At 41.1% G+C, this 65,523-nt stretch overlaps 12 protein-coding genes and 1 non-coding gene across 32 annotated transcripts in view; 6 read left to right on the forward strand and 7 right to left on the reverse strand.

Annotated features, from left to right (window-relative positions):
• Positions 1–2,399: 2,399 nt before the first annotated feature.
• On the forward strand, positions 2,400–5,124 carry LOC115727621 (elongation factor 1-delta-like). 2 transcript variants are annotated; one of them, XM_030657877.2, is made up of 8 exons: positions 2,400–2,513; positions 2,980–3,094; positions 3,187–3,303; positions 3,450–3,543; positions 3,729–3,852; positions 4,226–4,339; positions 4,591–4,752; positions 4,900–5,124. In XM_030657877.2, coding segments are annotated over exons 2-8 (699 nt in total). In that variant the 5' UTR covers positions 2,400–2,513; positions 2,980–3,008; the 3' UTR covers positions 4,902–5,124. The 2 variants fall into 2 exon arrangements, with proteins under 2 accessions (XP_030513737.1, XP_030513743.1); XM_030657883.2 differs by having other exon boundaries at positions 2,404–2,532.
• Positions 5,125–6,658: 1,534 nt separating this feature from the next.
• TRNAT-AGU lies at positions 6,659–6,732 on the forward strand. The gene has a single exon. It is a non-coding gene; the product is annotated as a tRNA-Thr (tRNA).
• Positions 6,733–14,909: 8,177 nt separating this feature from the next.
• LOC115727580 (beta-1,3-galactosyltransferase GALT1) lies at positions 14,910–18,558 on the forward strand. The gene is made up of 7 exons (XM_048280796.1): positions 14,910–15,993; positions 16,443–16,663; positions 16,747–17,028; positions 17,313–17,441; positions 17,512–17,691; positions 17,778–17,885; positions 18,017–18,558. Exons 1-7 carry the CDS (start codon positions 15,231–15,233, stop codon positions 18,227–18,229), a joined length of 1,896 nt encoding a protein of 631 aa, XP_048136753.1. The 5' UTR covers positions 14,910–15,230; the 3' UTR covers positions 18,230–18,558.
• A 210-nt stretch (positions 18,559–18,768) lies between these two features.
• On the reverse strand, positions 18,769–19,956 carry LOC115727637 (protein DMP8-like). The gene has a single exon (XM_030657894.2). It carries the CDS (start codon positions 19,735–19,737, stop codon positions 19,051–19,053), a length of 687 nt encoding a protein of 228 aa, XP_030513754.1. The 5' UTR covers positions 19,738–19,956; the 3' UTR covers positions 18,769–19,050.
• Positions 19,957–20,136: 180 nt separating this feature from the next.
• On the reverse strand, positions 20,137–20,931 carry LOC125315547 (expansin-A1-like). Its single transcript, XM_048280747.1, has 3 exons — positions 20,862–20,931; positions 20,300–20,612; positions 20,137–20,167 (listed from the first exon to the last, which is right to left on the reverse strand). The coding sequence occupies exons 1-3, from the start codon at positions 20,929–20,931 to the stop codon at positions 20,137–20,139; spliced, it is 414 nt and encodes a 137-aa protein (XP_048136704.1).
• Positions 20,932–22,035: 1,104 nt separating this feature from the next.
• Positions 22,036–32,459, forward strand: LOC115727648 (E3 ubiquitin-protein ligase MPSR1). The gene is made up of 2 exons (XM_048280805.1): positions 22,036–22,655; positions 32,441–32,459. Exon 1 carries the CDS (start codon positions 22,058–22,060, stop codon positions 22,607–22,609), a length of 552 nt encoding a protein of 183 aa, XP_048136762.1. The 5' UTR covers positions 22,036–22,057; the 3' UTR covers positions 22,610–22,655; positions 32,441–32,459.
• On the forward strand, positions 24,688–27,039 carry LOC115727654 (50S ribosomal protein L18). Of its 6 annotated transcripts, none has more exons than XM_048280803.1 (6): positions 24,688–24,816; positions 25,305–25,484; positions 25,566–25,654; positions 26,077–26,229; positions 26,348–26,529; positions 26,604–27,039. In XM_048280803.1, the coding sequence occupies exons 2-5, from the start codon at positions 25,388–25,390 to the stop codon at positions 26,501–26,503; spliced, it is 495 nt and encodes a 164-aa protein (XP_048136760.1). In that variant the 5' UTR covers positions 24,688–24,816; positions 25,305–25,387; the 3' UTR covers positions 26,504–26,529; positions 26,604–27,039. The 6 variants fall into 6 exon arrangements, with proteins under 6 accessions (XP_048136760.1, XP_048136758.1, XP_048136755.1 ...); XM_048280801.1 differs by having other exon boundaries at positions 24,699–24,850; positions 24,981–25,484; XM_048280798.1 differs by having other exon boundaries at positions 24,729–25,094; positions 26,582–27,039.
• LOC115727604 (expansin-A10-like) lies at positions 29,279–31,729 on the reverse strand. Its single transcript, XM_030657849.2, has 4 exons — positions 31,466–31,729; positions 31,114–31,276; positions 30,230–30,542; positions 29,279–30,097 (listed from the first exon to the last, which is right to left on the reverse strand). The coding sequence occupies exons 1-4, from the start codon at positions 31,469–31,471 to the stop codon at positions 29,791–29,793; spliced, it is 789 nt and encodes a 262-aa protein (XP_030513709.1). The 5' UTR covers positions 31,472–31,729; the 3' UTR covers positions 29,279–29,790.
• A 10,562-nt stretch (positions 32,460–43,021) lies between the features above and the next one.
• LOC115756299 lies at positions 43,022–46,075 on the reverse strand. Its single transcript, XM_048280748.1, has 4 exons — positions 46,067–46,075; positions 45,550–45,979; positions 44,174–44,214; positions 43,022–44,092 (listed from the first exon to the last, which is right to left on the reverse strand). Exons 1-4 carry the CDS (start codon positions 46,073–46,075, stop codon positions 43,193–43,195), a joined length of 1,380 nt encoding a protein of 459 aa, XP_048136705.1. The 3' UTR covers positions 43,022–43,192.
• Positions 46,076–49,003: 2,928 nt separating this feature from the next.
• LOC115727734 (putative methyltransferase-like protein 7A) lies at positions 49,004–52,908 on the reverse strand. Of its 3 annotated transcripts, none has more exons than XM_030658016.2 (7): positions 52,547–52,668; positions 52,271–52,342; positions 51,037–51,132; positions 50,702–50,920; positions 49,981–50,077; positions 49,654–49,716; positions 49,004–49,529 (listed from the first exon to the last, which is right to left on the reverse strand). In XM_030658016.2, exons 2-7 carry the CDS (start codon positions 52,283–52,285, stop codon positions 49,336–49,338), a joined length of 684 nt encoding a protein of 227 aa, XP_030513876.1. In that variant the 5' UTR covers positions 52,286–52,342; positions 52,547–52,668; the 3' UTR covers positions 49,004–49,335. The 3 variants fall into 3 exon arrangements, with proteins under 3 accessions (XP_030513876.1, XP_048137187.1, XP_030513863.1); XM_048281230.1 differs by having other exon boundaries at positions 52,271–52,331; positions 52,547–52,658; XM_030658003.2 differs by lacking the exon at positions 52,271–52,342 and having other exon boundaries at positions 52,547–52,908.
• Positions 52,909–54,078: 1,170 nt separating this feature from the next.
• On the forward strand, positions 54,079–58,843 carry LOC115727404 (protein FAR1-RELATED SEQUENCE 1-like). Of its 11 annotated transcripts, none has more exons than XM_048281032.1 (10): positions 54,079–54,155; positions 54,494–55,459; positions 55,628–55,768; positions 56,605–56,681; positions 56,836–57,224; positions 57,319–57,449; positions 57,516–57,578; positions 57,966–58,028; positions 58,121–58,165; positions 58,285–58,843. In XM_048281032.1, the coding sequence occupies exons 5-10, from the start codon at positions 56,885–56,887 to the stop codon at positions 58,384–58,386; spliced, it is 744 nt and encodes a 247-aa protein (XP_048136989.1). In that variant the 5' UTR covers positions 54,079–54,155; positions 54,494–55,459; positions 55,628–55,768; positions 56,605–56,681; positions 56,836–56,884; the 3' UTR covers positions 58,387–58,843. The 11 variants fall into 11 exon arrangements, 6 of the variants coding, with proteins under 6 accessions (XP_048136989.1, XP_048136986.1, XP_048136984.1 ...); XM_048281029.1 differs by having other exon boundaries at positions 54,494–54,699; positions 55,288–55,459; positions 56,605–57,224; XM_048281027.1 differs by having other exon boundaries at positions 54,494–55,520; positions 56,605–57,224.
• A 1,197-nt stretch (positions 58,844–60,040) lies between these two features.
• On the reverse strand, positions 60,041–62,985 carry LOC115727433. Of its 2 annotated transcripts, XM_030657664.2 has the most exons (7): positions 62,763–62,985; positions 61,913–62,078; positions 61,505–61,567; positions 61,358–61,405; positions 61,207–61,260; positions 60,658–60,724; positions 60,041–60,332 (listed from the first exon to the last, which is right to left on the reverse strand). In XM_030657664.2, exons 2-7 carry the CDS (start codon positions 62,057–62,059, stop codon positions 60,211–60,213), a joined length of 501 nt encoding a protein of 166 aa, XP_030513524.1. In that variant the 5' UTR covers positions 62,060–62,078; positions 62,763–62,985; the 3' UTR covers positions 60,041–60,210. The 2 variants fall into 2 exon arrangements, with proteins under 2 accessions (XP_030513524.1, XP_030513516.1); XM_030657656.2 differs by lacking the exon at positions 62,763–62,985 and having other exon boundaries at positions 61,913–62,305.
• Positions 62,986–64,497: 1,512 nt separating this feature from the next.
• Positions 64,498–65,523, reverse strand: part of LOC115727543 (cytochrome P450 704B1) — a 2,781-nt gene continuing 1,755 nt past the window's right edge. Inside the window, exons 5-6 of the mRNA XM_030657769.2 lie at positions 65,227–65,427; positions 64,498–64,786 (exon numbers count right to left, since the gene is read on the reverse strand). Of these exons, the coding sequence (XP_030513629.2) occupies positions 64,607–64,786; positions 65,227–65,427 (381 nt within the window). The 3' untranslated portion in view covers positions 64,498–64,606. The remainder of the gene's footprint in view (positions 64,787–65,226; positions 65,428–65,523) is intronic.

Here is a 65,523-nt window from a genome sequence, read left to right on the forward strand (position 1 = left end):
TTTAAAGTTGGGAAAATGAAATGCCTAACCTCGGAAGAGGAATTTTTTTATTGAAAAATGATTTTTCGGAAGGGTTAATATCATGAAAAACTCCAAACCGATACACCCGTGACAAATTCACCCCAAACTATTTTTTTATCACGAATGACTTCAAACTGGTATGGTTGTGATAAATTTATCATAAACTATTGTTTTGACCATTAAAAATTCTAAACTAATACACCTGTGACAAATTTACCATCTATTAAATTGAATTGATACCATGAAAAAATTTAAATAGAACAAACCGGTACATCCATTAATTGTCACGTGTCATACAACTTAGCACTTTAATTGTTAAATTTAATGAAAATTAACGGAGGGTTCTATACATACTTACCTTACAAAAAAAAAAACGGAGGGTAAATTTGTCATAGAGGTATCGGTTTGGGGTAAATTTATCATAAGAGTACTAGTTTGGGGTTTTTTGTGATTAAAAAAATAATTTATGAATTTTGTCACAAATATATTAATTTGAGATTTTCTGTGGTATTAACCCTTTCCAAAAAGCATTGTGCTTTATCACGAAATTCTCCCCTAAACAAATGCACTCTAAGATAACGAAAAAGAAGGACGTATAAAATATGGAATTATGATTTCCAAATTAGCGTGCAACAATAGGAATGAGGAAGTGCTACCAATCTAGCCACACTTAGTAACCCAATGGTAATCCCTAATCATCGCGACTGCTTCTTTAAATCTATGGAGTTGCCTTGGTAGTTAAAGATATAATACGCATTACCTGTGCAGATTAGGAGGAAAAATTATTCACTTAGTGCTAAACTTATTGTATGGATATCAATTTGATGAATTTTTCAATTTTACCGATTTATGATGCATTTGTTTGACGAAAATTTTCATGACAAAAGATAAAACTTTCTAGGAAATAAATTTTTAGGAAAATTATTAGTTTTCCTTTTTCTGGTGATATTTGATTGAAAACGTCTTCTATTTTTTGGATCTGATTTGGAGGATGATTTCAATCTCATGACTTTAGCTCAAGTAAAAAAAAAATTATGAATTTTTAAATCTAGTATATGTTTGATTTTGTTTGTATTTATTTATTATACTATTATTTCTTTTTTATTTTATTTTTTCTTCTTCTTTTGCCAATCACCTAGCCTTGGCAGCTAGCCACACGAGGTCGAGAAAGTAGTGAAACAGACTCGCACGAGTATACATGTTCTTTAATAATAATCAGTCTTATACACGACTGATGTTAGTGGTAAAAAAATAGCTTGGGATAAATTTGTTACGAGTATACCAATTTTAGATTTTTAGTGGTAAAAAAATAGTTTGGAATAAATTTATTATAGGTGTAGCGGTTTGAAGTTTTTCGTGGTATTAATCCTCATAAATAAAACGATTGTGACCACTATCGCAATAAAAGAGTTTACACCCATCGACATGCGTGTTTGGAGTTGGTTTTGCAAATTAAATCTTTCGACCGGGATGATATAATAAAAACGTTATTATTATACGTTGCTCTGGCAGTGAGGAAAAATCAACAAAATAGAAAAACCTACCGCCCTCAACAGAATTCTCATCCCGAGATTGTTTCAACAGACCATTGAAATTAAAGTGATATTCATTAAAGTGAAAAAGTAAAATATACTCGTAAAATTAGAGAAAAATTCAAAAAATGGCCTAAAGTCCTCTTATTTTTTTAAATAAAGACCTAAAGTGAACTTTGTTTCAAATAAGGGCCCAAAGGGATATAGTATATTTCAATTAAGGGCCCGAAATAGTCATAATATTTCAAAAAAGGATATGACCTAAAGGGTGTTTTCGTCATTTCACATTTTAATTAATTTATTTTTTCCTAATTAAAAAAAAAGCCCACACACAAGCCGGAGGGCTGGTCACCGGCCCACTGCTGGTGGGGGGTCGACGAGGGCAGCGAAGGCTAGCAAGGGCCTTTGGCCCTCGCCGAGGCACCGACGACCCGAGCCTTTGCTTGCCCCGCCTATCGCCCTCCAGTGGTGGTCACAAGTGGGAGGGCTGCCCCTCCAGACTGTGTACGTCCATTTTTTCTTTTTTTAATTTTTGAGAAAACAGATAAAAAATTTATAATAAAAAAGAAAAAAATTAAATAAGTAAAAAGACTAAAATGTCCCCGAAATTAGTCTTTTTTTGAGATTTTATGATCATTTCAAGCCCTTATTTGAAATAATATTCATTTCAGGCCATTATTTGAGAAAATGATGACATTTCAGTCTCTTATTTGAAATACGGTTCATTGTGGGTTTTTATTTGAGAAAATATAAGGACTTCAGGTTTTTTTTTGAATTTTTCCTTAAAATTATCCTCGTACCTTTTTATTTATTTATTTTTATCCTCGTACCTTCTTAGCCCTTCTTTGCTTCCCTTGAGGCAAACCCTAATCTACATAACTTCACCTCCTCGCCCGCGCACCAAGTCCCTCGCCTCCTCACCCAAGCACCAAGTCCCAGCAGCCTCGCCTGCTTCTTCAGGTAATCATCTCTCTGCAATGTAGGTGGTTTCTCGATATTTCTCCTCTTTCTTTTTTCTGGGAACGTCGCAATCGGATCGTTTTTTCTGCTTTTCCTGCAATCTTCCGTCGTTTGTAGATTCAAGAAGTTAAGTGATACGAGTCTTATTTGACGATAAAGGTCGTTGATTTATCGAGTATATGAATCGACGATGGTGACTGATAACGCATTTAGGAGTTGACAAGATCTGACTGCGGACTAGATTTAAAAAGGGCATCTTTCTTCTGTTTGATTCATGATGCTGGTGTTCTCGAAGAAGTGGGCGGGCAAAGTTAATTTATGTGGTAGTTATCATTGAGGGAGGGAAATCTGTGTTGAGAATTCAGTTCCACTTGTTTATGATTTGGGCATTAGGGTGGTAATTCAAAGAAGCATCTTGTTCATGTTCAGTGCTAACTGCTTATAATCTTCTCACGTGCGTGTGCAGATTATAAAGAATCTCTCTCCGGGAAAGCAATGGCAGTTGCATTTTATGACCTTGGCTTGGCATCAGGACTGAAGAAGCTCGATGAATACCTCCTCACACGTAGCTACATAACTGGGTTAGTATTTGATCTTCTCCGTCATCTTTGCGAATAAGAAAACAATAGATGAGTTCAAGTGCAGATGTTTTTCCTGTGTCTTGCTATGTCAGGTACCAAGCTTCAAAGGATGACGTCACCGTGCATGCAGCACTTCCGAAGGCCCCGTCATCTGAATTTGTCAATGTATCTAGGTGGTATAACCACATTGAGGCTCTATTGAGGATTTCGTAAGTTCTGGTGACACCTTAATTTTTTTTTCATCTTGACTTCATCACTCAAGGCATATGACTGAGCATTGAGCATCTACTTGTTAGTTCTAAGTTGGTTCTTTTTTTCCCTTCCTTAATAAAGTTTAACACTTTACCCATGCCAGTGGTGTTTCTGAAGAGGGGTGTGGTGTTATTGTTGAGGGTTTGGCTCCAATCACTGAGGAGGCAGTGGCAACTCCCCCTGTTTGTGACACAAAGGCAAGCTTCTGTTTTTTTTTTTTTTTGGGGGGGTGTGCAGTTTGATAGATGCTTTATTACTGTTTTTGTTCTTCTGTTGAAAGATTTACTTTAAAAACAGAAGTTCGATGGGATTATGTTCTTTAAAGCATGATTGTGAAACCTAAATACAGGACCTTACCATAATATAAACTTGCTTATTGCAGTCTGCAGCTGCAGAGGATGATGATGATGATGATGTGGATTTGTTTGGTGAAGAGACTGAAGAGGAGAAGAAGGCTGCTGAGGAACGTGCAGCTGCCGTCAAGGCATCTGGAAAGAAGAAAGAATGTGAGTACTTTATATACACATAGGAGAGAATGATTCAAAGCTCAGCGTTTGTTTCCTTTGGCATCTGGATTAGTCAAGTTGCTTTGGCATTGTTGTATATCAGGAAAAAAACCGGTTTCTGATGTGAAGTTACAGTAGAAAAATCATGTTGTCTTGTGGGAAATCTATGCAATTGTCTCGATGGAGGCTGTCCATGGCTTGCTCCAGTTATCTATTATATTTTTAATTCACAAAAAATAGCCTAATTCGTATGATGCCTGCAATTTGGTCCGCACCGAAGCACTAAGGACTGTTCGCTTGATCTACCATATGCTTTAGAAAATTGAGTCCATGACAATAAACAGAGATCCTAATATTCAATACTTATTTTCAGCGGGAAAGTCGTCGGTGCTGTTGGATGTGAAGCCATGGGATGATGAGACTAACATGCAAAAGCTTGAGGAAGCAGTAAGAAGTGTCCAAATGGAAGGGTTGCTTTGGGGAGCATGTACGTTCTGTTCCCTTTGTTTGTCCTTGGCTTTAATTAATCGCACTAGGTCCTTTTGTCCATTTAGATAGGATGAGTTTTTCTTGCATGATTATGAAACATTATTTACAATTTTGGTATGTACTTGTTACTTTTGAAACAACACGTATTTTAGGGATGTGAAAAACATATGTTTTCCTCTTGTTATTGAATGTTTGGTGCTGCCACCTTGAAGAACCTGCTCTCTGATATAAATATTTAATGTCACACAGCCAAGCTCGTACCTGTGGGCTATGGTATAAAGAAAATGCAAATTATGATGACCATTGTGGACGATTTGGTTTCGGTCGACACTCTCATTGAGGACCATCTTACGGTTGAGCCGGTGAATGAATATGTCCAGAGCTGCGACATTGTTGCTTTCAACAAAATATGTAAGAACATTCTCTGTCCGATTATTTGCTATTCTCATTTGTTAAATTGTTATACATCATTTTGGAGCTGATAGGTGCTTACATCTTATTTAGTATATTTCTGCTTTGGGGCATCTGTCTAAAGTCTTTTTTTTTTATTTGTTGCAGAACTTACGTGATGTTTTGAGGTTGTGCCGGCGTGGCTTCTTGTTGACTTTGCAGCTGATATTTGGTGTCTTATCTCCCTGAATTCTATGCAGAACTAGATGCAAGAGACGTATTTGTATCTTCGTGATGTTACAATTTTTGACTTGATCTTTTAATTCTTTCGATGTCAAGTGCAATACATTATTTGCTGCGGAAATAAAGTTTTTGATTGAATCTCTGAGGCTACATGATGGGTTTGCTTCCTTTTTCCTTTCCGGAACTTAGCTGTACATATTGAACCCGGGATCTGTCACAGGATTGTGCTCCTTGAGGTAGATTGATATCATATGCTTCAAGTTGATCGAGGCTTGCGTGTGTCATATTTTCGCTAGTCAAGACAATCATTTATTCTTATAGTAACTTCCCTTCTCAAATCTTGATTCTTAGTAAAATGGCTGGTTTTACTTCTATACGAGTGCGGTGACTGCAGCTGTCCCTCTGGATTCTCTGTCGAACTTTTTTGGTGTAAGGAGAAAAATATCAAACGAATCAACCGTTCTATAATGATTGAAAACTACTCCAAGTAGAGATGGCGTCTGCAAGAGATTAGTGTTATCCAGTTTAACTTGGACAATTGGCATATAGATTCATTCACCATTTGATATGCTTGATTTTCCATCGTTTGTTTCCAGCTATGATTTAAAGCAACAAGTGATTTGTCTCACCGTTTTGTATCCGAATGAAAACCAGGAAATTTCAAGGGTTCATAGCAATTCCTGTCATGCTTCCACAAGGGGCACTCTTTCTCATTTTTCCATTTTAGTTTGGTGAAGATGGTCAAGTGAATAAGCATGAAATCTGTCGTTTGATTGTCCAATAAACCTGTTACTTCAACAGACTAGAGATGTCATTCTCTTTGAAATTCCAAGTCATGTAGACTAAGCAGTCATGCCAATAGATGTTATTATTTCTTTTTTATCTAGAATATTTATCCTGAATTTTCTCTTGTCTAGACCTCTAAAGAGTCTGCTTATAAGCGATGGGTTACCTCAAGGATTGCTCAAGATTTTGATGATTGATGCTGCGATTCTTGGGTTCTGTTCTTTTTATCGAGTTAGTCAGACTGACTGATTGGTATCAACATGAGTAACGAGTAACGCTACACATATCAATACTGATCTACTAAACTGGATATGGATACGTACATGCACATAGGATGCGGAATTGAGTTCACAGCATTGGCGATTCTCTTGGTCACAAGACTGACTGTGCAAAGCACCCCACCTTGAAAATAAATGCAAGTTCAAAAAACATGGAAGAAGATTGGAAGAAGAGGGGGTCAAGCATTTCATGCTGCTCGTGAAATGAGGGAGTCGCTCGTAAAACCCTGATCGACTCCGTGGACCGGAAAAGACAAAGGTGAAGAAACGTTGACCAAAGAGGCAGGTGGGAGGAGGAGCCTGGCCGAGTTGCCAAGGTCCTGCTGCTCACGACCCAGTCTTGCTATGAAACCCCGAACCGAAACATCTATTTACAGATCATTTGTGAGTGATATGATGCGTACGTTTCTTCTGTTGAAATGGAGAAATCCATTAAATTTGAGTGGGGAAAGTTGATGATGGATTGACTTTCAGACGATTGGACCCATCGTGCCTCTGTTCTTTGGGGCGTAAGAGGTTGGGCTCGTTACCAGTGCTCTCGCGAAAGCAACTCAACGGAGCGCACGTAAATTTTGTCACCACACATACAAAAATAAAATTTGGTGCGTCATAGCCAACCGGCTCTCGTAGCTCAGTTGGTTAGAGCACCCGTTTAGTAAGCGGGAGGTCTTGAGTTCGACTCTCAACGAGAGCAATTTGTCATTACTTTGTTTCCGAATTTTTGTGATTTTCTTGACTTTTTCGTTAGAATCCATTCAAAGTCCCGGTCTATCATTTGCTCTTTTACTTCTTCCTCCGTGGCGGCCAACGAGGTGGACCCGATTGAGGAAAAAGGAAAGCAAAGAAAAATATAAAAAAAAAATTTACCTATGTCAATGATGCCGGCCTAGAATAACATGTATTATTACAATTTCCTACTTGCATAGGATTATACTTCAATAATGGCTTTGCCTAAGAGCTGATCTCTCATGGAAAAATTATCAAAAAAGTCCTAAATTTATTGTAATTGTGTCAATTTAGTCCTAAATTTTTTTAAGAATAAGTGCACCGGAAATCCTAAAACTTGTCATGTAAGTATAAATAAGTCCTAAGACTTTCAAAAAGTTCAATCAAGTTTTAAAACTTGTCACGAAAGTGCATTCGAATTCTAAAATTTTCAAAAAGTCCAACTAGTAAAAAGACTTGATTAAATTAATATAACAAATTTTAGGACTTTATTGCACTTTTTGAAAGTTTTAAGACTCGAGTGCGCTCTTATGACAAGTTTTAAGACTTAATTACGCTTTCTGAAACTTTTAGGACTCAAATGCACTTTCGTGACAAGTTTTAGGACTTCCATTGTACTTTTTTCATTTTATATATTTTGCCAAGTGAGTCTATCCGGCTAATTTTGATCGGAAATTGATGACATGGACATCGACTATCCTGCGTGGTATTGCTGACGCTCACGTGATTTTTTTTTATTTTCTTTTATCATTTTTTAATTTGTTTTATGGCCATTGGGTGCGGGCCTACGATCTCTCACTAGTCTTAAGAATAGAAAAAGGAAAATAATTCGGCGGATCTTGGGTTTTATCATCCAATCTCCCAAAAATTATAACATGATAGATGATAGACTTGTTATCAGTTACATCAGTGTTTAACCCAAATTTAAGAATCTTAGTCAGACACGCAAGCTGACTAGATAGACACCAAAAAAAAGTACATAACATTCATTAGTATCACAAAGCAGCACCATAACTTCAATACTAATGAATTCAGAATTGGAAATCTGGTTTGAATCTGAGTCATGCGTCGCGACATCACATTCAGGAACCAACCGGGGCGACTCGATTGTTAATTTTTGTTCGTGGTTTCAATGTGCCTCGATTGCTGAAGTCCGCGTTCTAGCGATGGTCCTGATTGGCCACATGAAATGGGTGACTCTAACTAGGTATCCTAAAGTACAATGTCGATAGGTAGGTTGGTATCATTTGCTTAGGACTTGGATGGTCCATAATCTATTAAACCATGAAATATATCGTAATTGTCTACAAATGTTTCACGAATTCAAACGCGTAGACGCCCTTTAGGGTCGAGATCGCAGGGCGTAGTAGGGGAGGTTGGGTGTCGGAGTTTATGTGAGATCGATACATCGTGGGTCAATCTTGTAAAAATGCAAGAATAGATTATTGCTTACTCCAATTACATGCCCCCAAATACACTTGAACAATTGAATTTAATGAAATCCTTCGTACTTAAACGTTGGTTGATCTTGGTTAAATCCCTCTTTGGCCAAAAAAAAAAAACAAAAAAACTCAAGGAAAAGGGCGACCTTATTTCCACCCCCGGGGTTGGTTAATACATTACTTTTTTCTTGTTAACTTACCCAAATAATCTTCTCTCTCTCATCAATTTGTTATTTTTTTAATCTGGTTAATCCATAAAACTGCATTTATTTCTGTCATCTCTCTCATTAATTTCGCGATACAAATATTCAATTACAGTCCTCAATATACAAATTTACCACATCTCATTATCTTCTCAGTTTTAATTTCGTTACATTATTAGTTCCAAATGGAGTAAGAAAAGCATAAAACGAAAAAAGAAGGCAAGCATTAATCTTAAATCAAGAGTGGACCCCAAATTTGTCCTCAATAAATGTTGTTTGAGTGGAGTATGATAGTTTAATCTCTAGCAAAATTGAAACAAAAGAAACGGAAGAAAAAAAGGTAAGTGAAAAAAAAAAAATCTTAAATCAAGAATGAGACCCATTAGGGATAACATAATCAATTCAATGTACATCAAGAGTGGACCAAAATTTGACCTCAGTAAATGTTGTTTGAGAGGAGCATGATAGTTTTGTCTCTAGCAAAATTGAAATGAGAGAAACCGAGGAAAAAAAGATGGGAAAAAAAATCTTAAATCAAGAATGAGACCCATTAGGGATAACGTAATCAATTCAATATAAAAGGGGGGAGTCAGAAGCTAATAAATGAGTGAAAATAGCGCAAGCCAAGTAAACAACGAAAAGAAGACTCAATGGATTGAAAATGATCGGTTTGAAAATTTGGTATCAATCGGTTGTATTTGAATTTAATACCTTCTGAATTCAACGGGACGGGGAACCCAAAATCGACGAAAGATAGCGATAATGTGGTCAATTCAATGGTTCCATGTTCACCGTCTTTCAAGCGCAAGAAAAGGTAAAAAAACAAAAAGAACAAAGAATTAGGATCAGAGTCAAACAAGAAGCAAACGTGATAAATATTCATTAAAATAAATTACGTGGACATCTGCTCTAGAATCTGTCGATCCAGGGCAATAAGATATTTGGGGAAACAAACTTGTGGGGAAGGCCGGTTAACGTCCATTAAATAAAAGAAGATCCTCGTATTAGGTGTCTGTCGATTAAGAAAGCTCGCTTAATCAAACTATATTTCGTGTTCCTCTTCTCCCTAAATGCAGCCTCCGCCTGGTCTTTTTGGCTTTTGTGGGAAGATGAGTTGCCCGCGTGTCTCAAGCCAATAGAGCGGTGACTGATAAAGGAAAATTGTCAAATCAATCGTGAAGCTATTATACGAACGTCGATTCAATTTTCAACTTCTTAATTTTGCTATGCGAAATTCCGAAATCCTATGTGGTTTTTCGTCGAAAATCGATGATGCAGCGGTCCGGTCATCATCGGCGATCCTTCGTGACCGGATCATTGCAAGAGCGATTTCTAGCGAAGATTAATCTAAAGAATTAAATTTGAATTTCGCTTACGGGTTTTGAAATAATATTCGTAAAATTGAGATGTTTATGACTGAATTGACATATTTATAATAGGTTTAGGACTAATTGGATATTTTTTCCCTTGTAATAATTACATCAACCCCAAGGGCAGTTCTAAAAAAATTTAAGGTGTTGTTAACATGTGTATTAAGACCTATATGCGAAAATATTTGATTTTCAAATTATAAATTTTACATGTCACGAGCATGATAAATGCGTAGTGCAATATAACCTTATTTGATGACTTAAAAAAAAAACATTTCATTAACTTTCTCGAAATACAAAAGAAAAATATCATTGTTCAATTGCAAACAAAGACAGATTCCATGCAACTTCAAAACAAAATAAGCTCCAAATAACAAGAGGAATTGTCGGAATAAGGTTATGGGCTGCACGCTCAAAGAGCACACCGTGATTTCTTCACACCAAAATCATCACATGATCAACGAATCCGTTTTCAATAATGAGCACACACCGAGATCTCCATTTATTGCTACGGTTTTGCCTTTTGGCTGTGTGCAACTAGGTTTGGCGTCCCGAAAACCACCACCAAATAGAGTAAAAAGGTTAAATGAGCACAGATCCGACACTTGTGAGAGCGAAACATTCACGAAATTCTTCCAATCTCCTTCGAAATTGGACTTGTTCATCAACAAAATCCGAAAAAAGCGAAATCCCGAAAACATACAAGCAAAAAAACCCCAAATCTAAACCAGAATGGGATAGAAATCTCTCTGAAAGTGGGAGAGAGAAGCTTCCAGATCTAGACTAAATCTGAAGAGAAAAGCTCCCAAAAAAGAGAAAAGTAAAAAAATAAAATAGAGAATCGAAATAGCCTAAGAAAAAAAGGGAGAAAAAGTAGAGATTTGGCTCAAACAAATTTTGAATTTTCAACCATACGATAGTTTTATAAAAGGAACAAAAAGGTGATTTGTTAAACTAACCACATGAAAATTGTTGCTGACGGTTTGTATTACCCTAGCAATTGTCGGACAAATGAAAATAAGGAAGTTTTGCTAAGCATTTTGGGTTTAAATCTTTTACAATAGCAGGTAAATTTATATGGTAAATTTCTCACCTTTCGTAGTATGATTTATAAACAATCGAATATCTAAGTAGTGAGATGCGTCTCTTTCTTTCTTTCTTTTAATATCGCGCACGCACGACATAATTTATTGTATTCACCATGATGATCATGTTTGCTAGAATAGTGGACACATTTGTCGGCACCCACGCTTATGATGATTTTGTCCAAATTTAACGTAACAATTACATAGACGCAATGAATGTGATCATGCCTAAAATCAGTAGCTACAAGTTATGACAAGCCGTGGATTATAAGCCGGTGTTGGTGGGCCCCATAAAAGAGAGGAGGGATGGCATGGATTGAGGGTTCACATACCGCGTTCTTATAAGAGGAAATAATATAAATGGTCCTTAGACTTTGGTCCGTTGTATAATATATTTCATGAACTTTTAATTTATTCAATATAATCATGGACTTTGGTCCAATTCAAATATCATCCTTGAAATTTGTTCGATATGGTCAATGAAATTTAGCCCAACGTGCTATGTTGTCTCCGAACTTTTAATTATTTAAGGAATAGAGTATTATAAGTCCCAAAACTTATTGCGAATGAGCAACTGAATTCTAAAACTTTTAAAAAGTGCAATCAAGTCATAAAAATATATCGCGAAAGTACATTTTTTTTTTGGTAAGGAAAATTTTTTTTTGGTAAGGAACGTCTATACGCGAAAGTACAATTGAGTCCTAAAATTTTCTAAAAGTGCAATGAAGTTGTCAAACTTGTCAAGTTGATGCAATTAATCTCTTTGGTTCAATGTTCAATATAATTCATGGACTTTTAAATATATCTATATAGGCTATGGACTACATCGAACATTTACTAATAATTCATGGATCTTATTGAACAAATTAAAAGTTTGGGGCTAATATTGCACATTGTGTCATCAGGAAACGCATTGCACAAATTAAAAGTTCAAAATGATATTGGATGCGTTTGGTTCAGCTTTCTCATGGGGTTTTGGGCCTCTAAAGCCTTTTGGGGAAATGCCGGGGAGTTTGACAAGCTTTTTCGAGAGGGGTCAAATGCCAGCCTTGGGAAGGCAGCATCAGGCTTTCAACATTTTTGGAATGCTGAAGGTCACATTATTGAAAACCGGTGAGTTACATTTTTTGCATTCAAACCCTTACCAAAATTCCATTTTCACCCCTTCTTAAAAGTGAAACTCTAGATTCTTGCATTTCATATGCTTCTTCAAGGTGATCGGCAAAGGACCGGCGAAAGGCCGCCTGGAAAATTTTTTTAAAAAAAAAAAGAGAAATAAATAGAGAAATATGCAACCAAAAGCCATTTGTAAATTTTTTTTTTTGCCAAACACTATTCAACCCAAGGGCCAAAGCTGCATCTTAAAAGATTTTTTATACCAAAACGCAATTTGCATCTCTTCAAAGTCACTTAGACCGAAGATATTTGTAACTACTCAAAGTTCATTTTCAATGCCGAATCAAATTTCAATCACCGCAAAAATAAGAAATAATGCAAACAATTACCATCCCAAGATTTTTTCCTTGAAGTCGACGCAAACTCTCGTCCGCAAGTTTCCGGCGTCAGCTGGCCTCAGTTGACATGCGGCCTAACTCCTGAAAATTGCACTCCAACTGCAAAACGACAGACAACAAACAACATTATACATCTCCATTATTTTTATAATAATAATAATAATTATTATTATTATTATTCCCTCGTGGTCGTCGAAGGTTTGGTTGGTGTTTGTCTGTCAATTGGGTTGGGGGGATTAATAATTTGGTTCTTTTGGACAGCTTGTGCGGTAATAAATAGGCTGTGCGCCCTTTCCAGGGTCACGGCCCCGGCTACGGCCGGCGAATCTTTCTGGCCTCTTTCTTTGCTTCTAGACAAAACGGTCCCGTTGCCATCGAGACAAAAAAAAAAATAGAAACGGATTGTGCCGATACATTTAACAGACAGAAATATTTTATTTCTAATCCATCGATCGGGCACAATAGGTGCATGATTAAACATCGTAATGTCCATTTAAAAAAAAGAAAAGAAAAGCTTTCTACAAAAATCAACGGTCGAGATTAAAAGCAGCGAAGCTTTGATTAGGTGTAATGAAATGTTACCATCAAGCGCGGCGTAAGATAGCCGTGCAAAAAAGTCCGGCTTTTTTTTTTTTTTTAATCAGGCGTCGTCGATGTACACAGTGACCGGGGCGGAGGTTTCCACGTGGCGCGCCGCCGGTGGCTTACACGGGGGTCAAAGTCAAGCCAATTAAAGAAATTGCAAAAAGACCGAAAGACCCTCCCACGGTCCCACCACCCCCTTATTACATTTATTATCCTTCGTGAATAAAAATGGCATTTTCGGGTATTTTTCTACAGATTTTCCCTTCTCTAGAACGGCAAGAATTGGTAAAAGCCAAAAAAGAGAAGGCCGAAGAAAAGAAAAGAAGACGACCGGAGAGAGAGAGAGAGAGAGAGAGATTCGTACAGTGCAAAAGCTTTCCGCTTTCACAAAAATGGCGGAACAGTGATGGAATGGTCTTCTTTCCCCCACTTCCCCGTCAATGCTCTTGCGCGTAGACTTTTCAAATTTTCGTCGCGTCCGCAGTACGGCAACCGACACAGATCCCTGACTTCTCTTTCCCTCTCGCCTCATCCGGAGCTCTCCATTTTCATCCATGCACTCCGTAGCTGAGGTGCGGAGCCGCCGATTCCGTCGCCGCTCGAGCGTGTAACCGCCGGCGATTCCTGTGCTGCTGCTAAAACTCGGTAAGTTGTAGGCTCTCGCTTCGCGTCCTCCAGTTACTTGCGGTAATTCTCCAGTGAATTCCGGATTTCTCTCGCTCGTGTTAGTTATCGGTCAGAGTGAATGTGCGCCTCGGCTCGCTCGTTCTGGAAGTGCGTTTGTCTGGATACTGTTCGTTTCCTCCAGAGAGGAATGCAAGACGTGTTGGATTTCGGAATTTAAAGAACCGATCCAGTGATTAGTTTCTATCCCCCCCCTTTTTGTGCATTTGTCGAGCGAGCGGTTTCATGTAATTGTTTGCTTTCGTCTGGTTGTAACTTATTACAACTCCTGTCATCGGCGCTGGAAAATCCCTGTATCAAACTGATGAAAATCGGGCTTTGAGGAAATCGAACATAGAATTAGATGTTGACTCGGTCAATCAATGTAACTGCTTGTGTTATGCTATTGAGCGCTTAATTGTATGTTTGCATTTTCTTTCTTCTTTCTTTTCTTGGGTGAAAGTTGCATTCTTTGCTTAAACAATAAAAGCCTTGGCGGATGGTGCATGCATCGTTTTTCAAAACTTTAAGGTCGGCCATTTAATTGGAAGCAAGCGGGGTTAGCTGCACCAACTTAAGTGCGCCCCACTTTAGTTGCTTCTTGATCTGATCTAAGTATCTCCTTTAGTCTATTCTTGTTCCCATTTTCTTTTTTGAGTCTGATTTGTAAGAATTGTCATATTTTATTTGTGAATTTCACATGGTATCACTTGCCATCTTGTTCATTTGGTTAGTCGAGCATCTAGTGCAGCTACTGAAAGAGTTCAAATTACAAATCCTCCTATTTTTGTCTATTGATGAAGTGCTAGGATTAGGAAGCGTCAGTTTTTCAATGTTGAACGGGGAAAGGATTTCCGCACACAATGCACATAGCAAGCAGCACCATTTTGGTACAAAAATGGTGTTTTACGGAGATAGATATGTTCTGTATTCAGCTAAGAGCTTAAATAATGGAGAGGTAACTCTTAATTTATGCAAAGGCGTGGATGCAATGGCCATTTGCAGAGCTAAATTTTGAGAAACACATTTTTCATCTGTTGATATTAGTTTGCTTTGAGGTTACGTGATGTATTTACTTTGATCATCTTTAGGAGGAAGTTATCGTAGAAAGCTGCATAATATGATGCGCTCAAGTAGCATTAGGTTGTTTCTCTTCTACTGTTGGTCATTTCACGATTTTTTTCATTGTCTTGTTTCTCTGTATGATAGCTGTAACTTACATTTTGTTATGTCAACAATGTACTAATGCTACATGTTTGATTCCAATTGTCAACAGAAATCATTGATGAATGGACTGTTGTCATCGCTTTTGCACCTTCTGGAGTTCTGTCCTGAAAAATGCCATTGTTCCACTTATAATGGCAAGATTTGAAACGTCTGCTTCTTGAGAACAGCGACTTCTTCATGCATGTAGCTGAAGTTCCTGTAAAGACCTGTTCTTTGCGCTTGCTCTTCTTCTTGATGATACCCAGGCTTACTTGGCAAATTCTCTTTCTCTTTGAATTTCTCAAATGAGTATGACTTGCTGTTTTATGATTTCTATTTAGCCACTGTGTCAATCAGACCTGTGGCTGTTGACAGATTTGTGTTCGCATTAAAGAAAGATGAAGAAATGGTATGGTGGTGTTGTAGCTGCATCTCTTTTCATGTTACTTGTCCTAAGATATGTGGTCTTGAACAATCCCATGGGGCAAGGCTATCTGTCTAACCCATTCTCCTCTAATGCATCTAATCCTCTCGAGTGGGTGCGTGCTACCGCTCCACCTACCATTCAAAATCCAGTGAACAGATCTGTTGTTATCTCCACTGAAACAGTGGTCTCGAGTCTTTTTGCTGAAAGGAATATATCTACTAAAGAGCAGCAATCTCTCTTGTCTTGGCATCATATGAGGCATTTGATAGATAAAGCTCAAGGATTACCTAACGGTTTGGAGGCTATAAAACAAGCTGAGAATGCATGGAACAGCCTCATGTTCTCGGTTGAAGAGGAAAGGCTCGCCTCTGGCAATGACACTACACGAAGGAGGACAAATGAGAAACAATGTCCTCATTTCCTTAACATGATGAATGCTACGGAGCTTGGTAATGAAGGTGTTAGGGTGCGAGTTCCTTGTGGCCTTACCCAGGGCTCTTCGGTAACAATTATTGGCATCCCAAATGGCCTTCTTGGCAACTTTCGGATTGACTTAACTGGGGAACCACTTCCTGGAGAGCCGGATCCACCGATTATTTTACACTATAATGTAAGGCTTCATGGAGATAAGATCACTGAAGATCCAGTTATTGTCCAAAATACCTGGACGCTTGCTCATGATTGGGGTGAAGAGGAACGCTGTCCTTCCCCATCTCCAGAAAAGAATAAGAAAGGTAAGGAATAAGGATACTCTTAACCTTTGTGGTTCTCAGCAATCGAGTGCTATTTTGTTTGAGGTAGGCGGTACTCATGATATCCCAATCTATATTCTAATATTCTTCGATAGTTACTGCTTTTGATGCATTGTTGACCATTCGTATTTGATTTCTAAAGGGAGCCTTTGACTACATTGCAGAAGCTGGCTCAAGTCCTTTTTTAACTTATTGGCAGCAACTTTTAGACCATCTGCTGTACCTCTGAAAAACAGTATTTTGAATACGTGTAGTAGTTAATCCTGGACCTTGAGGATCCGTCATGTTCATGACTATTTGGGAACATGGTGTCAATTACAATCATGTGAAATCTGCTAATTGTTTAAATTTGGGTTTTCTTTGTGCTTTGGAGATGATTAATACTATTGATATTCCTCATGGTGGCTAACCGTGTTATATTTTCTATTCAGTTGATGAGTTGGACCAGTGCAACAAGATGGTGGGTAATGATGATAATCGTGCACGTTCCAACAGTTCAAAACTGAGTCCAACCAGGAAGGATGGATCTACTTCTAGAAGATACTTTCCCTTTAAGCAAGGATATTTGTCTGTTGCAACACTTAGAGTCGGATCAGAAGGGATCCAAATGACTGTTGATGGAAAGCACATAACATCATTTGCTTATCGTGAAGTGAGTTATTCTTCCATCTGAAGTTGTTTGTAGAAGCTTGTTTTGCAGAAACATTTGGTCATTTCCTTCCCTTATGCTTTCAGACTCTGGAGCCTTGGCTTGTGAGTGAAGTTAAAATCTCTGGGGACCTTAAACTGATTTCAGTTCTTGCCAGTGGTTTACCCACATCAGAGGATTCGGACCATACTACTGATTTGGAATCCCTCAAATCAGTTCCTCTTCCTCGCGAGAGGCAATTAGATCTCTTCATTGGTGTGTTTTCAACAGCAAACAACTTCAAGCGTCGCATGGCTGTTAGGAGAACATGGATGCAATATGCAGCTGTGCGCTCAGGGGCAGTAGCAGTGCGCTTTTTTGTTGGTTTGGTGAGTTTTCCCCTGTTTTAGACCTTCTCCTCTTGTGCCCGTCTGTGTTCACTTTTTATAAAGGAGCTGAAATCTTTTCCAGCCTACCATTATACTGAAGCCACATACTGCAAACAATTTTTTACTTATGATATATTCGCCCAATTACCGTGTCTGTTTTTCACTATCTGTGCCAAAATGTAATCTTTTCATTCAGCAGGATGCAAGATCTCAAGCATTCTGGATTAATATTCCATTAGATTTTGGCTGTCAAATTTATTTATCAACTTTGAATTGTGCTACAGCACAAGAACCAGATAGTGAATGAGGAGCTGTGGAATGAGGCAAGAACATATGGAGATGTACAGCTGATGCCCTTTGTGGACTACTACAATCTCATAACTTGGAAAACCCTTGCCATCTGCATCTTTGGGGTAAAGTCTTCTCTTTTCCTTACCATGATAGGGGTACTTTATTAACCTCATAACTTTATCTTCTCCACAGACAAAGGTCCATGTGGCCAAGTATATAATGAAGACTGATGATGATGCATTTGTTCGTGTGGATGAAGTGCTGGCTTCTTTAAGTAGGATAAACAGAAAAAGTGGGCTGCTGTATGGACTCATCAACTCTGATTCTCGGCCTCATCGAAGTACGGATAGCAAGTGGTATATCAGCCACGAGGTATGTTCCTGCACAATATGGTTCATGGACTCATATTGAAGCGTGGTTCGCTTGACCTCTTAGTTGCACCTCTTTCATTGACAAAGGAATGGCCTGAAGATTCTTATCCCCCTTGGGCACATGGGCCTGGTTATGTGGTGTCCCATGACATTGCATCTGCTGTCCATAAGAAATATCAGGACGGCCGATTGAAGGTACAAATTTGTCTTATTTCCTTCTATAAAAGATGAAACATGCGTTTTAATGTCATTCATGGCTACTTCACTTCTCTCTTCTGAGTTACTTCTCACACGGTGCGATGAATCGTCAAATGTTACTGTGACAGATGTTTAAGTTGGAAGATGTGGCGATGGGGATCTGGATTGCCGATATGAAGAAGAGTGGTCTGGAAGTACATTACGAGAACGAAGGGAGGGTCCATAACGAGGGCTGCAAGGATGGTTATGTGGTCGCCCACTACCAAGGCCCTCGAGAGATGCTCTGCCTATGGCAGAAACTTCAAGAAGCCAAACGTGCAACGTGTTGCGGAGATCGGTAGTCTCTTACAGTTTCTGAAGCTGCACGACGAGCGAGAGTGACATCTCCGTAAACAGATCATTGCGTGGAAAGAAGCAGAGGTTTCCTCCACTAATTTCTCCTCCAATTTTGTTTATTCTTTTCCCCGACTACCACGTATAGTTAGTATTCTGTGTGGTCCATGTGGGTAATGCAGAGAAGTGTCGGACGAGTTGATCACCGCACAAAGAGAGAGAGGAGGGAGATGATTGTACAGAGTTAGTTAGTCATAGGTGATTACTAGGCAACCGCTTGCCACGGTGTTGACAGACATTAAATACCCTATCAATTACCAGCATTCTTTTTGCTCTACGTGAAGTGATCTTCTCTCGTACTTCAAGTTCAGTATCTGTCTTTTCTTCTTCTTTTTCCAATTTGGAATTTGTGAGCGTGGCTTTTCTTTCACCTTTGTCTCCTACTTGAAATTGTGTCGGAAAATTTTTCCTGGGCACATGACAAGAGCCTGTCTCGTGTTATTATGTTAAGCACTCGCGCATCTTCAACAAGCAGAGCAATCCATTTTGGGCTATAATCTACCGAGAGAAGAAAGATGCACAATACGGACGATACACACAGAATCTACGGCTAGGTTTGATCTCAATCCATCACCAATTTAAAAGTCAACGATAGAGGAGATGAACCAATTTGAAGAGACATTCAATCCTAGACAACATCCAACGTTATGTTCCATGCAACAAACAGCACTCGAAACAATGACTGTTACACCAACAATGAACAAATAACCATAGGCAACGGTTCAGACGGACAACACACTGTATAATATAGAAACTATGTAGCGAATGATCAAGTGGCCATGCACCCTATGCCATATCTGGTGTTGGGGAACACCAGGAAGAGGCCACTGCACACGACCCCCACCATCACGGGGAAACTCTCCATCACTTGGTCCATCTCCTTCACGTGCCCCGGGAAGAGGCAGTTCGTTACCCGGAAGTCCGAGAGCGCGATCGCCGCGAACACCATCACTGACATCACCGCATGCACCAAGTCGGAGAAACGCACCCGGTACCGCTCGTCCTCGGGGACCTCCACGCCGAGGCCCGTCTTGAACAGCGACAGGCCCCGCGGTGTGACGAACCCGTAGTAGACCTTGCCGTCTGGCGTCTTGAAGCTGTCCGTAAAGTGGAAGAAGAAGCAGGAGAGGCTGCAGAGGCCGAGGAGCGCGTGGATCATCGACGTGTGCACTTCCGTGCACTCTCCGCTCCCGTACGCCGACGGGAGGAGCATCTCGAACGTCAGGAGGGTCCCCGTGGGGAGGAAGTTGGCGAGCATCGAGGTCTTCGAGAGCGTCTTCTGCACCCCCTTTGCCACGGCCTTCCTCTTCCGTCCGCCGCCGCCGGGAGTGTCATCGCCGCCGCGGCCTTTTGTGGGGACCGTCTCCGGTACGGAAGCGGTGTCGGCAACTTCCGGAGGCGGAGTTTTCGTGGGTGTGTAGATTTTGATGCCGACATCCGGAGATTGTTGCTCCATTTTTCTCCTGTCTTTCTGAATCCAGGCAAAGCGAAAAGATCGAAGCTTTTGGATGTGTGTGAGAGAGAGAGAGAAGATGCGAAAAAAGTGCGAAGAGAGAAGATGGAATGTGTCGGAATCGTTGTCTGGAGATATATATGAAGTACGTCAAACTCTTAAAGGAGCAGTTACTTCCCGCAAATTTAGTAACTTCTCTCCATGAATTCAAATTCAAAAGGCTTCAGGAAGGTTTTTGTTCTCACGTTCATGGAAGATTATTTTCGATTATTATTTGTTTTTTTTTTGTGAATTTTTTCAAGGTACTTTTATGTCTTTCATGCACAGACCATACGCCTTCACAGCGCGCACTTTATCTTATTTATAATCTTAACTTTCGCACGTTGAATGATATTTTATGTATCATCGTATCGATGGGCACCCTGAGGGCACCCTGCAGAAAGTCCCCCATACTGAACATTGTAAAATGATCGATTGGACCACAATGTTTATGTGCTCCTAACACATGCACTTAACTTTTTTCATGTGACTGAAAAAATCGGGCTTAGTGTTGCAATGCACGTACCTCCGGTACGCGACCGGCACAATACCGGCTCGGTACCAGGCAATGTGCTCGAAGACAGGCCGAGAGAGGTCGAAGTGGTGGAGTGGGGGGTTGCACCACCCGCCCACATTGTTGGGGAGCGCATTGTTGGGCAGGCTGAAGTTGGTGGCGGTGACCACGATGGTCGTGGGGAGGCACCACTGGTGGTCGTTGACGCACCAGATCTCGTAGCACGACCCGCAGCTCAGGCCGTTGTTGAAGGGGGCGGTGCTCAGCGCGGCGGTGTTGGTGCCGTAGCCCTGGCTGTACAAGTTCCCATACCCGCAGGCTCCACCTGTGTGATGAAGAAGAGACGGAGTTTAGAGATGAGCTCCCTGCTCCTGAGTGGAAGCGACGGGAGAGACTTTCTTCTAATCTTTTATGACATTGGAAATTTTTCTGGAGGCGCTATAGCATAGCATAATGGCGCATGCATGTTTTGCCTCGAAAAGTATAGCTTGTGAAGGCAAAGATTCTATTGTTCTTCTGCAGTACACCGATGTATTTGATGCATAAACATACTTTTATCTTTGTGCAGACGTACTTATTACATCAACCGTGGAGGTTGTGCATTTAAGCTCTCCGCCATCCCGTTCCAAACGGAGATTCATCATGGCCACCGAGCCAACTTAACGAGTTAACATCGCAACAACACGTTTAGTTTCACATTAGTTTTCATCTATCCCAAAAATCCTAAACCGGTGGCCCTGATGCAAATCTACCAGCTCTTAAAATACACACATGTCAATACACGTGAATTTTTCATGTTGAATCTGTCATTCTTTAGGTCAAATTTGTTATTCGATCGTTTGCCACGTGTGTCAACACGTGTGCACTGTAACATAGGGTAGCTTTAGATCAGGGTACTAGTTTTAGATTTTCTGTGGGACGAAACTTACTTTGCGGGTACATACGCTGCAGCAGGGGTCACGATTCGGATTCTTTTTGACGTGAAAATTAACTTGTGGTAAAAATGTTGTACGGGTATCGATTTGAAAAATTTTCAAGGATATTAACCCCTTTCTTTAGTAAGGCATCTAGAACTTTAAACAGGCCCATCGGGGTTCCAATCTGAGATTAAGTTTTAGCCATTCAAATAGGATCCTACTGCTTTATCAGAAATTAATTAATTAATTAGTTATTTGTTTTTTTGAGTGCGTGGCACTTGCCCGCAGGTGAGGTTTGACCTCTAAATATCTCCTGAGGGAGGAGGGCTGATGGAGACGTAGGTTTGGTCGCAATGGATAAACACGAATGCAAATCTGAACCTACGAAATTCTGTCAAGACCCGCAAAAATAAAATAAAAAAAGGAAACTGTTAATTCGATAATATGACAAGATCGTCGGTTATTTTTGATCGTAGATCCATACATCATCACTGCGTGTTTTATATAAAATACTTATTAATTGAAAAATCGTGAGGTCGGTGATAATACTGTCAGTCCGTGAGACTAGCGGCTTTTTATTAATTATTTTTGGTCATATGATCTTTCAATCGATACAATGTATTATGTAAAATACGTGACGATGATGTGTATATTTAATATTGAGATTGTATTGACAGTATTGTCTAACAAGTTCACGGGATAAATTAGGTTGGTCCACCAATCACTTTGATGGTGCAGCACTTCCTGATTCTTCATCGACCCGTCCCAATCCTGTGGGCGCACCCACCAAATATCTACTCATCTCTTCGCCCAAAACTGTCAAAGAAAGGCGAGAAACGAAAAAGAAAAAGGAATGGCTTCTTCCGACCCAGAACCACCGCCACCCGAAGAAGCTCCTCCGACGCTCCCCCGCCACAGGATCATCCTGGTCAACCCGCTGACCCAGGACACGGTGGTCGTGGACCCCTCGTTGCCACCCCCGTCCAGCTGGGAACCGCTGCTCCGCGCGCTGCGGGCCGTCAAGGGCTGCGGCAGGCCGCCGGCGTCGAGGGAGTCGGTGCGAGCCATGCGGGATGTGATCAGGAGGACGAGCGAGCGAGGGCGAGAGGAAGAAGAGGAGCAGGAGGAGTGCGTGATATGCATGGAGGAGTTCGAGGAGGGGAGAGAGATGCCGTGCGGGCACCGGTTCCACGGCGGCTGCATCGAGCGGTGGCTCGGGATCCACGGGACTTGCCCTGTCTGCCGGTACCAGATGCCCGCGGACGAGGGAGCCGCCACGGGGGAGAGATGGGAGGACGGCGAAGGAGGAGAGGGGAGGGACATTTGGATCAGCTTCTCGGTCACGAGACGAAGCAGCTCGAGCGAGATCGTTCGTCATCATCGTCATCTTCACCATCACTACTAGACGGACAGAGCTTGAGTCGTGTTTTGTCCTCCTGCTAAGTTGTTTTGGTCTTTGTCTTCTTCGTTTTGTTCTTATCATTCGAGTTTTAGGGCAAGGGAATCGGTACTTTGGGCGTGACGTGTAAATGTGTACAGGCCGCTCGGTTCGGAGCCTCCGATCGAGATTTGTTGGCTCTTCTATTCGGCTTGGAGAATAAAGGAAAAGGACATTGATTGAGGGTGAACTGAACTAAACTGAACTACTATTTCACACAGTATTTTTAAATTAGGATACTTCATCGATAAATCGATTCAAAGACTATAAAAAGTACAGATTGATGACGCACGAACCGAAGTTTCGATAATTCACCCCAGACGCGGGGCATTATTATATAACCCTACTCGATAATAGCCATCCGAAGATGACGTGGAGTCTATTTCTCCCACTATCATTCTCCTAAATTAAGAGTAAATATTTTTTTTCTCTTCATCTCAAAAAATACTTCTAAACTTTGCGTCTCAGAGTTTAGACGAAACGGTTTAAAAATTTTTTAGGTCCAAAACTGAACTAGTGTTTCGTGCGCAAAAAATTCAGGGAAGGTCGCAAGCATGAGGTCATCGCTTATCAAGATGTCGCCCTCGTGCATGGAACCGGACCTACAAGCAAGCCAAGACCAAAGAGCAATCATTCATGTTTATGAGATTCCGTCTCTTTTAAGCGAGTTTCGATATAGGGCCATAAGAGCTGATTTGCGCTTTGGGAGTTCTTATCGGTTAGAGCCGAGCATAATAGATTGATTGAACCAGAGACCACCCGTACCGAGCTGAACCAAATCGGCTAGGTTGGTGCGGATTCCGGAGGTTCTGATTGGATTCTCGATTTCATAATATCGAAATTAATTACGATCGGTTCGGTTCCCGATTTCGGATGGGAAACCGGACCAACGGGATCACTTAGACCGGACCAAATAATAATTTTTTTTTTGGAAATTAATTCCCAAATGTAAACAAACCTAAACCCGTGATGTTTAGGATGCTTAGTATAATTTTCAGGTTTAATGATCACGCGATGCAATTAACGAGAAGCAACCTGGTGAATATACTATTGGTGAGAAAACTTTAATGACAAATAAAAAAGATTAAAAAAAAATGGGACCAGTTCAATGATTGGACCACCTAGATCGGTTCCCAGTTTCAAGGATCGGGAATTGAATCGGACAGGGAACTGATAGCCCCCAGTGTCGGCCTTGACGAGAGTACAACCCACTTGAATCAAAGGTGACAACTATGGTTTTGTTCTGTTCGTTGCGTTCATATATTAAAAAAAAAAATCACGTAAACATTTTTTGTCGGTCAAGTTAGACAGAGTTAATGAAATGAGTTTTATTGCATCGATTTGATAAGTTTTAAGACTCGATTGCACATTTTGTAAATTTTAGGACTCAATTGCAATTTCGTAATAAGTTTTATAATTTCTAACGAATATATCCCTATTTTTAACTCTAAAGCGAATGGAAAAAATAGACAAAGCTGCAAAGTCAAGGGAAAAGGTTTGAGTCATTCATTTTTTCTTTTCAAGAAAAAGTAGAGCCAGATAAGGCTTACTATAGAGTTAAAATCATTGAAATAATATATTAAAATAGCATCACCTTATCTCTTTTTGATATCAACAAAACCTCATTAGATGCTCAAAAGTCATTTTCACATAATAGACTATATGTTTTGGTTAAAAACCCAAACTCTAACAAACAAACAAACAAACAAAAAAATCCCAAAGAATAAAAACAAAATAAAATAATGAGGGGTATAATTTACACGAGCCACCTTTTTATGTCGTGGATTTGAATAGTCATAATGTTATTAAAAATGAAAATGCTTTTCTGACAATCTTGTCAAGGACTGTACAATCTCAACCGTAGATCAATACACTATCACCGCATGTTTTGCATAAAATACTCATTGATTAGAAAATCGTGTGATCAGAAATAATTAATATCAGATTGTTAGGCTAGCAGCTTCCTTCTAAAAATTACCAAACTTTCCAAATTAATAGTATTGAAAAAATGCGGACATAAAATCGCATCTTGTGTGTCCAGTAAAAGTCCCCAGCGAAGAAGGGCCGAGCTTGCCAAGAAGCAGGCCTGACTGGCGACGGAATGATCTCGTTTCAGCGTGAGAAGCGCCTGGAATTTCTGAATCCATGAACTTGGGTCCGCTGGGAGTCGGCCCGGTGGGGTGATTGATTGTTCTCTCGCTCTTTCACGTTCCGCACCGCTCTTCTCTTACCTGGAAAAATATATGAACCACCATCGTTTTCCTCTTTGGATTCATGGATGATTGGATCTCTTTGATCCGTGATCCGATGAGGTTCGTTTCCTTGGCATTCTCTCTAGGAACCACCATCACTTTCTGCTGCCACAGTCCTACTGACCTCGACGAACAACTGTTGCTACTCTGTTTTGATGCCAATCATCCTGGTCGTACCATCTTTTGCTCTTTTGATGAATGTGAAGCCACGAAAGATTAACATTAGCTTCTTCTACGTGATATGCAACTGCGAGCCCAGCAGCCGAAACTGCTCTGTCGTATGATAGGAGAAGCAGATACTGACAACCCCGCGTGACCTGTTCGACGAATTGTCTCAAAGACCAACTGGGTTTTTGCTTTTGCTGCTTCTTTTCCTCGTATTCACCCTTTTGGCTGCTATTCTTTTGCAGGGTTTGATGCTTCTGTGAGTAATTCACTCAGCCGGTCGTGTTCAATTCGGCGGGATATAATTTCGTCAACCCTGGGCTGGATTATGGCTCTTTTGAAATTTCCAGTGATACAGTTGGGAAAGCCTGTTGTCTTTGGACCCAATTCGAAATCTTTTATTCTCCCACCAAGGGAAGAAACAAGTACGTGACATTTGTCTTTGTTTGTTACCTTGTTTGCGCGGCATAATCTTTGTGTGATTGTGTGCATGGGAAATCCCGTAGGGCTGCTGGTGAAGCCACTGGTGATCCAAGCTAAGGGGAACGCCCGAATTGAAAGTCCGAAGATCCGAAACAGGAGAATGCAAAGGAAGGTAATGTTTATCCACTGGATGCCGTGTGTACTGTTTTCGATTACATAGAGTTAGCTGTCTTTCTGAAAATGCTAATTATCATCGCTTCAACAAATTACAAAATTGGTCAGCGTTCTGTTGTTGGAAGCTTCGTATAAGTGGTTTTGGTTTTCTGTGAAGTTAATTGTATACTGTCATCTATTTCTTACATGTTTATTTCCAGTCGACCTTCTCCGATCTGAACAAAATACAGCAACGTCATATATTTAAGTGCGGAACTTCAAGTAGCTACCCCGTTCAGAATTCTTTTCAGTATATCATGTTGATTGTACTAGAATTAAACTGCTGCCATTTTTTTAGAATTGTAGATGAGCTTTCGTCAGTTTGAATCTTCAAAAATGTTTTTTCGCCTCCATCTTATATGTTGCTATCTGCTTAACCAGTTTACCGGCACCCCTACAAGACCAAGGCTTTCAGTATTCTGTTCAGATAAGCAGTTATATGCCATGCTGGTAGATGACCAAAACCGAAAGTGTTTGTTTTATGGAAGCACTCTTCAGAAGTCCATTCGGGATAATCCCCCATGTACAACCGTTGTAAGTCCTAAACTTGCATTTTTTATGGGATATCAAATAGATAAATCATGGAATGAAGAGCTTCCTAATCAATTATAGAAGTTTCAATCGAGTGTGGAACTCACCTTATGCCAATCAGGAAGCATCTCGACGTGTTGGTGAAGAGCTTATCAAGGTTTGTATTGACTTGGACATTAGTGAGATATCAACATACGATCGGAATGGTTTTGCTCGTGGGGAGAGGATCCAAGCCTTTGAAATAGCAATTGCTCATCATGGTTTCTTGCCTCGCTAGATTTGCCTCGGTTCATAATGCTTCCTGTAAGTCCCAATTACTTTGACTCTTCTTTTGTACATCATCTATATTGACAAGGCAAAAGTGCTTCCTACTACAATGAAGGTGTCGAGTGTCATGGGTATCGTGAAAGAGTGTTTTGTGACGTATATATGGAGTCGCAAATAAAACAGCAGATCAGCAAGTGAACTTTGGGATCTATACTAGGAAAAATGCCGAGCTTCTCACTCATTCTCCTCTGTGGCTATCTGCATCATCATTAGGGATGAAGTAGGTAATTTTTAGTGTGATCTTCGTGTTTTGTAATTTCTCGGCTGTTCATTACAGAAAGGGAAAAACAAGGTTTGGCAAGATGTGTCTTCCTGATTTTGTTGCCATTGATAAGGGAGGTGGTAATTTGATGATATTGGGTTAGATGGGGACGTGACAATTTCATTGCAGGATGTACATGTAAAGTCTGCACATATGTACAACATGTATATATCCTCTCGAAGGGAAACTGGAATTTATTATCGATCAGACTCATTTCAAATGAATCTCATACATGACTTGTGTCTTGTGGTAGAGAATTTCCAATCCATTCCCATGTCTAGGTCGAATGGCAAAAACCAATTCCCCAAAAGGGAGACGAGAAGGTCAAGTGAAATTCATTTGACGTTGCCGAGAGTTCTTTTTGCCGCTTCACCGCTGCAGGCTTCAGGCAACATTATCCGTTCCTGGAAGTCGCGGAAACACCGGGACGACTGGAAATGAAACATTACGAATTAACTCTCTCTTTCAGGGGAAATTGGTCAGGTAGGAGGATCAAGAAATACAAGCTGCGTCACACAGATGAAGACAGATTCGCAAATTCTCGCTTCCCGGTAATCGCGACAGAGGCTAAAAAAACGTTCAAAACATCTTGATCCTCGTCGAACTGCGATGCCCTCGTAAATTTCTAGATCATAAAACTTCCAAGTGATTCAACCATATGTATGACTTCAATGCTCCTACTGATGTGGTGGGGTATAAGACTTCAAATAAAAACTACAGTTACTAACTAGATCTTGCTCGTGCACTACTCAGAAAGAGGAACGAAGATATATGATGACGAAATTTCTTCAGGAACTCCCTCGAAGCTCCAGAGCAGTTTTCAACAACTTTGATTCCTCGCCTCCTTCCTCTATCGAATTCGATTCCCACCGTGGACGGAGACATTATTTGCCTTACAATTCCCAGGATTAAATCTAATGCAACGGTATTTGCTAGGTTAATTACCAACAAAAAATCCGAAACTTATTACTCGTATGCCAATTCAGTTCTAAGATTCTTAATTTTGTCAATTCGGTTGTAAATATTTTGACGATCCGGCAATGTAGCCCTTCCGATAAATTTTGGCGAGAAATCGCTGACTCAGACAAAGACCGTCCTAAAATATTAAGTAGGTTTAGGACTTTTTTATTTTATTTTATAGATAGTACTTTCATAATTACAGCCAAAAGAATCCCGAATAATGCGATGGGAGCACTAGACAAGACAAGTGTACGTATGTGATGGATCGATAAATTTGAGCTCTGATTGTCCGTTTCCATCATCTCATCGGAGGAGAGATTCGTGAATCATAATGAACAAGTCCATTGGCTGTTGCTTCCCAGCTGTGTGCATGTGCATGCCAGGCTTAGAAAAACTTTTCCAAGAAAAGGACGTCGGAACTCAATAATGAAAATTTCCTAGGCGACAAAACATACGTATTCTTCTTCCCTTTTTCACCGCACTTGCTCATGTTTCTTTTGGACCGTGTCGAGAGCTTAAGCAATTGATTAAGTGCTTTGACAGGAAAATTATCAAAAAAATTCTAAATTTATTATAATTATATAATTTTAATTTTAATTTTTTTTTGCAATTAAGTAATAGACCTTTTGCATTGGTGTCAATTCAATTCATTTGATTAGCTTTGGCTGGCCGAAGTTGACATAGATAATTTTTAATAATATTTAATAATTTTTTGAATATGAATTTTTTAATTTTCTTCACTTTTTTTCTTCTCTTTCTTCCTCTATCGTCGGATTGGCGACTGACCACTAGCAAGGCTGACCTCCCCCTAGCTGGCCCTCGCCTCTAGCCTGTCACCAATTTGGCAATCGGCTGGAAGAAGAAGGAGAAGGGGAAAAAAAGAAGAAAAAGAAAGAAAGGGAAAAAAAGGAAAATAAAAAAAATAAAAAAGAATCTGAAAAATATTAAAATAAAAAAATCTGAAAAATATTAGAATATTTTTAAAAATTACCACGTCAGCTCTTGCCAGTAAAGTCGGCCAGATGGATTGATTTGATACAAATACAAAATTTTTTGGACTCAATTGCAAAAAAAATATCCATGACTCGAATTGATACAATTACGATAGATTTAAAACTTTTTTGTTTGATTTTCCCCTACCTTAAATAGTCTTGTACACGCCATTACTTAAAGAGAAGAGAATTCGAAAGCTGTAGCCATTGCTGTTTCTCAAATCGATCCAAAGGAACAGAGGGGGAGAAGGGACGTCAACACGGCATGTCTTGCTGTTTCTCAAATCGATTCAGTGCATAGAGTACCGCTCATAACCTGCATATGCCAATCCTCCTTCGTTGGGTTGCTTTCTTTCTTACTTTCCAAAACTTCCAAGGGAAAACCCCATTCATCGTGGACGGGACCGACCATGCCGAAACGGCCGGAAACTCGAATCGTGTTAGGCGAAAGGCGTAGTTCAAACACTTGAAAGAATTTTCCGCACGTATTATACTAGAGCGCCGAAAATTGTACATACGAAGTCTTTCCATTTAAATAGAACGACTCGAAGTTTTACAGCACAAACCTTATGTTATAATCGTGGGACATACACAGCCAAATTGCCAAAGAATCGTGACCATCTCGAGCCACTAGGAGGGACACTAAGGCAAAAGGGTGCCAAAAATAGAAATACTAGATAGTTGCGGGCGGGTGGTAGAACTCCGCCACTGCCCACTTCTGTAATTACCAAAATATGGAGGGACCACCTTAACCAAATAATGCCTGAACATGAGAAGAGCTAATGTAAAATTATTAGCCCTTCTCATATTTGCTGGGTACAATGACCTCCGCCAACATATTACAAACGCGACACACATATACATAACTCAAATCTCAATCAAGGGGTTGTAGTCGACACTATACTAACCACACTATAAACATCTTCTGCCCATAGGTTGGCTTTCCGGGAGCCCGTCTCTTATTAAGCGTTACCGTCTTATTCGGACACCCTAGCCGGTTTCGGGGTAGATGTTTCGTTCCCTCTAGCGGAACTGGCCTCCCGAGAAGGTCTGCCCGAAGGACCAGCGGGCAGGCGCCACGTTGTAGGCCACGACGCTGCGGCTGTCGCTGGTGGTGACCATGAAGGAGAGGCTCTGGCCGTTGAGGTAGGTGTTGCTCTGCCAGTTCTGGCCCCAGTTCCTCGACATGGGCATCCACCCGGTCCTCGACCCTTTGATGGACACGGAGTGGACATCACCGGCCCCGCCGACGTTGGTGATGAGGATCAGGTTGAAGTAGGAGTGGCCGTTGATCGTGAACCTTATGCCTCCCTTCCTCCGGCAGGGCACCCTACACAAAGTCCCCCATACTGAACATTGTAAATTGACCCATTGGACCACAATGTTTATGTGCTCCTAACACATGCACCTAACTCTTTTCATGTGACCGAAAAAATGGGGCTGAGTGTTGCAATGCACGTACCTTCGGTACGCCACCGGCACGATACCGGCTCGGTACCGGGCGATGTGCTCGAAGACGGGCTGAGAGAGGTCGAAGTGGTGGAGTGGGGGGTTGCACCACCCCCCTGCGTTGTTGGGGAGAGCGTTGTTGGGCGGGCAGAAGTTGGTGGCGGTGACCACGATGGTCGTGGGGAGGCACCACTGGCGGTCGTTGACGCACCGGATCTCGTAGCACGACCCGCAGCTCAGGCCGTTGTTGAAGAGGGCCGTGCTCAGCGCGGCGGTGTTGGTGCCGTAACCCTGGCTGTACAAGTTCCCATACCCGCAGGCTCCACCTGTGTGATGAAGATGAGACGGAGTTTAGAGATGAGCTCCCTGCTCCTGAGTGGAAGCGACGGGAGAGACTTTCTTCTAATCTTTTATGACATTGGAAATTTTTGTGGAGGCGCTATAGCAGAGCACAATGCAGAGGACTCTTTTGCTGTGCTAGGGACTTCCCTTAAATGCCAGTTAACCTACAAATTTTGGGAAATGTAGGAGTAAAAAAAAGAAGAAGCAAATTCGTTTCCAGCTTCTTTTCCTTAAAATGTATATAATTACTGTACTTTTTATCATCCTTCATGTCCTGAAACTGTGAACTGGCCAAGTGTGAGAATGCTTAACAAATGTCAGCGAAATTCACCCCCTGCTTTCTTTTTGCTCATTAGATGTACCAGCACAGCAGGAGCGACTTCATTGCCTCGTTGCTGTGGATGTCATTACCTTATCATGGTTATTATTAGCCAAGTGAGTAGCTGTGTGTGGCGTTCAGGGAGACGAAACAGAGTAAAAGAGTATGAAAATGAAGAAGCAGAGGAGGAGGAAGAAGAAGAAGAAGAAGAAGAGGAGGAGGGAAGGGCTGGTTACCCATGGTCCCAGAAGCGTCGCTGCCTCCATAGAAAGTGGCATGAGCACTAATCCACCCTCCTTCTGCTCCTCCTCCTCCTCCTCCGTGCCCATCGACGGAGCAGACCCACATTGCGAGCCAACCCACCAGCGCCAACCCAACCACAGCCATTCTTCGCTTCCCCTGCACAGCCCAAAGACCAAGTTAGCACCATTATGCAATGCAGCATTCTTGGGGAAAGAAAGAGACAAAAACTCCAGTTTTAAGCACACCGCACTCTCCAAGCTTAGCCAAGTTTGGATGAAAAGGAAGAGGCTTTTCGGAGTTCGCTTTTAGAGCAATGACCAAAATGGAAGCTAGTGTGATTATTACCTGCATAAAGGACTGGGCAGAGAGAGAGAGAGAGAGAGAGAGAGAGTAGGAATGGAGTGAGGGGAAATGAAGAGGGGGCTTAAGCGGGAGATTTATAGGCGGAAGAGGGGTTGCTCCACTGCTTCTGGATGTTGAGTTGCTTCACAAATAACACACACAGAGGACAGGAGAGGCAGAGACATTTTGCTGAACTGTTTGGTTTGGTAGGGACCAGACGGCTGCATGTGCTTTAGGACCGTACGAGCGGTTTCCAAACAGTGACTGCACGACATTTTCTCGGGTAAACGAGGCTCGAATCTGGTTTTTTTTTTTGGGAAGACAGCGTGTGGTTTTCGTGGCGTTTACTCTAGGGAAAGAAGAGGCCAAAAAGGCAAAAAGGAAAATGAAGGAGAAGAAGAAGAGATCCTCAAAATCTAGTCTTAGTAAAGGACGGACAGATGGCGGTGTTTCAGACGCCGTGCCCACATGCAATCGTTTTTGTTCTCATGCAGCGCCCGTTTTGCCGCACCTGCTCCCTTCCCCTCTCCTACTTTCTTGGATGCTCCTTCGTAGCGTCTTAAATGACACGTCGTCAAGCAAAGATTATCCTTCTTGATCAAGCCAGTTCCATAGAGTAAAACATTGACATAGACCCTCGTGGAGTTCCATTGCCATGCGCTAATCACACTGATCCATTTCATTAGTTGCTCGTTAACAGAGTGTTTTTCCCTCTTTTCATTACATGATTCTGGGCAAATAAAACGAGGATCGATCATTACATCTCGCAACCAAAGCTACGTACGCCCTTGGAAAGGAGGTTAGGTTAGGTGGGAGGTGCTCCAACTTTCGTTCGCTTCATTTAATGGGGTGGATTCTCTCGTTTAGAACCGAAGACCGACGCGATTCAACTTGGGGGTTTTGATGGAATCAACGTGGGGTTCATCTGCTCGAATGGAGACAACTCTCTTAGCCTCGATTACCCTTTTCTAGGAGTAGCCTTTTTTTTTTTTTGGTCGGAATAGGAGTAGCTTCATTCCGGGCAAATTTATTAACCCTAGACACTCATTAGTTCACCGTTAGGTAAACGAGTGAATGATCATTCGAGTGGAGACCCTTAGCTCTCCCCTAGCCTTGATTCCCTTTCTAGGAGGAGCTTCGTTCCACCCTTAACTCGGTTCAATGCCAAATCCTGCATTAATAGCTCAAATTTCAAGCTCAGTTTACTCAGTCAGTCTTTTGTTCTTATGCTCCAAGCTGATTGACAGCTCAGCTCTCTTGTAGAAGATTATTCGGACTAAGGGTGTGTTTGTCCGAACGAATTATTCTTTTTCCGCGAATTAGTTTTCCAAGGACTTTCACGCGTTTAATTCGCTGCAAAATGATCCGTCCACGAAAAAATCATTTTACGGTCGAAGAAAATGTGCATGCTTATACTTAGGAAAACAAATTCCTCAACCCGAAAGAGGGGGAAATCATATTCCTAGAAAAAATTCTCCTTCGTCGCGAAAATTTTTCTCGAAACAAGCACGCACGTCCAGAGAAGTCTAATCTCGGACTATCATCAGTAATTTTACAATCAATAGGCACACTCTTAACCAATCAAGCCCCAGGGCGGTAATTCCACGAGAGCAATAATGAGCACATGATGCATAAATCAATGAGAAGTCCCCCTTCAAGTATGACAGGCATGGATTTCCAAATTGGAGTCCAGCATTTCTCCTCTGTCTTTCGCTCATACGTGTCGTCTGATGTGGTGGGCCGGTTGGTGGTCATCACCTCCATAAAACAAAGCTGTGGCCCGTCGTTTTTGTCTACCTAGATGAGATCTGCTTGGACAACGAAATGTACAAATTCCATTCGGATAGTCTAAGCGAGATCAGAGGAGCCGGGATTTCCGGTGATTAGCATGTCAATCAATCGGGAACTAAAAAAGAATCCAGAAGCGTAACCTAAAATATTCTAGTTTGTGTAGTGGAGCAACTAAAGTTTCTCATTTTCTTTGTTTATTAGTTTGCATGAAATTATCTTCATTTAATTCGTGACATTTGCCTCCATATTGCGATTCGATGAGGATGATCTGCAATGATAAGCATATATACAAGAAAAAGAACCCATTTTTTTTTTTTATAGAATACGTTAAAACTTATTAAAAATGCTCACGACAGCACCAGCCGCGTCATATAGGACAATCGGCATCCACGTCAGTAATTTCCAACCAAAATTGATTGAATGGACTCAATTGGCACTAATGCAAAAAGGTTTAAGACCGAATTGATACCAATGCAATAAGTTTATGACTATTTTGGAACTTTTCTCCTTGATCTTTTACTCCATTACATTTTCCTGGAGAAAATTACCGTAAATGTTCCAAACCTATTATAACTATGCCAATTCAGTCCTAAACTTTTTTTTTTTTACCGATTTAGTCCTAAATTTTTTGTAATTATACCAATTCAGTCTATTCGGCCAATTTTAGCTTGTCGGAGCCAATCGTCCGACGACATAAAATGTCAAATTGTTTTTCCTTTTTCCTTTCTTTTCTTTTTTTCCCTCTTCTTCCTTAGGCCGGTCACTAAGACAGAAGCTCGCCAACCCAAATCTGGCCCTCGCCGCCACCAAATTTAGGCCGGCGAGGTGAGCCTCACCGGCCGTCGCCGAGGTCCAGCAATCGGCCCGAGAAAGAAGAGGGAAGTAAGCAAAAAAGAAATAGAAAAGGAAACAGACAAATAAAACGATAAAAAAAATTCAAAAATATTAAAATATTATGTAACCGGTTGGTCAGCTTTCACATCAGTGCCGACCGACCAAAAATAGCTAGATGTACTGAATTGGCCAAATTGCAAAATTTTTAGAACTAAATTGACACAATTGTAATAGGTTTAGGATTTTTTTAGTAATTTTTCCCATTTTTCTCTCATTGCATCCTCTCATTTCGAAGATTGCACTTCCCAACTCACTCTCTCAAAACCGTTAGTTTGCGGCTGGCGAATGCGACTCTCGAAAATCTTGCAAAACATAAGGTTCTCGGGGCTTTAGAGGCGCAAAATGCGAGTTGAGAATCCCAAACTTAAATTTTGGTGGAATTCACATAATCGCATCAAAACGTAAGCTCGCATATCCGTCCGTAGGTCAAATCAGATATGTAATTATTGAAACAGCTGTTGTTGCAGAGTAGACGAGATGCATTGATCTAAATTAGAGCGCGCTATTTTTGTTTTATCTGCCCCCAAAAAAAATACTAGGCTAAATTGGTTGAAATCAATTGAATAATGGTGGGTAGGGTAGGCTCTTTTCGAGAGAGACGTGCATCTTGCGCGCGCACATGCACTCTACATTCACCTCTTTGGCTCTTTGCGCACCCCATCTTTATTATTAATTCCTCTGTATTTGTCTTTTGGGACACTTCGTTTCAAGATTCTTTCGAGGAGGCCGCTGAAAATCAAGCAATCGAGAAATTTCGTGGGTTTCTCTTTCTTTTTTTTTGTTGGATTCTATGGCTACAACACGAGCTTAGCTAGAGAGATAAGAGCTTACCCTCTTTAGATTTTGATGCGCTTCAATTTGGTTTACCATCCGAACTTAGATTTAGTTTGGGATGCATACTGCGCGCACGGGTGTATCGGTTTGTAATTTTCTATTACATGCATCAAAAAGGGTTTGGACGAGGCAGGGACTAACCCGCAATCCATTGTTTGAATGTTCTATTTAAGGAGCTAACAAAACATCTATAGGCCATCGAGTAAGCTCGAATCGGTAAAGTCCAAGACTGTCCATGTGTCACGGGCCGACTGATTTAATCACGGAATTAGCCCGTGCAATACCTGGAGAGCCAAGCCAGGCCAGCCTTCCTTCTTTTAGTTGTCCCATATAATAATACGATGGACAGCATCTTCAGATCGGATCGTACCACATCCAACTTAGCTCAAGCATCCGGATAGGTACAATAACTGATTTCGATTTGTCATGGCCTTATCAGGTGAACGGCATCCACTCCCGATTAGTTTATATAAGGGAGACCAACCCCATCTTCAGAACTCCCTAGAGATATAATATTTTCATCCTAGAACTCCTAGTACAAATCACTCTGACGCCACTTCCACAAATCAGTTGCATCTTCCACTCTGCATGCTCACTCACCATGATAACAACACAAGCTCCACTCCCAAGGATATACGAGCACGGGAGAACTTGCCCATTTGGGACACGGAATTGTTGGTCCGTGTCGCACGCATCTAGGCCCTAAGTCCATTCCTAGTCGGCTTAACTAAAATTTATTGAGATCGAGAAGGTACTGAAGGAGCGAACTCATGACTTTTTGACTTACAAATTGAGTTGTTGGATGGCTCGACCGGCCATCGATCGACCACGCATGCTCATGCTTGGTCCATCTTGAATACGGTAGATCTCGTTCAACCATCCTTATAAATTTCACGAATTTCAATGGTTTACGATCCAGACAGGTATTTATGTCCGAAATACCAACTTCCCCCCTTCTTTTAACAATGGTTCTGGCGGTGCCTTTGATGACAAGAACGTTGATATCGATGTGAGCCAAAGCGCAGGTCACATGTTCGGAGACACTGATGATATTCTGCAAAGATTTTCCTTCCTTTCGTGTTCCCCTCTCACCTTTCACTGTCGCACAGGCTCTTCAGGGTTCACTGGGGGGTCCAATTAGGGTTTTGATTCTCCTCAGCTACATAGGTCGAGAGGTGCAGAAAAAAAAAAAAAAAGAATCGGAAGTCCTACTTGGCCCCCAAAAGAGAACAAGAAGAAGAAGTAGAAGTAGTAGGTCTTTTGCTAAAAAAAATCTAGAAACTTTAAAGAAATAATGAAAAAAAAAATTTTGCATTCGACTTTACTTGTCAATTTTTGCATTTTGTAGAAATTTTTTGGGATTTTTAGTTATTAGATTTTGATTGCGTCTAAAAATAAAAAGCAAAAAACAAGCTTAAAATCATGTTGGCCTCTTTTGTTTCCTTTTTTATAGGATTCTTAACTGCCTGAATAAGCCAAGGTTTCGCCGAATTTACTAGATTTCCTGTCTCCTACTTTTCGTAGTATGTCGTGTTCAATGTCCCCACGCACCTGTCGAAAGTCAATTGGATGAATTTTGGAGGCAAGGCAACCATCTCAGTCTGCTTTACGTCTAATTAAGAGAGTTCCCCAGTTTTGATCTCGTTGTTTAAACCTAATTGGCTAAAATTATATTTGGGACACGGGCAGATCAACACGGCACAAAACGGAAAACATGTACAAGGAGGACTTGACTGATGAGATTAGAAAACCTTTCTTATAGTTTATGCAGAATGTAATTCGTTTTACGAAAAGATAATAGATGGTTTCTCTTTTAATAATAATCTAGATTTGTATGGTAAGATTAGAATGGTCTATGTTGTGTCGAAATGGTAATCGATGCTCTCGAAATCTAGATAAAAGATCGTAAAAGTTGATATAATGGTGTACAAAATCTACTACCGCGAGAATATAACTAATGTCCGTTCGATGTTGAGTTTTGCGCATAAAGGAGGACATCGGTAAAGACTAATTAAGAAAGGGTCGTATTTAAGAACAAAAAAAAAAAAGAAAAGGAGATGGCGAAACACCGAAAGTGTAATATGCTTGGCATCGTAGTATCCCCTATATATTTAGTGTGATGCCTACCAGTCATCGAGGGAGAAGACAAAAGAGAAAAAAAGAAAAAATCAGAACTAGTAAATGCGTAGCCGAAAATAGATAAACAGACACGGTCGTCCGGGTCATTAATTTCAACTCGATTATGTAAGCCACCTCAGTAAAAATCATATGACAAGGCGCCGAATTTATCGGGGAGGCCACACGTTGAGAGTAAGTTCAGACGTGGGACATTCATCTATGAACTTAGATTTAGGAAAAGGGGAAGAAAAGCTTTGTTTGTATTGACGGACACATAAGTTTTGCACCATTAGAAATATATCCCCCTCTATAAACATGAAAGAAGGCAGGCCTGCTCGGGAACCGGATCGGACCGATCGATCCCAATTCTCAAGTGGGTCCATGATCAGATGGGCGACTTCCCAGTTCTAAGGCGGGAATCGACCCATTTTGAAATCGATCATTCATAATTCATATACAGTAATAATGTTCGTGTTCCAAAGGTTTTTTTTTTTTTTTTCGGGTTCAGAATGCCAAAGTTACTTTGGAGGGTCCCGGCCTCCTAGTCCTCCTCGTGCGGAGGTCGTCAAAAAGCCCATTAGTCGTTATAGGCTAATCACGTCTTATGGCGACTCCTTTTTTTTTTTTTCGATAGGGACGGGTCACATCATGTCCATGTCCGTCCTCATTGGATTGCAATTGTTGCTCTTTGCACATGCACACTTTAGATGTTGGGCATCACCAACGAGCACCTCTCTCAATCTACGTGGCGAATTTCGGGATTTGTTGATATCCCGTCGGCAGGTCTTGTGACGGAAAAAAAAAAAAAACACACACACACACACATGAGCCCGCACGGAGTTGATATCACGAAAAACTCTAAATTGATACATTTATGATAAACTTACTACAAATTAATTTTTTTAACCACGGAAAATTTCAAATTGATATGCCTGTCACAAATTTACCCTCCGCTAATTTGAATTAAATTAGATTAATACCGCCAAAAACCCTAAACTAGTACACCTGTGATAAATGGAGGGCAAAAACCCCAAATTGATACACCCGTCAACTGTCACTTGTCATCTAACTCAAGAATTTGATAGTAAAATTTAACGAGAACTAACGAATGGTAAATTTATCACATGTATATTAGTTTGGAGTTTTTGGTGATAAAAAAATTAATTTAGGGTAAATTTGACATATGTGTACCATTTTTTGATTTTTCATGGTGTTAATCCAAAAATATGAGAATATGTTAGGCTAATGAAAGTAACCTTCTAAAATTGTAAAAGCTGTTGCACAATCTATAAATTATTTGGACCAAGACCATTTGAATCATTAATTATGTGAATTTTCTCGTGAGCCTCACATGATCAACGGTTTAGACAGGCTTGATCTACTTGATCTAAAGGTTGTGCAATATTTTCCTCGGAAGTATTGCGCTTGCTGTTGCATTAGGTTGCCTCCTAGTCTTGTCACCACATTTTGGACCAAAATCTTTCGCCCTGTTTTCATATGGTTGCGAAATATTCGAAATGCTAACTTGAAATCGATTTGCGGTCCGTGATAGACCGGAAATGTGATCATCGAGATGAGACTCATAGTGTCTTCCGTTTAGAAGCGGATTTTCGTGAAAGGAGCTGAAATAGTGGCCAAGTCCGCCATTGAGCGGGTCGCGAGGCAAGGAGTCGAGGGCGGGGAGGAGGAGGTGGGCATCACGATGACAGTGCCACAATAGGACGACGTGGTAGTAAGTGTGCAATCTGGGAGGATATTGACTAGGTGCGGTAAGAAAAAAAAAAAAAGAAGACAAATGAAAATTAGGGTTTCTCAACGGCCATTTTGAGAGGAGTGAGAAAGAAGAGAGAGATTGTAACCTGCTAATATAGGAAGAGGGGCGATTTTCAGTTCAGTTAATTGAACCGAACCGAATCGAAATAACCGCGAACGAGAACAAAAAAAGAATGGTTATCGTTTCATTATCCGAATCGGATCGAAATGCATGAAATTTTCTGTTCGGTTCGATTCGGTTAGGATTTCAATTCGAATTTTCAGTTCGGTTCCAACACCTATACTCTTATACGATTATCGAAACACGAATAGGAGACCTACTTGGCACACTCACGGCCCTCCTAAAGGAAGTACTTGCGTTTCTTAGTCACCCAAAACTAAGGAAGGAGTGCAATTGCATGAGAAATACAATGCATCAAGCAAAGTCCCCGCGATCGATGGGAAGCCGAAAGCTATTGTGAATCTCTTCATTGGAGATTATGACACGTTCATGTCTTTCAACTGCCTTTCGTTAGATTACCTAACGACCTAAGCTAATCCCTATATTTATCTTTCTTTTTTTCTTTAATTCCCGCTTTAATATTTTTTCCCCCCCATAAAACTACGAACAAAATGCTCTAAAAAAGGCGCACCAACTCGCAATTAGGTCGAGGGCCATGCGATTTGGTAGGGTTAAAAGCGACCTCTCCAAAGCCCCATCAAGATTCGGATCACTGACCCTAAGCCAACAAGGAGGGGAAGATGAATCACTCCCGACCGTCTGATTCTTCTTTTTTTTTTGGTTGAAAAAAAAAAAGGTTGTTGCCGACAGGAGAGAAAGTGTTTCCAATTTGATTCTGGGAATGGGATAACGTTGTCGTTTTCGTTGCGGATTGGGATCGTTATTGGAAGTTACATCAATCATGTTGCATGGCACTTGGCTTTTAACTTTAGAACCTGTCGAGCAGGATGTTCGGAAAACAATGCGGTACTTCAACGTATGTTTTTCAAACACTTCACCCCGCTTTCTTCTTAATTTGCCGCTTGTTTCTTCCATACTATCGGTGCCACGTCCGTAAATGAACCGAATTGGCATAAATATAAAAGGATTTGGGACTAAATTGGCACAAATGCAATAAATTTAGGACTTTTTTTGATAAAATTTCCGCTAAAATGATTAATTTCTAGCTAGCAGCGAGTCGATTAAATCTTGATTAGAAGCAAATGCTGATCAGCTGCAAGAAAAGGTCGAGCGGTCCTAAATATTCATTTTATAAGTGATTGCCGTCTCGATAATTTCGATACCCTCGATATATAGAATTCAACGTTTACAAGACGCGCACGCACACGGCTCTTCAATTTCGATCTAGAATTCAATGGTTTTGTGCCCTGTACCGGATGAATTTACTATGTACCCAGCCTGTCCATCATATCTAAGCTAGGGTCATGGAAAGAGATTAGTCAAAGATCGCATGCCATCGGCCATTTGTGGCGGCATTAACGTCGACCGTGACTCCAAATCCACAATATCTAATGGAGTGACCCCAGGTTGAGTGTTCCTCCCACTCACTTCGATGATCCCTTCATTGACAATTTGGTTCGTTCCCATCTCTCTCTCTCTCTCCCTTTCTTTCTTTCCTTTCCTTTCCCCATCCAGGAAATGCATCTCGCGTCGTTGCCCGCCTTTTACGCTTCTTCGTTCGACCCCGGCACGTGCAGCACCGATTCTTTGCTTAGTCTCGAGATGAAGTGAGGTGGAGATTTGACTGATGTTTTCATCAAAGTGATTGACTTTGCCTCTTCTTTCATTATTAATGGTGGCCGGTGCATGAGATATGGTGCCGTCCGTTGATACGCTGGAGCATTGTGATCGTACAAGGAGAGAGGGTCCACGGCCTGCGGCCCAGATCGAGTGGTACTGCTTACTTCGAGGGGAAATTACAAAACAAAAAAAAAAACAGATTTGTTAAGTCTATTGTATTTATGCCAATTCTATCATAAACCGTCAATTTTATCCTAAACATTTGGACGATTTGTCTATGTAGTTTTTCCGGCTAATTTTCATAGGAAATTGCTGATGTGGATGCCGACAATGCCACACAGGACAGCTAATACTGCGTTGACAATATTTTTATGATATCTTTTAAATCTTATGAATTTTTATTAGTTAATTATTTACTTTTTTTCTTTTTTTCTTTCTCCTTCTAAGCTGGGTGAGGGCCAACGACCCTTGTCCACTGCTTGCAAGGCCTTTGCGGCCCTCACCTAGTGGCTAGCAAGGGTCTGCCAGCCACCCTTGGACTTGGTAGAAAAAATGGAAAGGCAAGAAAAAAATAAATTAATAAAAATATACAAAAATTCAGATTTTTGTTCAAAAATTTAAAAGTCATAAAAGAAACATCAAAGTCAATGCCGATCGTCTTACGTGGCATCGCTAACGTTCAAGCCAGCGATTTTCGATCAAAATTAGACATGAAGATTACATTGATAAATCGCCAAAATGTTTAGAACTAAATTTGTCAAATTGAAAAGTTTAGAACCGAATAGATATGAGTGAAATAGGTTTATAATTTTTTTTTTTTGAATGTTCCCCTTGCTTCGAAGTTAATAACATTGTATTCGTGGTAGAATGTAGATCATGCGGGATGCGCATACCAATGTCATGTACAAGAGCTATTTTTGGGTACGTCGGATCCATGGGAGCCTTCTCGCTATCATTGTTTAACAGATCACGACCCACCAAAATCAAGTGTCATGCTGCACTGCCGGCCTGCATAATTCCGGTGCACCATGAAAAATGTTTCCATTTACAAAGCGCCGCGTTCGTTAATTTGCTCTTCTTTCTTTTCCTAAATTTGTTGGGATAACTCCTCAACAATTTCTCTCCCAAACAATTTATCATCAATCAACATAGTTGCTATCGACAAATTAACAATGAAGACAGACTAGACGTACAATTGAAATACGAAACTTCTCACCTCAGGCCGACTGAATCCAGCTTTCGACAAGAACATGGCCCGTAGAATTTGGATTAAGTCTAATTAACCACCGACAAAACAAAGGGTTTCTAATTAAGCCCATAAGGCGACGTGAGATTGTGTGAAGGCACTGAAAACTAAGCTCCGGTTAAATTTAAGACAAAACGGCAATTTGCCAAATTCTCATCTTGGGAGGAGGGCCAACATGTCTGAAGAGGAATCTGAAGTATTTGTCGTTGGACATGTACTGTGTGAAGCAGCAGGATATGGTACATGACATTGCAGCATGGTACGTGCCTTCACATTTTGCTACAAGGGGCTTTGTACAAGACAACCCTTGCGGATGACACTTCTCATGCCGACCAAAGTGTTTGCATCCAACTAAGATTTGCAGTCCTCCGATCTTTGCCTTGTGTTTCTGTCTGTCTCTCTCTCTCCCCTCAAATTGAGACAAGGGTTACCATCAGATGTTTACAGTCCTTGTCTATGATGAGCGACATAGGTACGCTCATCTCTAGTCTCTCAAACGTCCAGAAAACAGCGGTTTGTGTGGGAAACCCGTCGCGGTTGGACACCTGTGGAGGTTCAAATTACACGACAGATTCCACTGGCTGCACACACCGAGGTCAACCCTTGTCAGATGAGATGCTTCGCACCTCTGTGGGAGAAGTGCGGGATGCAGCCACATGCACGCTTCATCTGTGAGATTTTCAGTAACTAAAAACCTCAACATGAGATGACCCCTGTTACCGCAGGTCCGCAGTGACATGCCATCCACGATAACACTTCTCGTAATTAGAACAAAAATTTAGCTCACTGGTGTTTGGACTTATGATGGGGAATGACCAATGTAGGCAACATTCGGCAGAGATTGTGGTGCTCATAATACCTGTAGAGATAAGTGCACTGAAAGTCTTATAACTAATCGCGAAAATACCATTGAGTCCTAAAACTTTCAAAGAGTATGATTTAATTGCACTTTTAAAAAGTTTTGAGACTAAATTGCATTCTTATGACAAGCTTTAGGGACTTCTAATGCACTTATCCCATAATTGTATGGGACTATAAAGAAACCAATGGAATGACTAACACCAATGGCCCACCTTCAGGGACTTGCAATCTACCAGGTTAATTATCTGTCTTTTTTCTTCTTTAACATTCCAAGCATAGATCTGTAAGAAGAATTCAATCATCACCGAACCCCCCATACTTGATTTGAGCAAGTAACAATGTCACAAGCATACAACAACACTAGGTTTCTCTAGTCTCAAAATCCTACTGGTATAAACCCTTCAGCCAAAAAGGCAAATCACAGGGATAAAACTACGTGATTACAATTAGAAGTTAACTCTTTCACAAGTGGTCATCCAATATTCAAGCTCGGGCCTGCCTTTGAATTAGAGCACTCGACCGCTGCCTGATGATTCTGATCCATAAATATTCTACTGCTAAACTGCGAAGAATGGGAACCAGTTTTTCTCAACTTACCAGGATATTCCTTGCTCATGGTGCCCTTAAGAGAGAGGTTCTTCTTCACTCGATTCCTATTCAGCAATATCATGGCATTTCGAGGAGGTGCATGCAGTGCTCCTTCAACGCAATCGCCAACCTGTGTACAACCCCAAGAAGGCCTAGATGGCCCACCCTCAGAAAATGTTCTAAGCCTAGGAAAACCACTCTTCATTTTGGAAATAACTCGCAACTCCGGGGAATTCTCTTCATCCACTCTCGCACACACAGGGCAAGGAGGGTCACTTTTCCGCGTCTTAGGAGTTGTCTGCTCCAAACACTCTGCATGAAAAACGTGACTACAAGAAAGGACCCCAGCGACTGGCATATCTCCACTTCTTACAATCCGACGTGAACTCCACGGCGATCTATGTGAAAGGAATCTCTCACACAATCCGCATCTGAAAGCATCATCAGATGAGTGGGAGTGGGAGGATCGGCCAAATATTTCAGATTCCAATGGCTCCGATGCATCTGTCAAGTCGATGCTGCTGCTGCTGCTCCAACGATGGGCATCTCTTTGTGGAGTGGAGGAAGCATCGAGCCCCAAGATTCCAGCAGCCACAGGATCAGGAGCTTCTCTAGCAGGACTATCGGTGGGAAAGGAGAGTGGGTGAATCGGCTTGGATATGAAGAAACGGCGGCTTGAGATGTTGCGGTGAGTGCGCATGCATGACTTAAATGCAGGTTCTGACTCACTACTGTCTGAGCGGGACGAACAAGAACCTAAACTATCTTGATTCACCGTGGTTCCCTGCAAAGTTCATAATTCGAATAATCTCTGAGATGCCAATTGGAATGTGGAAGCGATCACAATGGGAAGAGATCACAATACCTCCATCATGGGTGCAAAAGATAACGACCGCGAAGCTTGATCTAGCAAGATAAAAACAAGTTCTCAAAAGTTCAGAAATGTTGGCACTATGAATCATAGGGATGGCACCAAAAACTGTTTAATCCAGAAAATCTTCACTGAAGCATGGTACATATCCTAGCATTGAATGCTCCACGAACAAGTAAAATCTTCCGAGAGGAAGAAAGGAAAGTAAAAGTAGGTTCCAAATTCGGAGCCTATGCAGGAAACCTTTGACAGCAAACGAGGCGATGGACATGTACCATCTATATCTTATTAATTCTTCTCGAATCTGCAATTACACTTCTCAAACACAAAAGGAGATCTCATGCAAGGGGTGGCTAGAAGCCGGTCAAGTCCGTATTGCTGGGAAGCACTCAGCCCTCAAAATATGTGGGTTCAGACATTCGACGGGAATACAGGATTGACCTAGAGGTGGGCTAGAGGTGGGCCAACATTACTAAGACTTATTAGTAGATATCATATTCAATTCTAACTTCCCCAATCCTCTGGTAACCTATCGAAATTAGTAATCGAATGTTTTAGCTTGCAATTTGGATGGCATTAAAAAGCTGAAAGCCCAGCCATCTAAGAAATGAACGCCCTAGCTATCTCAGCTTCCCTATAATAGAGATGTCAATAGTTAGCGTAGCTTATCTCACACTGCTACATTCTTGCCATCTGCTACTCTAAGGTTTAGTTTAGGAACCAGATATATGCATCCTAGAGTAACAGTAGTAATATCATCTAGTACAGCTCCAATTAGAACTGATATGTTTTTTTTTCTTCTACGGAAAAATGGCGCATATACAACTTCCAAATTTATGCCAAAATAATGGATCCTCAAAGAGCACACTCATGGAAAATGCATAAGCCACATATGGCCTACATCAGATAGGGATCCCACCAATTGAAAATTGATCGAACGCTTTTCAGTAGTTTCGGCATTGTAGGCCAATACTAGTATGAACTACACTTGTGAACACAAAAGAACTTTTGCTCGAGCCACCAATACCTGACACATTGCAAGAAAAACCTACATATCCCACAGCTGTTGGCTCGGGATTGGTTTTATTTCAGAGAGAGAGAGAGAGAGAGTAAAAAATTGTGCAGTGTGAATCACCAAGCCGGTGCCAATCATCATCTTAAATTGGGATGTGATCTCACTTCTACTCTGAAAGTCAGAGAAAATGGTCGAACATCAAAGAACCACAGAATTATGAAATTCTAACTTCTTACTCTAAAAAAGCAAGAAAAACACTGGTCTTGCAGTAGAGGACAGCAATAAGCAACCAAACTCTAACAGGATAAGATATCAGAGTGAGAATGCTTCATAAAATCTACATTTTGATGCTTACCCCTTCTAGTCGGAGTTCCATAGTCCTCGACATTGATTTCTTGTATGGTTGGAGGTGTCCATTGGGGACCCTGAGACTGGTCAGATGGACTACTTAAAAACAGCTCTGCACCATCAGAAGCAGAATAATGATGATTGTAGAGACGGTTGCCTCTCACCCATCCCCTACTTCCTTTACTGTTTGAAGATGTGGACGATCGATACAGCTGATCACTGTCCCGTAAACCATTAGGTAGGCCCTCAAATTGAAGCCGGATATCCAATCTTGATGGAGGTGGCGAAAAGCTAGTGTTTGTTCGCCAGTATGGCTCATGTGGGCCCACAGACCAGTCCCCACTGGCTGCATGTGATCCATGTGGCCTTGCAGCCACACAACAGAGTGACCCCGTTTTAGCAATTTTCTGTATAACTCCAGAAGCCAATATCTTAACCTTTTAAAACTCGACAATGATCAACTGACATGAATCTGATAGTGTCTACCATGTCAGCTCATGATTCCATCAAGGAATTAGGTTCACCAAATACATAAATGTCTGCCACTGGCGCTCAAAATACAAGGCAGTATTGCTGCCAAGGAGGACAATTAATTCAACACCGGCGAATAAACAACTTACCCTCCTAGTCAGGGTAATTATGTCTCCTTCACGGTCACTGTCTAGGAAGAATGTGAATCCATCCTGAAGAATGTGTAGCTGTGCCTACAGTAACCAGATTTCGATAAGAAACTATAAGGAATCACAGAGGAAATACTGGCAAATAAAGGAAAACGGCAAAAACAACCTCACAGGGAAGCTAAAGGCGAAAAAAGAAATTAAGGTCCTGAGAATCTTCACAAGAATGCCATTGCTAGGGAGTCAGATCAAGGCTCCAAGGTAACACCATCGGCGTCATGATTAACAAAAACGAGCAACAATCTTCAATGGCATGCAATTTCGGGTTTTACGCAGTAGTTCCTGGAATTTCTTAGCAGGACCGCGGAAACACATGAGGAAACAACCCTTCTTCCCCCTCAGCTTTCACCATCTCATGCTAAAACATGCTTTGGCAAAATAAAGCCGAAATTTACAGTGAAAAACCTATCCCATCTATCACAACAAATTCCAAAATGACTAGACAATCGAAAGCCCCCAGGTGTCCAAACAGCTGAAGTCAGCACTAACAGCATTCCTGCACGAGTCACCCTCACCAAGAGACTACCAAATGGGGAATAATTAGAACTTGACACCAAAATCAGTAAATGGCTACCCAAAAACTATCTCCGGAGGCCGAAGCAAACAGACCCGCCAAAGAAGTCGAGCACATTTTAGAAGATAAACACTAGCCAAAGCGAAATCAACACCATTTGAGATAAACAACTCGAGAAATTACTAAAAGGATGCCCAGATAAAAGTAGTAAGATGGAGCCAACACTTACCAGTGCGATCGGTCATCGAGGAAGAAGGGCAAGAGAGAGAGAGAGATAGAGGGTGTCATTTGGAGAAATACACTGCTTGGGGACTCGTAATTTGAGGAAAATGAACGCGAAACTGCACTCAAGGAACCAGAGCCCTAACAGTTGCAGACGGAGAGAAAAGGGATGGAGGTGTCTGCGTCATTTGCATCGAGGTCCCCCATCTTTTACGTATTTCCGCGTATTCCCTTTGCTTTTTTCCTTCCCCAATTGGTCCTGTCTTGTTCTTAACCCCATATTTACGTGCTGATCATCCTAAGTATCGCGTGACCAACTCGACAGACGACAGTTGCTCGATTAGACATCTCCAGAAGTCGCATTATAGTAAAAAACAAAAATTACAAGAATTGGTTGGCTTTTATTCATGTTCGAGTGTTGTCAAGTTACGACTTAATAGGTATCAAATGTTTCCTTCCATGAGCGTAATCATTTTTTGAAACTTTAGACCTATCGACTTGGCGACATGGGGATGACCCTTCTCAATTATCTAGATGGAGAGTTAGGATTATCGACTCTCACCGTGTTACACATCAATTTAATTGATTATCATTCATATCGATCGCTTTGTTATAATTTCGAATCGATCATTGCTTTCAAAAAAACTGAGCTACATGCCATCAGTGACATGGATTCTGACCATCTTAGCAAAAACCAATCCATTTACTCTTCTTGACCGGCTAAAATGCACAAACATACATACGGGTGTCGGGCCAAAAATGAGAAACCTCAGAGAGAGAGTAAAGGTGGGGCTTTGAGTTAACCATGAATTTGACAGCTGTGAATCATCATTGAAATTTCACGACAGAAATTTTGGATTAATAGTTGTTTTAGACAAACACAAACCATGTTAAGTCTTTGTCAAGGGACTGTGCTCCAAACTGCAAGCACTCTCGTCCAGCCCTCTATGATTCATGTTCCACTCTAAGCGCGCCCTTCTTTGACTTTTCAGGGGGCAAAGCTCCTTTTTTTTAAACTTTATGAAAGGAAAAGCGTGCGTTGTGTCACGAAATGACATGACAAATCGAGCTTTAATACTTGCAAAAGATGCGCATAAATTCATTTTTATCAAAGTGGGTCTGCTTCTAGTGCAGCGGTTTGATGTGCTCCATCCACTGCATCCATGCTGTGCTAAAAGGCCGCTTTTTCCCCAGGCCACACTTGAGATGAACTTGGCATGTCGACTTGCGGTATGAACACATTGCAATTTCACTTCCGGCTCGAGTTACTCCCTGGCTGGTCCTATCATTTTTGGCCTCTGAAAGAATAGATAAGGAAATAAGTTATGGACGGCCAGCGATTTCGACCATTCGATTTTGGGAATAAGATCAAGATTCGTTCAACATACTGCGAAGGACAGAGAGCCGACGTGAGAAGGGACAAGATCCATTAGATGACCGCGAGAGATAGATCCAATTCAGAAGTTCACAATCACAAGGCATTCATTGTTCATCTGGCCAATAGATTTTAGTTCAAATTCTTCCGGGGACTGGATCAAGCTGGAGTAAGCAGGGGCACCTGTGTTCGGTACTTTTCGGCTTTAAGCTCAACCCAAAGGAATTAATTAAAAGTGTCGGCCAAAAGTAGCGAAAGGAATGATTTGATTTGTAGATGCTTTCCATGAACAAACAAGTCAGAACACATCCAGCCATCCTACCCAGATGCGCATCCTATTCGTATCCACTGTTATTATGTTAACAAGAACATTTCGACGTGATGAAAAGTCACTTTTCGTTGAGAACAGAGTCAAAACTTGCCGGTTTCCAGATAGCCACGCTCATGATATGTTTGATTCGGATGTCTATGGATAAATTCCTCAGCAGCCCCGCAACCACCTCATAATGCAATCTTTCTTTTTCTCAGGCTTAAAGCACGATTCGGTCACTTCTGGTCATAAGACAGGAACAATAACAGCATGTTTGGTATCAACAGCCAGTATCAGTAAGCCCGTCTATGGTGTTATTTTCGCAGACAATCCTGTAGTTGCAAAGACATCTCGAGCTGGTAGTTTTTCATGATGCAAGGACCATTCCGCATACTCGTTATCTTCTTCCAGCTCGTGCTGATCAAGATCCACATAACTTAGAGCTCAAAGTCAGACAGGCGCAAGAAGGTGCTACTGTGTAGATACGCACTATATTATGGGATCATAAGGACAGAGTGCATCTACTTAAGGCCAAAGGACTTGTAGCATTCTTCATTATACAAAATCAAGATACCGATGCTTCCTATATTGCTCATCCCAGATCGAAACTATCCAAAATGGACTAGACTAGCAAACCCAGGTGATAATTTGACATGCTCACCGCTTCTCTATAAACTGGTGGTTGTTTCGCGGCACTACTTGGTGGCAATTCCATAAATATGAGAGTTTATAAGGGTGGCGTTAGCTAAAAAAGCCGTGCCAAGCTCGACACTAGAGAATCCAGCCTCAGATATGTTCTTCCCTGTGTTTCTGGTAAGGTGACACCCATCAGCAACTGCCTGCTGCAAGGGATCGAGGATACTTTGGAGGAACTTGAGGATTGTTCCATCTGAATTATCAAAATTTGAACAACAAATATCAACCCTAAAGCATAACCAAGTATCGAAAGTGATGTCAACTCAAACTTCTTGCTTTTCATGCAACAACTGTTTAGAAGTTTTCTGGGCTCGTACCTTTTGCAGCCACATGCTCCACAAAGATGTAAGAACCACCTGGCTTAAGCACCCTCTTCACTTCTAAAGAGATTAAAGTAAAGATCACGCTTTGAAAAGGACCAAACGGCCTCAACCCGCAAAGGAGTATAATTCTCCAAAATAAACAATGTTACATAACTCACATGCCAAGTTTTCTAGCTGCTATCGGAATAATGACTCCTTGCTTGACTTTGCATACCGTTGAGGAAGTCGAAAGAGAGGCTCAACACCTCAGATTCACACTATGGAAGTGCAGAAGTAGACAGATGGTAAACAAGGGGATCATGCCCTTTGCAGAGTAATTACCTTTCAGCGTCAGGTCAACATCACTGACGGAGCACAAGACGAGTGTTCCAACAACTGCTTCAACAGATGCATCCCTTAGTGGTATAGCCTCACCAACCTGGAGGACATCAACCAAAGAGTTTCTGATCTAAGAAAAAGGCATGATAGAGATTGGTAGTTGGCAGACAGAGGTCATATCTGGCATATATAATCCTTGGGTATTCAGATTGACTAAGCCCAATAAAGCTAGCCATGGCCATTTTCCCCCTCTTGATCCATCCCCACACCAGATGTAGTATCTTGCCAACTAAGTTCTTTAAGGTTTGGATGATCTTCTTTGCAAGTTGACAAATTACTAGGCCATTAAGGTTATTGGTAGCATCTTGAAGACAAGAAAAAATTCACCTTCTACTTGAGAAAGCATCTTCATTCTGTATGTTCGAGCAAAATTCACTGCACATAAGTTAGAAGAAACACTACAGAATAATCAACAGCCTATGCATTTTCAATTATTCCTGGACAAAACCTTCTTCTTTGTTTTTGGACAATTATCACGAAGAATCTTCTTGTTCAAGTTTATATGATCTAGTTGACCATGGATCACTCAGGCACAATTATCTCCTCTGGGTATACCAATTCCAATAACCAACTCTTCAAAAGTGCACAAATTCAAAAATAAAAAAACAACAAAAAAGGAAATCAAATATCAGCAACTAGTATTGCCATGTTCATGCATTCATACTGCTTGGAGAAATTTGAAGTTGGGAGATGGTAGTCCAGCTGCTGCTGCTGCTGCCCGAGAATATCTTTCCATTGTTCTCTTTGGGTCTATCCCGACAACATGGACATTGTTGTCATTGGCATAATACTTGAGATTAGGACCGGTTCCTATACCGATCTCCAAAACTTCCTTGACTTTTCCCTTCAATTTGCTGAATAGCTGGGACTTATACCCTGCAATCTTGCAAAGTAACCGAATGCAACCGCAGATAATTATGTATGAACTCGAGACACAAATCTTTTTTCGAAGGAGACAAAGATTAAGACAACTCCGGTAATCTGAAAAGGGAGACTAACCTCGGCCTCATAAGCTTCCATATCCTTATCAAGGACCACAGCTTGCAACTCCTCATACCACTGAGGTCTAGGAGCGTGATATTTATCCAAAATTGCCTATGTGCAGATAATGCAAGTTAAATGTCACATCCCCATATCTAACACTCTCCGTGAACTCATTGGACATGAAAAATGGTTGGAATAAAGTCATAGCCGGCCACATGAGAAGGCGGCCTATTTGTCCAATAAACAAACTGTGTACCTATGGCTCATCTATGCATGGGTTGACTCACTCTTACATGGGAAGACATCATAAGCTCCAACTAAAGCATCGACATTGATCATATTCAAAGGGTGAACGAGGAGTCATAACATTAAAGCGAGAAAACCTACCTTTGGTATCACACTGATAAATACGCAGATCGCTCGCATTCCAAACAGAATGAAATGAATGCCCAAAATCTAGCCATCCCAGTTCAGCAATGACCGAACTTAAATAAGGACAATATGTTAACCACTAGGGGTGATCGGTTCTCGATCCGGTCCGGTTCCCCTCAAGAACCGAGAACCGGACCGGTGGTTCCGGTTCTCAATTTTCCGGAACCGGGAACCGGACCACCGGTCCGGTCCGGTTCCCAGGCGGTTCCATTGGATTGAACACATGCCAAAAAAAAAAATTTGTACCATTCCCGGACGGTCCCAATCTAGAAAATATAGAGACTGGACATTAAAAAATTTCAAGTTCATTTCCTAAAATGGGTCTTTCAAGGCAAAGTTGAGAACTTTTTGCAAGATTGTTTCCAAAATGCATATGGTATTCAAGCAAAAACGATCTCCCTTTAGGTCAAAAACGGCCCGGGAATCGACTGAGGCAAGATCAAGATAAGGATTTTGTTTGGGGACTAAGAAGGCAAGATCGAGAAAACTCCATGCGCATGGAGTTTTCTTGATAAAAAAAAAAAAAATCGATCAATCCGGTTCAGGCGGTCCGGTCCCCGCGGACCCTAGAACCGGGAACCGGACCACCGGTCCCGGTCCGGTCCGGGCAGTCCGATTTGCTCACCCCTATTAACCACAACTTGCGGTCAAGGTCTTTTATCCAATTCGAGACATTATCATTGACCAAATCACTTTCCTGAATGGAACTGTTAGAGAGTAAGTTCCCACGACGGATTCTTGAATTTTGTTCACGCGGCTGGATCAGTTTCACTCGAAGAGCAACGGTACAGAATATGAAGTCGTGGTTTGCATTTACTGCGTTATTTACCATCTGATTTCACCGACTTTCCTTCAACATTTCATGGCTTCTCATGGACCTGACGTGGGACTATCGCCAACTTGATTTAAAAAACCTTAAGCTACGACTACGAGATGAATAAACTATCCGTATTCACCAAAATTTGATTTGAAACTTCATGTGAAGGAAACAAAAAAAATCGAAAACGGCATGGAAGCCCGATAAAAGAACCGAAATGAAAACATCTCCACAAAGCTTTATAACTACGAGAGCGAGCGAGACAAGCATGCGTACCGCATAATCAGAAGGAAAATCAGAAGCATTTGAAGGGCGAATTGGGATGAATGGCGATGCGGTCGATACAGCTGCCTCCATGAAGTGCCGTCTTCCGCAGCGGCAGAATCCACCGCCACGCAACCCGTCACCGACGTGAGCTCGTTTCTGTTCGGAACCAGAGTTCTCGGCCACCGAAGATGAACCGGAGCGCACGACCACATGATGAAGGAGAGAAGTTCTGATGGGCGTTTGCGTGGAGAAGGTGGGAGCGTCGAGCTTGGAGTTGGAGTTGAAGACGGAGGGCCAGGAAGAAGAGTGGAATATCCTTATCGTCATGTGTCTGGGGGAAGGCAGGATTAACATTCCACTAACAAGCCATGAAGAGGAGAAAATATTGGGTAGTACGGGACTCCGTGTCACTGTGAGCTAGTTCAATCAGTGGAAGACACGTGGAAAAAGTGCCGTCCATCGGTCCCACTTTCTTTCTCTCTTTCGTGTTGCATAGATGGGCCTCTCCACGTCATCACGGAAAGACCCATTCAATGGACGACACGTGGTGCGCTAATTCCACCTTTCCTCCTCCCTCTGATTACAGTCTCTCTCTCTCTCTCTCTCTCTCTCTCTCTCCTGCGTCTTCTCCCTCTCTCCCTCCTTTTGAAACTCTCACGACACACACTCCTCTCTCTCTCTCTCCTCTGTCTCGCAAAATCGAACGACGACCACCACTCGCCGCCGCAGAGAAAGATGTTCGCGTCCGTGCAGTCGTGGCTCTAGCAGGACGGGAGAGAAAACAACAAAGAGAAAGATGTCAGCTGCTTCGCTTTGCTCTTCCACGTTATAGTCTCAGATCAGTGGGCTCGTAGGAGGTCTCTTCGTCGACCGAGCAATGTCGCTTTCACCAGGGACTGCCTCCTCCTCCTCCTTAGTCTTGGCATTGAAGTTATGGCTGCTTTTGTCGGTGGAGCTAAAGTTTGGAAAGGTGTTCTTTGAGAGCGTAACGTTCGTTTGGAATTCGAGATTGTCTAGTGCTTAAATCTGTGTGGAAATAGTATAACCTTAGGGAAGTTGTTTCGACGGGTTTCGATGTAGACATTCTGGTTGGAACTAAGCGAGTAACGAAGTGTTTAGCAATTCGATCGAGTGTGGTTCAGGAAACGAGGTAAAGTAAATAGAATCAGTTCAATTTCCTTTTCTTTTCCGGCAGTGTAGTAAGAGTGTGACGTTGTTTGCCGTGTGAAGAAATTTCTCAGTAACTATCTTGAGGATTTTAGGCTAAGATTTCCTTTTGATGACTTGGATTGAAGTTCAGGCGTTATGTATTTGTGAATATGCAAAGCTGAATTATAATACTGAAGGTCCATCTGTATTTGTAGTGATTGATTGACCGTTATTTTGGCCAATAACTCAAAGTAGAAGTTTTCTGCGAGTTTCTCTTCCTCTAGCTTCGTGATAGTACTAGTGATAACTGCGCCAATCCTCTGTACATCATCTGCCCTTGCATTACTACAAATGCAGTCTTTTTACTGAAATTTGGTTTCTGTTATCTAGATTTGAAGTCTGGGAGCTAAAGCTGGAGTTATCCTGAACCCCCATACCCCACTAAGTGCTATAGAATATGTTCTTGATGGTGAGTTTACTGTTTGTTCACTTTGGTCGTGAATTTTCCTTTTTTTTTGCACACTATGTTCTTATTATCTCTTTCCACTAAGTCCTGTTTGGAAAATTTTGTGGTTTCCATAGCTCAGCACAACATAATGTGCATTTGGAGATGCAACAAATAGATTGCTATACCTGAGTTTCATAACAAATTTGTTTAGTCATGATTCATGTTCTGGGTCTGGAACGATGTACTGTTTCTGTAGTTTTCTGCATGTTGCATCCTTTATGCCTTTGTATTGTGTTCTCGAATACTCTATCCTAGTTTATAAGTTGGATAACTCTCTAACCTTATGCTTGGTTGTACAGCTTCTCTAGTAACAAAGGCTTGCGCGTAACTTCTTTGCCTGCATGTCCTCTATTTTGGGAAAATGGTGGCTTGTCCACTGGTGATAAAATTGCCATAGCCATAGCATGTCTTGTTGTGTTCTCTGTGCTGCTTTTGGTGCTATACATATGCTGCATAAGAAGGGGGTGGAAGGATTATGACTTTGCTCTACCTCATGAATTGATGTGTAAGTTGATGTTTGAAACCACTGTTTTATTATCTTACATATATTTTCTCTTTCGCACACTATGTTCTGCATGTTCAAGCTAACCATTTTCTGAGGAGAGAAAGCTGGATCTGCTTGATATGCCTAACTGTCTTATTAAACCAATTTATCTCTTCGCTTTGCACACTGTGCATGATACTCCAAATATGCTGAGAGACATACAATGGCTGCAGCTTCTTGCTTAGCATTTCTGATTGTGTTTATCAAATTATATGCATTTTTCTGAGGATGTCAGAACTTCTATTTTTCAGAATCACTATAAAGTGCGGATCTTAATTCTTCCAGGCTCAGATTGAAATGTTGTCTTACGGATGGAGATGGGTTATTTGAGTTTTATAACAGCAATGCCAAACTCTTTGCATGCGTTAATTTCTGAAATTTAATGTTTGAAGATGGCAGTTATAAACTATAATTTTTCCCACACCTTTCTCATCGTCAAAGGAAGCTTGCTTCTTATGAGCTTGTTCTGTTGTTTGTCTTTGCTGATTATATCATGCTAATGAATTTGAGGATTGTGTCTCCTACGGGGATGAATTATACTCAATGCAGGGGTGGAGACAGCTTTGGCCAACTTATTGTTTGCTCCTTAGCTTTTCGACATTTTTCTTTCTCATATTGGGCAAGAAGGTTGGTCCTCTGTTGCACTTGATCGCTGGTGCTGCATTGCTCTGTCTCGTGGAGTCTCTCCCTGATTCGCTTGCAAAAACTCAGGCTGACAAAGGTTCACTTGCGATTAGTTAGTTAATTCGCACATTCAAGGTTATCCGATGGCTGAATCAGAGGTAATCATATACTCATACTATGTGAAAGATATTTTCTTTCTCAAGAAATGGACGGGATATTATTTTGCTTGTAAAAGCACTTTGTTAAATATTTTTTGTTCTTGCAGCATGAATCTGCCCAACGTGATTGTCAAATTTTTTTGCACAGTGAAAGATCAAACTATTTAAGTGGGGGAGATTGTCAAAGGGTTCTGAATCATTTTCATTGCGTGCAAATGGAAAATCCAATGTTTTTCTATGCTATACAGGTAGATCAAGATTGTAGAGTGACAAATCTATTTTGGAGAGATAGTTTGTCCAAATTTGTCTATGATTGCTTCGGTGATGTGATGGTTTTTGATACCACATATCGTACTAGCAAGTATAACATGATATGCGCACCTTTTGTTGGGGTTAATCACCATGGGAGGAGTACTTTGTTTGGCTATGCATTTTTGTTGGATGAGACTGCGAATTCATTTACTTGGTTATTTGAGGTGTTTTTGAAGCCTATGAGAAATAAGGCTCCAAAAACCATTTTCAGTGATCAAGACCAAGCTATGGCAAAAGCCATTCGAAAGGTTTTTCCGAATGCTCAACACCGCTTATGCACTTGGCACATTGGGAAAAATGCCAATCAAAACATTCCACATCTTTACAATAAGCAGGGGTTTAAGGATAAATATTTCTCAAAACTTATGTATAGATGCAAATCAGAGGATGAATTTGAATCTACATGGAGGAAAATGGAAGAGGAGTGGGGCACTAAGAATAACGGTTGGCTACGGAGGTTATACGACCTAAGACATAAATGGAGTTCGGCTTTTGGTCGTGATATTTTTTCTTGTGGTATAAGATCAATTCAAAGGAGCAAGAGCACTAACAATGTCTTCCAACAATTGTCGACTAAGATTTTAACCCTTGTAGAATTTGTCTATCACTATGAAGAACTGCTAAAACAAATGAGAGAAATTAAAGTTCAAAATGATTATAATTCTCGTGGGAAACCCAAATTACGGATTTTGCACAATATGATATTAACGCATGCCACTTCGGTGTATACTCGTGCCATTTTTAAAAAGTTTAATGAAGAATTTTTTCAAAGTACCGCAAAACAGATTTCGGGTGCTGCTTTCCGTGGGTTGGTTTGTGAATACACTCTCAAGTGTATGGGGATTCAAGGTGAACATGTTGTCAGATTTAACGCTGCGGATTTTTCAGTTTCTTGTGATTGCACATTATTTGAATCAAAAGGGTGGTTGTGTCGCCATGCTTTGCACGTGTTGAATATGAACATATCGGTTTCGGTCATTCCATCTTTCCGTATTTTGAAAAGATGGACTAAGGGTGCGAAGCAAGGGAATGTGAATGATGAATTTCATCAAATGTCACCGGGTCGATCTACATTTGATCGATTTTCCACGTCAATGCGAATAGCTTTTGAAGTGATGAGTTTGGGAGCCGAAGATAGAAATACTATGAGAATAGTGAAGAAGAATTTGGATGCGACGGTAGCTGAAATTTCATCATATAAATCAAGTGTGGTTGTGACGGATGATGCTAGTGATGATGATAGTAATGAGACTTCTTTGTGTGAGATGTCGATATTGGAACCCCTTCAAAGGAAAGGGAAAGGAACAAGCTATGGAAGGCTTAAAAGCTTGAGTGAGAAAAAGAAGAAAAAATCTAAGAAAGTAATACCTCCAGTGCACATAGAAAGTCAAGGTGAGTGAGAGATAGTTTTAGTTAACATGTTTAGTTGAATTTTATACTTGTGCTACATGATGCCTGTCAACATATTTACTATTTTGCTATGGAGAGTTTGTTGTCCAAGCAACACATAATGAAACTCATTTACCAAATTATTCAAGAAATTCAAATCAGATTCGTAATGCCTTTTGTCCTAGCAACAATGGTGATCCTAGAGTCTATCCAAATTTCCATAATCATGTACGTCCCTCTAAGTTCAACATTTGTATTTCGATTCCGCTAATTGGGTCAATTTTTTTAATATAGATGCAATCACCGTATATCATGCTGCCAAGGATTATGAATGGATTTTTCCCAATCACTAGTCGGGTATTTAGAAGTCTGGGTTCTTGTTCTAATGTTTGACTGAGTTTTGCTACTATTCTAATGTTTATTATTAATGGTTTCTCGTTAATAGATGTTGGAGTAGCATGACCATAGAAGCATTTTGTTACATTCTACTAATGAGGTCGTCTTTTTTTTTTGTTAGATGCGACCACCATACCTCATGCTGCCGGGGATTATGAATGGATTTCACCCATACATTAGTCGGGTATTTATTGTGAGATCATTTTAGATCACGGTATTGTTTGGCTGAATTGTCACTATTCTGATGTTTATAGTATGATTTCTCGTTTATAGATGTTGGAGTCGCATAACCATGGAAGCATTTTGTTACATTCTACTATGAGGTAATCTTTTTTTTTTTTTTTTAAGATGCAACCACCATACATCATGCTGCCAGGGATTATGAATGGATTTTGCCCATTAACTAGTCAGGTATTTATTGTGAATATCATTTTAGATCGCAGTATTGTTTCAATTATTGTAAACTATTCTAATGTTTATTGGTAATGGTTTCATGTCAATAGATGTTGGAGGACCAGAATAGATCCCATGGAAGCATTTTGAGTCAGGTATAACTTGCCTTACTTGGTGAACCGAGATTATTTGAGATAATTTTAATGCAGGTACATTGTGTAGTAAGCTGTTTTTTTTTTTTTGTAAATAAATTATTAATTCCTTTGTACATGAGTCATCAAACTCTTTTCAGGATCCTCGGATGCATGAATTGAACAATCCCGAATGCATAGACAATGCACGGTCGCACCATAATTTGTCAGAAGGCAGAAGATAGCAGCACTGCCCTTGCTTTTTGTGCTTGTTAGAATTATCGTCTTCAGTGCTATTTGGGAAGTTTGATTGTGGAGTGAGAATGAAGAAGGTCGATCTTCCGTGCTTAGTTCGGAGGCGTTGGACTTGGTGAAGTTAAAGCAAGCGACATTGTTGAACTAGTGTACTCTATTCTTACCATACGATGGCTACAGCTTCTTGCTTAGCATTTATATGTTAGAACCGAAACTTACAGCGTGCACGAGGTTTTCCGAAGGTGACCATGCATTAATTGATATAGGTGCCAGAAAAGAGGAAATCCTTTAGTTGAATTTTACTTGAACGATGATCTTTATTATTCAACCTGCAACATAATGTACACTCCGTGTCGCAGCACTATTTTCGAGGTGGATGATCTGCGAGGCTTATAAGGTTGACAGCACTGGGTAGAATTGACCAGGATGTATCAGCATCTTCGACGGCATGAGCTTGAGATATTCCGCTGCCTCTGCAATCTTTCTGCGGATGAAAAGAAGAGATGTGGACGAGTTAAAGCGAGTGCTTATTGAAAATCTTAGATAGCCAATCCTGAGCACAGACAAAAAAATTCACAGTGAGTTGTCTTTACTTGCCATATTTAACACCGAGTCAACAAATCATGCATGTGATCTGTGAGTTGAGCCAATATGCGTTAACAGAAATAATGATCCGGTTCACTTTAGCTACAGAAATGTTTGCAGCCATGTTTAATACTAGGGTGCCCGGCATCCTTCCCTTGATAGACCAGAATGAATAAAAAATCCTTCTTTTTCGGTTAAAGCATTTGAACTTTGTGTTGGTAACTACTCTCCTGGCAGGTTCAAGCATCAATAGGCATGCCTTGTCACTTACTTTCCCCCTTTCCATCATTTTAAATGCGCTAGGGTCCCCAAAGGATAACACGCACTTCAGGGACTCGGGGAGGCAAATGAATGGACTTGGAGCATCCAGCAAATTTCAACTACTGGGAAACTTTAGTTTGGTTCTCCTGGGATGTCTTTGGAATGTCTCAGGTAAAATTGCATACTTCCAGAATTTGAAGTCTCGTGAATTGCTAACGAATTAGCACTGGATAATTACACCCAAAAGATCTTTAAGAAAACAACCTGAGATGTCCCTTTGATTCAGTTGGTGTAAACACTGACCGTCCTACGTGGCACGGCCAGCACTAATGTTGACAACTTTTGAAAATATTTTAAAAGCTTTTAATTTTTTTTTTTTATCTCTTCTCTCTCTTTTTTTCTTTACACTTTCTTTACTGTGGCCGGAGAGGATTGCGGCCCTCACTCGCGGCCGCAATTGTCTGCTTCATAGCTTGCCGCGTCATGTGGGATGACCGATATCCATATCAGCGATTTTTGACCAAAATTAGTCGGACAGAATAAATTGACACAAATTTGCATAATCGCAATATTAGGACCTTTTTTTTATGACTTATAATGATGCAAAAGGCAGGTGATGTACAGAGGATTGGGGGCAGTTATCACTAGTACGATCACGAAGATAGACGGAAGAGAAACTCGCAGAGAACTTCTCCTCTGAGTTATTGGCCAAAGTGATGGTCAGTCAATCACTTCATATTCTGTGGGTGCCGGCCTTCAAATGACACTGATTCAGCCATGTGAAGAAAATTCAAGACTAAAGGTGTACTGATATATGTCTTGCCTGCAAATACTACAGGAGACCGTTGCAAATACGTCTCTCCGGTTCATCGCACATCAAAGGGCTTATGGAGTTCAACTGCCTCCTGTTTGGTTCCCATTATGTCGACTACAAAAGGGAAATGAAACAACGGTTCGACCAAAATGATTCAGCATAGAACATCATGCGGCTCGTCTTGACAGCCTTTCTCCTCCGAAGAATGATCTTTCTCGTTACCATCCTCTCCTTTGTGGCTCTCATCTTCTGGATCTTCGCTATGGTAGCCATTCCCTGTGACACACGAACAAGGGACTAAGAAAGTCACAATTACCGCTTTGAATTGAAAGAGGATGATTTTGACAAGTTGACAATCTGGTCCCCTCGTACCAATCAACCTACTAAGGTCATCTTGACCAGAAAACACATTTAGGACTACAGGAGAAAAATATTTTCTGCGCTTGGTTCTTCATACATGGAAAAAGTAAATGTAGATGTGCCTCCTTATGATTGCTCAAATGCCAGCAAAAAACTTCATGCTCTTGTTTAGCGGTCAACCCTCTTGTAAAGGATGCTATTTTGTCTAAAGGATCGGTTGACAGTGCTAATGTGCTTTTACCTTCATTACCATCATCTGCAGGTGCATATGCTGAACGCCTTGACCTTCCTTGGTAATGTGGGGTGGGCTGATTATAGCAAAAGGATAAAGAGAAGTAAGAAGTCGAGAAACTAACTGTAAACCTATTACAGCATGACAAAACTCGACGTGTAAAGGGAGCAAGAATATCAACTATTATCCAGGAAAATTGAGGCCGCACTCTGAAGGTTCAAATAAGTATTTAACCCTGCAGATACTAATACGTAAGATCATGCATAAATTCCTTGTTTGGGATACATGATGTGTCATCGTTGAAGGAAAATCCAGTAACCATGGCATTCATCGAGCAAACTACATATGACCTGTTCTCTTTCCTATCTAAGACGTGATCGGAGGTCTCAGTCCCGGTACACTATGAAATGCTTGGTCCTCAACATATTTTAAAACAACTTCAGAGATTTTCAAAATGCACCGATAATGATCTACACAGGTGCATGCCTAGACCCATAGGTTGCAATTCTGGTAGATGTTCGGCATACAAGCTGCAACATTAGCATAAACGTCAAGTACCTGCAACTTGGGTCGGAGAGCTTCAAGTGGTCCTTTGGGCTTCTGTGCTCCTTGCTGCAATATCGGTCAATGAGAATATTAGACATTAGAACCAACAATCCGTATTCATCCAAAGGTGATATTTGAAGAAGCTTGAACGACTTATGAGTACCTTACCCAAAGCCCAGTCAGCAGAATCAAAAAAAGCATGTTCATGATCCTGGAGAACACATTTTTTCAGTGGATGCTAGTCTTAAAATTGCTGGAGTACATCATTTTGGAGAACTAAAGAAGTGAAAGGGGGACAAACAAAACATACCTTGGAAATCAATGGAGGCTTCTTTGGTAACAGGCCCCCATACCTTTTCTTGATTATTTCCTCCTATAGAAGACATACTTAACTAGATAAAACAGTCCACGCAAACTTTACCCAAGACCAAGATCCAAAAAATAATGGAATGGAAAACAGAGTACATTCTATCGACCATCTTTGCGTAGGAAACAACTGGTACTTTTCCCTTGAGAAAATAAAAGAATGAGGGAAAGAAGAAGGGCATCCACAACTGAATCGTATTCTTAGTGCACTTAACATATCATCACAAATTTTTGGTCTTTGGAAAAGTTGCATGAACTAAACAAAGTCAAATATATTATCTTCAACCTGTACAAGCATCCTGGGCATGATCCTCAACTAAATACAGAATGCACAGGTAGCAATCAGTCATACCTCCTCCTTTGGGGAAGGCACGGCATTCTCATCACCTACATCTGAATCTATCATGTCTTTCAAAGCACCTTCACCATCGACATCATTTTTGGGTGTACAATCAGAGAGCACTTTGTCCCGTGAGTCCTCAACAATTGTGCCAGACATTTTATTGAACGAGTAATAGCTGCAATGATGAAGCAGATGATACCCAACAGTCAGGAAAAACACGAACATCATAGCGACACAGCAGAATAATCAATTTTCTGTCTTTTCAAGCTTCGATACCATTAGGGAAAACGTTCCTCCAATTACTGACTCACCACTGACCCAAGAGAAATAAGAAGACAAATTTTTGGGAAAGAAAAGAAAAAAAATGTGAACACAGCAGCATCAAGCTAATATCAAAGAACCATACGGGTGTACAGAATCGAAAACTTTCCCCAGGATTAACTTAGCAAACCAGTTTGCACTATCTCTGACGATCCAGCCTCTCTTACTAAAATTTGAAAACACGATCCGAGCAGTGAACCTTCTGACTCGGACGAAAGATCACTATGCCACATCATGGGTCAGCCTTATGTGTCGTTTCACATCTGATCCTAGAGCATCCTGCTATGAAATTTCACCTTCTTCTGCTTCGATCTAGAAAATCACACGCTTTTTCAAGCCTATGCCACACTAATTTTCCGGTCACGTCGTAATTAGGCTCTTCAGCTAAATGGGGTTTGTACCCGTACGTCAGCAAGGAACAGCAAAAGTTCACCTCCAAGCAAAAGAAAATCTTCGGAGCTTGCAGGAACCACCGAATTTCTTTCGCACTAACACGTTTGTTTGCTACTTGCTCAAACGAAACTAGGAGCGAGATTACCTGATTAGAAAGAGCTCCAGCGAGAAGTCGGGGGCGGAAGATTGTAAGGATTCGAACTCGAAAGCATTTGAAATGGGAAGATGAAGAGCATTGACCCGGGGAAAGCACGAGAATAAGATGCTTTCTCTGCCTGAATGCCACGCCACGCCACGCGCATTTATCTTTCAGATTCCAGCGCGGGATTTCGCAGGATGATTGATGACGTCACAGAACTCGTCATGGCCACTTGTCACAAGGCAATACTTAAAGATCAAGCCCACTTCATGAGCAGGCAAATATTTTGGAGAGCTTTGACAAAGGACTTCAGCCGAGCCCAAAGCAGCTTCCTTTGAGCTTTGAAAATTCGTGGATTGCATGCACATACAATTTTTTTGGCTTCCAACTTTGCCCGTGCTAATCTTTCATAATTCCAAAAATGTCCTTACCTCACGCGACTACAGGCGAGGGTTCAAGCCCCCAATGAAGTTATATTTGGCTGCCGGCCAGCCTCTCCTGAGGTTGTCGGCAACGGTCACCTGGGCGGCGGCTGGCGAGACTTCAGTTGAGGCAGGTCGGTGGCCAACTAAGTTCCGTTAGAAAGGTTTTGTTGTTTTCGTGAATGGTATTTGAGCCAAAATTGCTTCTCAAAGTATTTTTAAATTAAACTTTACCAAACGCTATTTAAATTTTGGAAAAATTTCACCTAGAGTCCTTTGCATTTTCCCAGAAGCTTGCTCCTAAAGTGTTTGCAAAAGCACCTTAGGCTCCTTTTAGCTCAATTGCCACTAGCAGACAGAAAGTGTTTAGAGAAATCTACTAGGAGAGAATGTGCTTCTATTGTCCGAATGTTGGATAATCATGTTCCCAATTAGATTGGACAATTTATAGGAATATATGCAGTGAATTTCACTTAGATCACATTCAGTTTAGAAGGTTTCGTGATTTTTAAGGTAAAATGAATTCTAGTAAACTTTTCCTAGTTGCAATAATAACAAAATGTGAATGCAAAACAATGATCAAAAGAAAAGGAGAAAAAAAAAACCTTATTTAAGTTTATATTATGATTAGCTCATTTCAATATTAATAAGTGATTTTTTTTAATCGGTAATTATTTTAGCCCACGTTAGACTTTGACTTTGATTTGGAAACTAAGCTCACGAGGGCTCCTGTGTCGGAATTTAATAACGAGGCGGTACATATTTTTTTTGCCCCAACTAGCAGGTCCAGCTTAAGAAGGTTCATGTCTCGTTCATACATTTGCCCGACTACCGTGTTAAGTTTATGTTCATTGGGCCTTCCGTAATTATACAAGATCTCTCTATTTACAAACGTTGATCTCATCTATCATTTGACGGTAAAGATCTATTCCTACAAGCTAATCTCACTTAACATCTAATTGTGAAGATTCACACCCTCTTAAATCCTAGTCTCGGCCAATTCCGTGATAGGCATACATCTTGGTGGATGTCGATCCTTATATCATGATCAAATGTTGGAGATTGAGTTCTAACTATCCAATCCAACGACTCTTCTTTCTCTGAATTGATGACTTGGCAATTCGTTCGCGACACACACATTAATCATCAATCTTTTTCTCATAAATTGCTCGTGTGTTGAGTATCCATTAGGACTGTAAATCAATTCGATCTCAAACGAGGATCTAACATTTAACTCCAATGGTGCATTGCAATGAATTGAGAACTCTATATTATCACTCTTCTGGGCGGACAAATGACTTTGTCCTGAAGCGAACCATTGACCATGGAGTTGTACTGAGTAGGATAGTAGATGTAACAGCACCTTAGGCTCCTGGAGCCAAACTAAAGCAACAGAAGCCAGTGAAAACTGAGAAATGTGGTATTGGTTCAAGGGCGTCTCGCTATGGTCAGCCTCAGGCCATGCTTCATCGACAGGATGGTCATCATCCTGTACTCCACCGGGTGGTTCGGCACCAGCTTGAACTCGTAAAACCGGCACAGAATGGCCAGTGCCATCTTCATCTGCAGATACGCCGAGTCCTTCCCTAAGCATATCCTCGGCCCCGCCTGCATAGCGACAAAGAAACATAAAGCATCCATCGAATAAAGATCGTTTGTCCTTCCCTATCAGGACTTGCTTTTTGGTTACTTTGAATAGTCCGACTGAGTTTTGAATATCATGAAAATCTTCTTCTTTTTCACTTGACCCTCGTCCGCCTTCGTGGTTTTTTTAAGTTAAAATTATTCAGAATTCCTGTCTCCGGCAATAACAATTTGATCGAAACAAGCGGTGCTCATAACAGGTTCGTCTCGGTAAAATGACAGCTAAGGCAAAGATCACACATTGCAGCATGTTAGGACTGATAGGAAGACAGATCCTGGCATCACACTACAGTTGCTATGCCTGATGACCATGCTGAATCATCCCTCGAAGGCTTGAACTTAACATAGGCCAGGCTCATCATGAGCAGCTGTCATATATTGTCTCTCAGTCGCCTTCGATTTACCTGAAATGCAGTGAACTTGAACGGAGAAGCATTTTGAAAGAGCCCCTCCTTCAGCCACCTCTCGGGCTTAAACAAAGCGGCATCAGGACCCCAATTGTACTCCATTCTTCCCATGGAGTACGGTACATACGTCACCATCCCTCCCGCTTTCACCTTCGTCCCATCAGGCAGTACGTCGTCCTCCAACACGCCCTTCGGATCCTGCGGTCAAGTTTTTGTTTCGTGAGACAGAAAAACAGAACCGTCATCTCTCTGTTCTGAGCATATACTCATGAATATTGTACTTAAAATGAGAAT

This window comes from Rhodamnia argentea, chromosome 6 (assembly GCF_020921035.1).
Source record: "Rhodamnia argentea isolate NSW1041297 chromosome 6, ASM2092103v1, whole genome shotgun sequence".
Classification (NCBI taxonomy): domain Eukaryota; kingdom Viridiplantae; phylum Streptophyta; class Magnoliopsida; order Myrtales; family Myrtaceae; genus Rhodamnia; species Rhodamnia argentea.

What these genes read in the sequence shown, in the direction of transcription:
- LOC115756299 (XM_048280748.1), bottom strand. An exon ending in TGGAACTCCGACTAGAAGGG is followed by an intron (nt 44,215 to 45,549) that starts GTAAGCATCAAA and finishes TTATCTTGCTAG; the next exon opens with ATCAAGCTTCGCGGTCGTTA. An exon ending in CTTTTGCACCCATGATGGAG is followed by an intron (nt 44,093 to 44,173) that starts GTATTGTGATCT and finishes TGAACTTTGCAG; the next exon opens with GGAACCACGGTGAATCAAGA.
- LOC115727580 (XM_048280796.1), top strand. Translation starts at nt 15,231, where the DNA reads ATGAAGAAATGGTATGGTGGTGTTGTAGCTGCATCTCTTTTCATGTTA. An exon ending in TTGCCATCTGCATCTTTGGG is followed by an intron (nt 17,442 to 17,511) that starts GTAAAGTCTTCT and finishes TCTTCTCCACAG; the next exon opens with ACAAAGGTCCATGTGGCCAA. An exon ending in AGTGGTATATCAGCCACGAG is followed by an intron (nt 17,692 to 17,777) that starts GTATGTTCCTGC and finishes TCATTGACAAAG; the next exon opens with GAATGGCCTGAAGATTCTTA.
- LOC115727404 (XM_048281027.1), top strand. An exon ending in TTTTCCCAATCACTAGTCGG is followed by an intron (nt 57,579 to 57,965) that starts GTATTTAGAAGT and finishes TTTTTTTTTAAG; the next exon opens with ATGCAACCACCATACATCAT. An exon ending in ATGGAAGCATTTTGAGTCAG is followed by an intron (nt 58,166 to 58,284) that starts GTATAACTTGCC and finishes TTTGTACATGAG; the next exon opens with TCATCAAACTCTTTTCAGGA.
- LOC115727637 (XM_030657894.2), bottom strand. Translation starts at nt 19,737, where the DNA reads ATGGAGCAACAATCTCCGGATGTCGGCATCAAAATCTACACACCCACG.
- LOC115727648 (XM_048280805.1), top strand. Translation starts at nt 22,058, where the DNA reads ATGGCTTCTTCCGACCCAGAACCACCGCCACCCGAAGAAGCTCCTCCG.
- LOC115727604 (XM_030657849.2), bottom strand. An exon ending in CGACGCTTCTGGGACCATGG is followed by an intron (nt 30,543 to 31,113) that starts GTAACCAGCCCT and finishes TTCATCACACAG; the next exon opens with GTGGAGCCTGCGGGTATGGG. An exon ending in GTGCCGGTGGCGTACCGAAG is followed by an intron (nt 30,098 to 30,229) that starts GTACGTGCATTG and finishes GACTTTGTGTAG; the next exon opens with GGTGCCCTGCCGGAGGAAGG.
- LOC115727621 (XM_030657877.2), top strand. Translation starts at nt 3,009, where the DNA reads ATGGCAGTTGCATTTTATGACCTTGGCTTGGCATCAGGACTGAAGAAG. An exon ending in ACACGTAGCTACATAACTGG is followed by an intron (nt 3,095 to 3,186) that starts GTTAGTATTTGA and finishes TTGCTATGTCAG; the next exon opens with GTACCAAGCTTCAAAGGATG. An exon ending in ATCTGGAAAGAAGAAAGAAT is followed by an intron (nt 3,853 to 4,225) that starts GTGAGTACTTTA and finishes ACTTATTTTCAG; the next exon opens with CGGGAAAGTCGTCGGTGCTG.
- LOC115727734 (XM_030658003.2), bottom strand. Translation starts at nt 52,891, where the DNA reads ATGTTAATCCTGCCTTCCCCCAGACACATGACGATAAGGATATTCCAC. An exon ending in ACTTCAAATTTCTCCAAGCA is followed by an intron (nt 50,078 to 50,701) that starts GTATGAATGCAT and finishes GATGTCCTCCAG; the next exon opens with GTTGGTGAGGCTATACCACT. An exon ending in GGAGCATGTGGCTGCAAAAG is followed by an intron (nt 49,530 to 49,653) that starts GTACGAGCCCAG and finishes TTGATAATTCAG; the next exon opens with ATGGAACAATCCTCAAGTTC.
- LOC115727654 (XM_048280798.1), top strand. Translation starts at nt 24,917, where the DNA reads ATGGATGATTGGATCTCTTTGATCCGTGATCCGATGAGGTTCGTTTCC. An exon ending in CTTTTGCTCTTTTGATGAAT is followed by an intron (nt 25,095 to 25,304) that starts GTGAAGCCACGA and finishes ATTCTTTTGCAG; the next exon opens with GGTTTGATGCTTCTGTGAGT. An exon ending in ATCCCCCATGTACAACCGTT is followed by an intron (nt 26,230 to 26,347) that starts GTAAGTCCTAAA and finishes TATGCCAATCAG; the next exon opens with GAAGCATCTCGACGTGTTGG.
- LOC125315547 (XM_048280747.1), bottom strand. Translation starts at nt 20,931, where the DNA reads ATGATGAATCTCCGTTTGGAACGGGATGGCGGAGAGCTTAAATGCACA. An exon ending in CTCCACGGTTGATGTAATAA is followed by an intron (nt 20,613 to 20,861) that starts GTACGTCTGCAC and finishes TTCATCACACAG; the next exon opens with GTGGAGCCTGCGGGTATGGG. An exon ending in GTGCCGGTCGCGTACCGGAG is followed by an intron (nt 20,168 to 20,299) that starts GTACGTGCATTG and finishes GACTTTCTGCAG; the next exon opens with GGTGCCCTCAGGGTGCCCAT.
- LOC115727433 (XM_030657656.2), bottom strand. Translation starts at nt 62,131, where the DNA reads ATGATGTTCGTGTTTTTCCTGACTGTTGGGTATCATCTGCTTCATCAT. An exon ending in AGCCTCCATTGATTTCCAAG is followed by an intron (nt 61,406 to 61,504) that starts GTATGTTTTGTT and finishes TGTGTTCTCCAG; the next exon opens with GATCATGAACATGCTTTTTT. An exon ending in CTGACTGGGCTTTGGGTAAG is followed by an intron (nt 61,261 to 61,357) that starts GTACTCATAAGT and finishes CCGATATTGCAG; the next exon opens with CAAGGAGCACAGAAGCCCAA.